The sequence below is a fragment of the Mobula birostris genome, chromosome 2 (assembly GCF_030028105.1).
Source record: "Mobula birostris isolate sMobBir1 chromosome 2, sMobBir1.hap1, whole genome shotgun sequence".
Lineage (NCBI taxonomy): Eukaryota > Metazoa > Chordata > Chondrichthyes > Myliobatiformes > Myliobatidae > Mobula > Mobula birostris.
In genome coordinates, this window is record NC_092371.1 from 56,075,104 (window position 1) to 56,147,192 (window position 72,089).

The 72,089-nt window shown below is 37.4% G+C and overlaps 1 protein-coding gene across 1 annotated transcript; it reads right to left on the reverse strand.

The window, feature by feature from the left end:
* Positions 1-4,435: 4,435 nt before the first annotated feature.
* Positions 4,436-52,741, reverse strand: myt1b (myelin transcription factor 1b). Its single transcript, XM_072279671.1, has 21 exons — positions 52,687-52,741; positions 52,315-52,345; positions 50,678-50,740; positions 48,729-48,991; positions 47,174-48,064; positions 44,618-44,752; positions 43,491-43,581; positions 42,354-42,461; positions 41,311-41,522; positions 40,666-40,868; positions 39,657-39,917; positions 37,682-37,836; positions 37,101-37,163; positions 36,899-36,967; positions 36,353-36,415; positions 34,754-34,837; positions 18,260-18,481; positions 16,272-16,363; positions 14,480-14,583; positions 13,172-13,315; positions 4,436-4,579 (listed from the first exon to the last, which is right to left on the reverse strand). Exons 1-21 carry the CDS (start codon positions 52,739-52,741, stop codon positions 4,436-4,438), a joined length of 3,453 nt encoding a protein of 1,150 aa, XP_072135772.1.
* Positions 52,742-72,089: the final 19,348 nt, after the last annotated feature.

Sequence of the window (72,089 nt, forward strand, 5' to 3'; positions counted from 1 at the left end):
ACTCAAAGCTTTCATTAACATTCAAAACTTCCCAATTTAAATAATTCTTGACAGAAGATATGTTGACCAGAGTTTGTAATTAAAGCTTCTCCTCCAGTTCTGCACAAAATGTGAATTAATATAAGCCACACTACAGTGAACACCAACCTGCTTAAAATAAATGGAAAGGATTATAATAGATACGTCTACCTCCTGACAGCTAAATAATTCTATATTTTGTATGTGTAACCAGTCAAGTTATTTTTCAGGCAGTGTATGTAACCTTCAGAGAGTTTGCTGATTCACTTCCAATGGATTAGTACCCAATGAGACCGAGAGTAAAAGGTCATGGAAGAAGTACAATACAGAGGACATTATTTATTTTTTTTAATTTGAAATACAGCGGGGAATAGGCCCTTTCAAGCTTTTGAGCTATACTGCCCCAGCAACCCCTGACAAACCTGATTAATCCTAACTCAATAATAGGACAATTACCAACAACCAATTAATCTACCCAGTACGTCTTCAGATTGTGGGAGGAAACCCACGCATTCCACAGTGAGGACGTACAAAGCCCTTACAGAGTGGCACCGGGATTGAACCCCAAAGTCCAGATCGCCCTTTTAGCTGTAATAGATTTGCGCTAACCACTATGCTACTGTGGCGCTGATGGTAGAACTGTACATCATTATTGTGAGAAGTAAAGAGACTGAGGATTGGCTTCTTTGAAGCTACAATATGAGGTCTTCCAATATGCTTGCATCACTATGCATTCTAGTGTGTGTTATTTCCTCTCATAACTTACTACGAGAGGATTCATTAGCCATAACTCTCATTTATTTGTGCAGACAAATGCTTCAGAAGAAAATTTAATACTTGGTGTCCATGGCTATTTGGTTACAGTTGTGCAATCAAACTGAAGAACCCCCAAGGTCACTTCCCATCACTTTTTGCAGAGGATGAAAAATCTTAAAAAGAAAAAAAATCTTAATAATGAGCAATTTTACATAAAGCCTGAAGCTTATAAACGTTTTCCACTGTTCACTGGCACAATGAATTGTTTGAAAATCAAAAACTGAAGATTTCCAAATCTAAAATAAAAATGGTTCCTTAAGGTTGTTATAGCCAGGGGTGGTAATGGGGATAAGCTCTCACTACCTATTAAATGCTCCCAATGGTGTGCATCTCAAATAGGCTCTGACAACCAAAAACAAGAGAAAATCTGCAGATACTGGAAATCCAAGCAATATTCACAAAATGCTGTAGTAATTCAACAGAAGCAGAGAGCTTTGAGGCTATGCTGGTGGGGGATGGAGGTCTATAGGGACTAGGTTGAGCTCCTGACATTCACGTTCGTCTTCGCTACTAAGCCCGGCATAGCCGTTCCTAGGGACAGGAGAAGGGACAAAGACAGGTTACTAGCACCTTGAACCCAGTCACTTCAGGCAGATGGGTCTCGTCAGTTGTGGTTGGCAGCTCACCTAGAAGGAAATCTCTGATCTCAAACCTCTGCTGCCTTGCAGCTGTACCCACTCATGGGGAAGGTTTCAGGACTACACCCTGAGGGAAAGTCCTACATTGAGTTCAATGCTGACCAGCAACTCCAGTGATGCTGCTGCTGTGAAAGTGTATCGGCCTCAACTGTTCCTTTGGGTTCATCAGGTGCATGGAGAGGGAGTGCTTGCTACATGGGTAACAGCTTGCTCTCCATATCATACTGCCCAGGCTTGCGTATTGAGACAGCTAGTGAGCAACATCCATGTTCAATCCTGACTGATGGAGGCCTCACTCACTTAGTCAAAATAAAAAAAACAGTAAGTTCTGGAAATATTCAGCAGGTCAGGACACATCTGTGGGAAGAGAAATGGAGTCAATGTTTCAGGCCAAAATTCTATTGTCAGAATGGGGGTAGGGTAAAGGAAAGAAGCTTGCTAAACCACAGGGAGAGTTGGTGGTGGGATGTTTCAGATTGGGTTAAATTGGGGTCACCATGGCTGTAAAAAAGGTTATCTGGTCAATGAGTGAATGGGAGAGTTAGCGAATGATAATAGACAAAAAAAAGAGAATAATAATCCGCAAAAAAAGACAAAAGAAGGTATAGCGTGTGTAGAATGGGCATGGCCTCCACTTCCAGAGGAAAACAAAGATAACATGGGCTGGGAGAAACAACAACTGCTCTTGCATTCAAATTTCCTTAAAATTCTTCTCCCATTCACTCTTCCCAGACCCTCATCAGTCTCCCCAGTCCCACGGGCTGCTGTGTTTTCATTCCATCCCTTTCTCTCTGATCTCTCAAGAGGCCTCAGCTTTGACACTCTGTGTCTTAATATCGATGAATTCTGAGCTCAACGTGATATGATACTCTTCTTTAGCTGCCTCTGCCTCCATACCTATTTCTTCAACCTGGATCCTTCACCACAAATCTTTTCACCCATCTTCAGTACTCACAATCACCTGGACCATTTCCTTTGCTGCTTATCCTCTCCAGATCCATTCATTGCCCACACAATGTTGTCCCTCTTGAATTTTCCATGCTCCTCTCCCTTTCTGATGATTCTGATCTTGAAGGAAGTCTCACAATTTGCAAGCATCTATGAGTAAACTTTCTCAAAGAAAATATTTCTAACTTGACCTGCGAGTTGCTCAAGAATAATTAGCCTTTAATTTATTGCAAATGTACTTAATTACAATAACTAGCGTTTGATGTTACAGACTATATACAAATGCAGGTTAACAAAAGAGTAATACCTTGTATAATATACTTGAGATTATAGGCAGAAAGTAATGCCAAAGAAGATACATAGATACCCATAGGATTTCTCAAAACTAAAGCATTATTTCATGCTGATTCTAACTGTTTTGTCAATCTTCAGGCATCTTTCAACAAACGCAGTTAAGCTCTAAATTATCCTAGACTTGCTGTTTTCAGCAATTACATAACATAGCCTACAAGGCAAGGCTAAAACACAGCTGCAATTAAGCAGTACCTTCTTGTTATAAAACAGGTGCCATGTCTTCAGTGAGAATTATTACTAAAATACACCAATAATGAAAGAAAACAAAAAGATAATTTAAACTGCACATGAAACATGATTCTTAAGTATTAGGCTCATCAAAATTTTTTATTAGTTTTGTTTTATTTCATTATGCAGATGGAACAACAAGATGTAAGTATTTATATGAGTAAACAGTAATTTTGTCTTTAAACATAGATACATACATTTTGATGCACAATCACAACAAAAATTGCACTAAAACAGTGTTTGAACAGTGCTTACTTCAGTAAATAATTACAATACTCAGCACTGCAAAAAAGTTCAGTTTTTTTCTGATTTACAAACATAACTTATAAATTACATAACTTTCAGTGAGGCAAGAATGCCACTAATGCCCTGATCCCAAGTGTTAATGACCTGAGACTTCAACAAAGTCAAACACAGTTCAACATCTGGAATGTGTTAAGACTACAGCAGGACTCCAGTACATTGTACAGAAGTCTGCAATTGCTCTTTCCTTTTGTAGTTACTGTCCAAGAAATGATGAGTGGTTTACTCCAATGACTTTCTTATCTATTTTATTTTGTCCAATGGAGAAATAATGAACCAGAACCACAATGTAATTCTGTAAACCTGCTCTTGCTGTAAAAAGGCTGTAAACGTCCCATATTAAAATTTCTTATCATTTCATTTTTGGAAACTGTTCAAATTATTCAGAGGAAGGTTTCTAACTGCATCATTCTACAATACATTTAAGTTCGCAGACTATGCTGACCTCAAATCCAATGTCACATAACAGACACGTAGACTTATAAAATAAATATACGGCAATCACAAAAAATGGCTCTTAAGTATTATAGTAAGGACTCTTTAAATTAATTTGCTTAAATATCAAATAAATAGTAGTTAATTCATTGTTTTGCTTCAGTGGTGGCAAATGTCTGAAAAATATTTTCATGAATAGGAAAAAATATTAATAAAATCAGAACATTTTCTGAAAAATTATCAAAACATGTCAGTTATAAAATATTCTCACTCCACATAAAAAGGGAATAAATCACATTAATAAAATAATAAATAATACAATACAAAAATAACTTGACTTGTGTTAACTTCATAAAACAGCTTAAACCGGAGCAACATAAATTATTATTGTTTTCATGCACTCCAGAAACATGTTTTTTTAAAAATTTAGCTTTATCTGGATTAAAAACAAAGTTAAATAAATAGACAAACATTAAATAAATAGGAAGAGTCAACATACAGAATAGTTTACATATTTGCTTTCCAGATTCAATTTAAACGTTATTTTAAAATTTACACAATAAGGTTACGGACTACTTGTTCTAAACAAGTGCAATTTCTATGTTTGTAATTGCTATAAATATTTCTAAACCAATATCAATCACAAATGTACTGTATTTACAGCATACTTGAACAGTTCATATACAGTGTTTTTTTCAGACCTGAATGCCCTTTACAGCTTGTTTAATGCTCTCCAGTAGTGCTTTATTTTCTGGGTTCTGGTAGCATTCCATATTAGTATACATATCTGTGAGGGTATTAACATAGGTGTCAAAATTCTGTTCGCTGATTGGTTCCTGCTGAACAATAACAGAAACAAAAAAGTGTTAAAATGAATAACTCACAAGGTCACTCTGAACAGAAACACAAGAGATTCTGCAGATGCTCGAAATGTTGTTATTTTTATTATCTATTTTATAATTTGGAGATCCAGCATGGAAAAGGCCCTACTGGCCCTTCAAGCCAAGTCACCCAGTAACCCACCAATATAACCCTAGACTAATCATGGGACAATGCACAATGACCATTTAACCTACTAATCTTTGGACTGTGGGAGAAAACCGGAGCACCTGGAGAAAACCCATGTATAAACGTGCTTACAGGGGATGACAGAATTGAACTCCAGTGCTCCGAGCTGTAACAGGGTCGCGCTAACCGTTATGCTCTCGTAGTGCCCTAAAATCCAATGCAACGCATACAAAATTCTGGAGGAACACAACAGGGCAGGCAGCATCTAATGAAATGATGTCCAACATTCTGCTGCACACATTGAAAGATCTCAGCTTCCTTAGAAAATAAAGTTATCTCATCCCCTTCTTGTAAACAGCCTAGGTGTTGGTTTAGTGAGCACCCAAGTATTTGTACTCCTCCCCGCCGTAACTTCTTCTCCCAGAATGTATACAGGACTCATCACAGTCCTTGTCCTCCTTAGATCAATCACTTTCTCCCTCGTTTTGGCCACATTCAGGAGCAGGTGATTCCTCCCGCATGACTCCACAAACTTGTCCACCAGGCCTCTGTACTCCGACTGCTGCCCATCTCTGATACACCCAACCATCGCAGAGTCATCAGACAACTTCCGCAAGTGACAAGACTCAGGTTTGTACTGAAAGTCTGAGGTGTACAGTGTGAGCAGAAATGGAAACAGGACAGTCCCTCGTGGTGCTCCAGTGCCACTCACCACCATCTCAGACAGAGGACTACCCAGGACTGGAAAGGAAGGGGGAAGATACCAGAATAAAAAGTTGGGGGAAGGGAAGGAGGACAAGCTAGAAGGTGATAGGTGAAGCCAGGTGGGGAGGGGGAATGAAGTAAGAAGCTGGGAGGTGATAGATGGAAAAGGCAAAGGGCTGGAGAAGAAAGGATCTGATAGAGGAGGAGAGTGTACCATGGAAGAAGGGAAGGAGGAGGAGCAACAGGGGGAGGTGACAGGCAGGTGAGGAGAAGAGGTAAGAGGCCAGAGAGGAGAATAGAGGAGGGAAGGGGGACAGGAAAGTTGATGTTTGTGCCTTCAGGTTGGAGGATACCTAGACGGAATATGTACCTAGCCTGATATGTCAGCACAGGAATGGGGACAGGAATGAAGATTGTTGGCCACTGGGAAATTCTATTTTGTGTGGATGGAGCAGAGGTGCTCGACAAAGTGGTCCCCCAATTAGTGTGCAATTTTGACTTTTGCATGACTGGAGGTTGTTGCTGTGATATTTATAATATGTGAGTAATTATTATGGCTCTATAAAGCAAAACTCTTGGCTGCACATCTATGGCTACTGCCTGATTAGACTATGTAGCAACTCCAATCTTTCATAAAAGTCAAAACTTTTAGCTGGGTTAGTAAACACTGCAAGGTGTCATTGGACAACCTCAGCAAACCATTTTAAGAGGCTTTCTTGCTTTCAATGCACTGTAAAGATGCGAGAATGTTATCATTCACTACCAGCCAATAAATTAGAGCCTGATTGGGTGTATGACTTACTGAAAATATTTTAAATTCTAGCATCAAGTAACTCAGAAAATATACTGATTAAACAACAGAAGAAACAGAAACTACTGCAACATATCCCAATGAAAGCAGGCTACTTCCTCTGAAAACTGTGCAGTGTGCAGATAACATTACATATACTGAGGATTCTGGTTAAACTGGGACACATCGAGACCAGTATACTTTGGCCCAGTTGAGTGGCTGCACCAATTAGCCGAAGTTTCATGGAAATAGTTGGAAGGGTATACAAAAGATAAACCACCATTTAATTGAGTAACAAATTACGTATTTAAATAAAATACAGAAAAATAGAACAATGGCAATACTACAACATGGCTATAAAACTATGCATTATTTCCTAAAATGTATTGATGGAGGAATCCATCCAGAGAACTGCCATGTTGTTTGATTGACTGTAAATGGATAAAATCAGGACAGACACCTAGTGTATGTAATTGATCCATTAAACGATCCATTGCTTTCTTTGAACTTGATAGTGTTACGTGCTTGTATCCAAGGGAACTGTTCGGCATGGCACAATAAAAAAGGCCTGTTTCATTGGCATTGTAGATATCATCTGAACAAAATTTTTGAAGCGTTGGTGTGTTTTGTAGATTTCCAAGTTTCTGCATTTACAGCGTCAGCACTACCTTTCTCGCTGTGAGCTTTCTTGAATTCAATGTGCTGCCAACATTTCAACTGAGATAAACCAACCATCTGTTGCATTTAGATCTTGTTGACCAGCTTCTTGCTTGTTTTCCACTGATTTACTTCTTTAGGATAATGTCAAATCTTATCATGGCATCTTGGCAAGGGTTTGATATTTTTTAAATCAAAATAAAAAACAAAATGATCAAAAATTGCTTATTTTTGAATTGGCATCTATCAGCCCAAATGGATAACAGAACACAAGCACACGCAATTAACTCTATTTAAAAACTATTCGGTCAAATTACGCCATAGTGTCGAAGGAACACACAAGTGCATGCGGCTGGTGCTAGTTAGAATCTGTTAGGCAACAGTCTCCTGTCCCAATTAAGTGGCACGGTGTCCCAAATAAATGAAGGGAATTCTGGCTATTTCCACAATTAGTTTTTTGTTCTTTAAAAGTTGTCCCAAAAAGGTGGCTGACCTGATTAACCGATGGCCCCACTTAACCGGAATCTATTATATTATGTGTAGCAATATGGTTACTAAGCTTGACCATACTGGAAGTCTGTATAACCTATCGTAAACTGGGTGATGTTAACAAAATCTACATTTTTGAAATCATAAACTATATGATCATTTTTCTTAAAAATATCAATGAATCAAGGTGCACTTATACTGTGATCAACATTGTGTGAAGCAGATCAATGCTGCGTGGAAGGAGATAGAACAAGTGCAGAGGAACTGAGAGTAGGGAATGCATAGCTGAGTTGGATTAAACACCATTTTTCACAGCTTTAATGGATTTGTAATTGATAAGTTGAACACCGGGTAAACAAGACCACTCTCCTCTCCTATCAGATTCCTTCCTTTCCAGCTCCTTTACCTTTCCTACCCACCTGGCTTCACCTATCACCTTCTAGCTATTCTCCTTCTTTTCCCCTCCTTTTAACTCTGGCATCTTCCCCCTTCCTTCTCAGTCCTGATGAAGGGGCTTGACCCAAAACGTTGACTATTTATTAATTTCCACAGATGCTGCCTGACCCACTGAGCTCCTCCAGCATTTTCTATGTATTTCTCATGTTACTGAAAATAAAACTTGTAGTTCAACAAAGTTAACATCAGTAATTATAAGCGATGCAGAAGGTTCTTGAGAAAAAGTGCCATGTTTACTTTAAGGTTGCACCATTGCAGTGCATAATTCTTTTTTCACAAATACTGTAGAGAAATGCAACTACGATGACTACCAAGCATTGATGATTAATCTATAGAAAAAATTAAAGAATTTTACAGTCTCAGTTTTCAAATAGATTTAACTGGTTAATTCCCTGAATAGAAGCCTTTGTAGATGACAACAATTTCGGAGGGATTCTGTAATGCCAGGTATGATCTTTGCTCATGATGCATGCTGTTAATGCACTTTCAACCACAATCGTTTTGCTAGTTTCATGCTCAAAAGTTAATATTTAAACTTTCACAAGAAAATAACTTCACTGCAAAGAAAGCCTCATTGAAAATTCAAAATTAATTACATTAATCAGTTAAATATCAATCTGCTATCTTTGCAAATTCATGCCTTTTTGTCTAATATTACACAGGCTAATTCATTTTCCAGCAACTGAAACAGATAATTATTCAATTCTAAGAGCAGATTGCTTCATTCCTTCAATAAAGGCTTACTTCACATCATATAATGATTACAGGGCAACTTCTGTGACTGAGAAAACCTAAACATAACAATCCTATCTCATCTGCCTCTTCAGGCATCACATTCTACTCATTTAACCAGTAACATAGGTGCAATTTCTTTATAGATGGGCTGAGAGAAGTAGGAATAGACCACTTGAGCTTTTCTGCTTGCTCTGCCATTCATTAAGATTACCCTGTGTTTTTTTTTACCTTAGTACTATACTGTACTAGCTTGAAATCCATTCATTCCCTTAACATCTGAAAATCTATTGACTTTTGGTATATTGAAGACTTGAACCTCCCTGGCAATCTTGGATATTCCAGAGAATCACTACTTGGCAAGGCTCTATATGGCCAGGAGGCATAAGGGCCGGTAACTCCCAGGCTGGAGAACCATGCAAGTCCGGAGGTCGAGGCATGGAGTTCAAAGTCCTGCAATTGGAGTCCTGGGGTCAATACCAAAGTTTGATGACAAGAGTCAGCTCAAAGGTCAAAGTCCCTGACATATCTGCAAGTTGGAGGCCCAATGTCTGGGAGTCTGTGAGTTCAGGCCAGGGAATGGAGATCAGGGGCTTAATACCCGTGAGTCTGAGAGTCCAGTGCTAAGAACTGGAGGTTGGAGGCCCAGAGGTGGCCTGTCCTGGGATTGGAGGTCTGTCTGTGTCTGTGACTAGCTGGGTAAGTGACAGGGCGGGAAAATAGCTCGTCTTGTTGTGTTGTTTTGTTTTGTTTATGTTGAACAATATTGGCATGCTAATGTTATGTTCACACTGGATGCGTGCCGACACTTGTAGGCTGCTCCCAGCACATCCTTCTGTTTTGCTGGTTGTTAATGCAAATGACATCATTCACTGTGTGTTTTGATGTACATGTGATAAATAAATGAAACTGAATCTGAATCTTTGTGTGAATATTTTCTTTTAGCTACTTCCTGGAAGGAAGATCCTTATTTTAAGATTGTTTCCCTTGGTTCCAGACACCCCACCCAGGGGAATCATCATTATGGCATTTATCTTGTCAACCTCCATAATAATGTTTTATGTTTCAATAAGTCTCCACTCATTCTTCTAAACCATACTGAGTATAGATTCAGGCTTCTTAATCTTTCTTCCTAGGACAGTATCTTAGGCCAAAAATCAATCTTGTGAACATCTACTATATTCCCTCTATTATAAATGTAACTTTCCTTAAATAGAGTCCAGAGCTGCACACAATGTTCCCAGTACACTCTCACCATGATTATATGTATAAATGAAGTTTTTGCACTCAAATTCTCTTGCATTAAGGTAAACATACCACATGTCTCCTTAAAAGCCTGTGGTTCCAGCATGCTAACCTCCATTGGTAGCAGGACCTGTGAATGCCAATATCTTTCAAACTCTCAAAAGGCCAGAATTCATGCTCCACTTGGTTCCAAACATCCTTATTGTGCCAGGAGCTTGAAACAACCAAGTGTCCTTTAACCTGTGTCATTGGGAGGTACTTTACCTGTTTTCACATGTAAATGAAGCACCTACCGTCTACTGTAATTTTATACATTAATCTAAAATACGGGCACGAATCAAATTACAAACACTCCCCCAAGGGGACCACAACCTTCTCGTAGGGTTTGGAGGCTTGCGTGCCTCAATGACCTGGAGAGCTATGTTGGTTAGAGCAGACATCACAACTCTCCCGTAAGTTCTGGGAGCCTCCCGCAGATGAATAGTGGCTCCCTGATGCCCGCAAATTATATACAATATCATGGAAATCAATTTTTTTGAGAGAGAGTGAGAGAGCGTGAGAACAAGCAAGCGAGGGGGTGAGACAGTGCGCGAGAGAGAGAAAGCAAGCGAGACCACGAGAGAGAGAGCACGAGTGAGAGAAAGAGCGAGAGCATGCGATGGCAGAGCGTTCCAAAAAAAATAAAAAGTACGTCACCCCAGACTACACTAAAGTGTACCCCTGCCTAATAGGGGTCAAAAATAATGACAGTGTTGCTCACTGTACTGTTTGCAACAGTGACTTTTCTATTGCCCATGGTGGGTTAAGACTGTAAAAGACATGTTGAGGTGAGTTTAACAGGTGTCATTCGTTCATTAGCATAGCTAACATTTAAACTAGCTGGCTGGCTGCTAAGGAGCTACTCTATTGCAGACATCCCACCTCTCCTGGAAGTCTCCCACAACTTGGTGGTGCTACCTCCCTGAAATCAGTTTTTGCAGGGTGGGATGTCTGCTAGTGTCAGGACCTTGTACTTTGGCTCTCGGTAAGGTCACACATGCCAATCAGGAAAAAAGGGTAGATGCCAAACTAAGAATGGTCCACTGGTTCTCCAGGTTTGGGGGTTCAGCTTAGGGTTAACAACCTTGAATGGTGAAAAAAAATTGTTACTGAAACAGTAATGAAGAATCTTTCTTTATCTGTGTGCGACAGTATGGACAGAGACAGACGACCTTCATTGTTGCCCTATACGCCAGCAACGTAACAGGTAATGGAAAGAAGAAAAGGAACAAATACTGCTCCAAAATTGATTCCTTTTGGCTGAACAAGTACTTATAGAAAAATTTCTAATCTATTTGTTCACATAAGTCCTTCTATCAGACAGGAATGAAAAAAAAATCTATCGATAGAGCTACTTTCTAGAAATTGAAGAAATCATTTTATTTGATCAATTTTTAAATGAGATTTAATAAGCACATGGTTTATTACCATATGACATCTACAGTCCTTCTGGCAGTTGAGACTTATATTTTTTTTAAACCTGTAGATCTAGACTATATGAAAGCTATGAGAACAGATTCCAAAAGAGCCCATAATATTGCAAACTAAATGACACACAATGTCAGGATGCAGGATTAATTGTGATGTCAATATCAAACGCAGGAGAATTTCAAATCTTTCACTTGCAAGGCTCATAACATGACCATTAGACATAGGAGCAGAATTAATTAGGCCATTCAGCCTATCAAGCCCATTCTGCCATTCCATCATGACTGATTTATTATTCCCCTCAAACCCAATCATCTGCCTTTTCATCATAATCTTTATAGTTCTTACTAATCAAGAAACTACTAACCCCTGCTTTAAATATATCCAATGATTTGGCCTCTACAGTTGTCTATGGCAATGAATTCCACAGATTCACTACCATCTAGTTGAACAAAATTCCTCCGCATCTCTGTCCAAAAGGGATGTCCTCCTATTCTGAGGCTGTGCCCTCTGGTCCTAGACTTCCCCACTATAGGAAACATCCTCTTCACATCCACTCTATCTACGCCTTTCAGTGAGATCCCCTTTCATTCTTCAAAACTGCAGCAACTGCAGGCCCAAAGCCACCAAGTGCACCTCATACATTAACCCTTCCATTCCCAGAATCATTCTCATGAACCTCCTCTGGACCTTCTCCAATGCCAGCACATTTTTTTCTTAGATAAGGGACCCAAAGCTGCTCACAATTCTCCAAGTGTGGTCTGACCAATGCCTTATAAAGCTTCAGTATTACTTCCTTGCTTTTATATTCTGGTCCCTTCAAAATGAAGCAGGTACTTAATATAAAAAAACATGGATAAAAGCACTGAAGACATGGTTGTTAACTTTGCTGATAACACAAAGATAGCCAGGAAAGTAAATAATGAAGAGTACAGAATGAAGCTGCACAGCGATACAGATATATAACAATTCAGTACAGAAAAAGGCCGCTGACTTACCAAGTTCTCACCCACTATCACACATCCCATGTTTTCATTCTCCTTACAATCTCTCTATTCATACCACATTCTCTCCATTGTCTTCCTGGACTGTAATACTCAACTACACATGAGGGGCAATATATGGTGACCAACCAGCACTGCTTTGGAATATGGGAAGAAAGCATTGCACTTTGAGGAAATTGAGAGTCACAGAGAGAATGTGCACACTCCACACAGATAGGCCCAAAAGTCAGTTTGATCCCACTTTGCCGCCGGTATTGTGGGGCAGTGATTCTACCAGCACAGTTAAGTGAGTGGAGAAAAAAATCAAAATGGAGAATTTAAAATTTTGCTTGATATCAGAACATTGTGCTTCCACCTTGCAAATGAATATTGGCCAAAAAAAAATTATATCTGCCCCAGAGTAGACTGCATACTTCACTCCATCGCACAGCTGATTTACTGAAATATTGGGCACATGTTAGATGTCATGATAAATGAAATAAATCCAAACAAGCACAGTATTGCAGAAATATGTGGCTAAAACAGTTGAGTCTTCAACGTAGCAGATAATTATTTTACCTTTTTTGCAATCCTGACTCTTGGCAAAACTCACAGGAGTGAAGGTTATACTGAACATTAAGTTACATTGTTAAAACATGAAGATAATAGATCAAAATCAAATACTAACTCTATGGTAGAAATTGGCCATACAATCAATACTGATTTTGACTTCGAATATAGACAAATATTCAAGACGGAAAATTCAGTTGGCCCTCAATTCTAGAATTCCCAGTATCTATCCATATTATCCTCAAAGTTAACAGATAATGTTATGCAGTTTATCACCTTAACCTATCAGGTATTTTAAAGAATATACAATTCTGTACAAGGTGGATTACCATTTGAGGCAGCTTGATGTCAGCCAGGCTACGAATTAGGGCTTGACTCAACCCTGCCAGCTCTTTAAATAAGGCTTCATTTTGTTCTTCAATTACTTTATTTTCATCCTCGATAGTTTTCAAATTTTTTTCCATGCTGGAAATCTGAACAAAAGCACTGAATGTTAGTCCATAAATTCAGTAAACACTAAAGCACTTGAGACACTTCTTTTAATCTGATTAATTAATGCATGTAATTAGACACCTACAGTTGTTTCTGTTTCTGCCATCATTATGTCAGACAAATTGAAATTAAACATTTGAAGAATACTTGAAAGTAACAAATACTATCAACTACTATGGCTCGTGAAGAGTATATCCTGAATAACATGCTTCACATAAAAAGGCATACCTCCATATATTTATACAGTAACAATGTGACATCATTGTATCAAGAAATCACAACATCACAAAATGTTATAACACACAATTAAGCCCAATAAGTTATTTACGGCTTCCTTTTCCACCTTTAGGAATAAGCAATAAAAAGTGTCTATGCCAAAGAATGCATGCGATTCATAGATAAATGTAAATAGCATATTTCTGCCGGAACGGTGAATTACAATGAGAGATTCATTTAGAAGATCAATGTTGGGACAAACGGTTTTCCACCCCTTGCACCTTGGTTCAAATCCAGCTATTAAGAAAAAGACCTTCTTTATTTGCTGCTTGCTTTGGTACTATGTGACATGAACCTGGGAGATTTGCAGTTTGGTTCCAAGCGTATGAATATATAACAAAAAATTAAACTAATAGTAAGTCTAACTCACTAAGTAATGAGCCTAAATCATCATATGTGTCACTGATAACAAAATAACACATAATAGTCTGATTTAAATTTAGTTATTTATGTCTCTATTGTGAAAACATTGATAAACATATTGTAAAATATAACTTCTTGTGAAAATGTTTATAGGTAGCAAAGAAGGATGCCATTTGGCCCATCAGGTCTATACTGGCTCCCAGGGGAACAATTACATCAGTGTCATTCCCCCGTCCTCATTTCCCTGTGCCTGTGAAACATTTTCTCCCACACAAGCCAATCAAATTCCCTCTGATCCATTTTACCTTTTCTATGGGGCAACAGTAGTAGCCAATGAACTCATGTTGGTGATGCTGGAAGAAACCAGAGCTGGAGAAGGAACTCATGAAGCCATGGAGAGATTGTGCATATCCACAAAGAATGCACCTGAGGTCAGGATCAAGCCCAGATCCCTGTACTGCAGGCAGCAACATTTTATCAGCATACCACCCATCTTTAACTTATACCTGTGATTGCAACTTCACCATATTGGATTCCATTTCTGTGTTGGATTCATTCAGTTCACTGATCTCTTTGTCGAGCTGTTTAATTTCTTCATCATTCTCTATTGCTATGAGGAAACAGAAGTGTACATGAGCCCATCTCAAAAATAAATGTCAATTTGATATTCCATCTTTGCTATTTTAGTCAAAGTATTTTTGTTATTCAAATGATTGCATTAAATTCTTACCAGATATTATTTGTAAAAAATAATTTTATATATTCAGTGTTGAGAAAGTGCTTACTTTTTAAAGCAATTCCCTCTCAAAATTCCACTTAATAGCTAGAAATCATTCACTTTAAATCATAAGTGGGATCTCATTGCCAGACATCCCACCCTGCGAAAACTCATTTCAGGGAGGCAGCACCATCAATTTGCGGGAGACTTCCGGGAGAGGTGGGATGTCTGTAACAGAGTAGCTCCCTAGCAGCCAGCCAGCTAGTTTAAATAACGTTAGCTATGCTAATGAACGAATGACACCTGTTAAACTCACCTCAACATGTCTTTTACAGTCTTAACCCACCATGGGCAACAGAAAAGTCATTGTTGCAAACAATGCAGCGAGCAACACTGTCATTATTTTGACCCCTATTAGGCAGGGGTACACTCTAGTGTAGTCTGGGGTGACGTACGTTTTATATACTTTTTTGGAACACTCTGCCATGGCGCGCTCTCGCTCGCTCTCTCTCTCTTTCTCGTGGTCGCTCGCGCACTCTCAAGCGCTCTCGCTTTCTCTCTCACTTGGTCTCTCTCCCTCTCTCGCTCGCGCGCTCTCGCTTGCTTTCTCGCTCGCTCACTCTCTCGCTTTCTCGTTTGCTTGCCTTAGCTCTCGCTCGCTCGCGCATTCTCTCTCGTGATTGCTCTCGTGCTCTCTCTTGCTTTTCTCTCGGTCGCTCTCAAAAAAATTGATTTCCATGATATTGTATATAATTTGCAGGCATCAGGGAGCCACGATTAATATGCGGGAGACTACCGGAAGTTCCGGGAGAGGTGGGATGTCTGCATTGCTCCAATTTCAAAGCTCCAGAGACGTAAATTTAAAAAGTAACTCCACCAGGTAAGTTTGGCAAGGGCTGCCTTGGAGGCAATTGACAGTAAAAAGTCATTCTAGATGGTTGTGGATAGTAATTTATTAGCCCCCAACAAAGGTTTACTTCTGGCTGGCCAGTTTTGGGACTTGCTCTCAAACCGATCAATACTTACAAATGAACCACTTGGAGATGATTCCTTGCACTAGCTGCCACCAACAAAGTTGAGTTCAACATGCAGTTTTCTACTTAAGTTGTTCTGAACTGACCACAGGATTGCCCACTTACAAGACACACATTGTAAATATAATGCTCTCACATAAACAGAGAATACTCCCCAGCACTTTCCTTTCCATTAAGATAATCAAAAGCATTACACTATTGCTTGTTTTGTCTCACCCTGAAGTTATTTTGTACATTAATGGTTTAGGATCAAAGTAACATAATATATTCTAATGCAATAGATACTTCATATTTATACATAAACATATATTTACATTGCAGAAAACAAACAAGTTCTATTATAATACAAATTTCTAATTTACTGTAATCCTGAAAATAAAACTGTTTGTAATTAGTTAATATCAACATTTAGTAAGGGATAGGTATCTGTATTCCAAGCATTTTCTATGAAATTGTAAAACAGTGGCCTTGTAAATAGCATTTACGTACATGGTTTCAAATTACAATGGAAGACTACATTAAATTTCATTTGCTATTGTATCTTACCATCACTAGCTCTAAATTTTGTTGTTAGTAGATCCTCCCCTGAGAATTTTGCTTTCTTCATGGCCAAAGTAGCCCTTGGACAGCCAGAAAGACTTTAAAAAAAGAGGCAAAATATAAGTTACGAGTGAACAAACTAATTGCGTAAACCTAAACCAACAAATTTGCCTACAGATTTATGGATACACTTTTATCAAAAACAGGAATTAAAGTAAAATAATGAAAACATAATAAGTTTCAGTAGCTCGTGATTAGTAGCGTCACACAAGAATTGGTGATAGGACACTGTTTGCTATATACTGTATATGAATGAACTAAATGTGAACGCGGGAGGCATGATTTTGTTTGCAGATGACACCAAAATCAGCAGAGTTGTTAACAATGTATGAGGCAGTCTCAGACTGCAGAGAGATAGATTGGTGAAATGGGCTTTATCCATACAAATTTGAAGAGGTACATTTAGGGAGTACTAATGAAACAAAGATGAACGGTTGGCCTCTGAGATTATTGAGGAACAGAGGAACCTTGGGGTACATGTCAATAAACCCTTGAAAGTGGCAGCACAGGTAGGTAATGTGGTTAGGAAGGCATATAAGATATTTGTTTTTATTAGTTGGAGCATCAAATACAGAAGTAGGGGGCTCTATTATTTTATAAAATCTTGGTTGGACATCAGCTGGAGTACTGTGTGCATTTCTGGTCACCTTAGAATAGGAAGGACGTGATAATGTTAGAGTGCGTGCAGAGGAGAATCACCAGAGTGGAGCAGTCAATTATGAGGAGATACTGGAGAAGCCAAGTATGTTCTCACTGGAGCTGGGAAGGTTAAGCAGAAGAGAATTGAGATATATAAAATTATGAAGGTGATAGATAGGGTAAACTAAAGCAAACTTTACCCCATATCAGAGGAAGATAAGACTAGAGGTCATAAACTTAGAGCAAGATGAAAGAGTAAGAGCGATATGAAGAGGACCTTCACCATCGAGTGAGTGGTGAGTATATGGAAAGCATTGCCTGAGACAGAGGTTGAAGGTGGCAACATTTAAGAAGTATCCAGATGAGTAATTGAATTGCCAAAGCATATAAGGCTATGGACCAAGTGCTGGGAGATGGCAATAATGTTAATGAGAGCCCACCAGTTGGTGGGGTTGGATGGGGCCAAATGGCTTCTTACTGTGCTGTATGACTCTATAACTCTAATTTAAAAGGTAAGGGCACAGAAATTACCACTAGTGTAACAGTGGTCAAATTTTCTTTGCCATCCCATCATAATTTTCTCTGTTCAATTTTACTGTCTTTACTAAAATAGCAGAACCAGGAATTGTTCTTGAAGTGCACTAAATTCTTACTAATATTATCAACTGAAAATCCCAGGCTTCTATTATTTCAAATAATGAAGAGTTGTCTTTTTAACAGATTAAGTTTAACATAATGCAAATAAAGTTGCTTTTTGTAATTTGCTCAGTGTAATATTATTTTCAAAACTGAACAAGCCAGGTGCACAGTTTCCTTCAGAAGTACTAACAATGCCAGCACTACAGATAAAACTATTTATAAAGGCAGCCAGCATTGTCTAAGTACTTCTTGGTTTTTGCATTCAAAACTTCAATGCTGTACCATATTCCCATTCCCTGCGCTCCTACATCACATGTTTGGTTTAACCCACCTAGGTATATTGATGCATTTCAACCATCAGAAATATTGTGGGCTGGAGATAGGGCAGCATTTCCAATTAAAAATGCATACCATGTTTAATATTGATTGAGAGACAAACATGAACTTAAACTTTGATACTCCAGTCTGCTTTTCAGTCGGGACATTAACCTATTTATTTTAAATGTCTAATGCCCCTACTTGATGAAGAAAAAAGGTTTACTTAAAATTTCAGATTTCAGGCCTATATTTTAATAATAACCCAAATAGAAAATTCACTGTGGCTGTTGCAGGTGTAAGTATTGTTTGCTGTACTAGTAAAGGATAATGTTATGTACCTTCTATGTGTAAGGAAACTCCCGTTAGCGTGCCCCGATCCATCACACCCTGGGGTTGGACAGGCTGGCCCATCTCCTTTCACAGGTTTCCAAGTAAATGGTGACCCATTGTGGAATCCTTCCTTCTGTCTGCGAGCAGCCAAAGGACAGCCAGATGCACTGCGATGTGATGCATACTTGCCGCTTACATGCCCGAGCCCATCACATCCAGGAACAGGACATCTAAAAGAAATAGAAAGTTGTTACTACTGGCTACTTGCTCTAATACACATTGAAAGGCAGAAATGTAAAAAAAAGTCAAGAAATAGAATTAAAACAATGAAATTGCTATATAAAATAGGTATGTTTACAGGATTATCTTTGGATTACAGTAAAGCCAGACTATGGCTTTGTTTAGTTGTTAAGCAAACACATTCTTTAGCCTGGTAGGACTATCCCCGCACCCCCCCCCCCGCAACCTCTCTGCTTTACACAGGGATCACTCCCTACGCGACTCCCTTGTCCATTCGTCCCCCCCATCCCTCTCTACTGATCTCCCTCCTGGCACTTATCCTTGTAAGCGGAACAAGTGCTACACATGCCCTTACACTTCCTCCCTTACCACCATTCAGGGCTCCAGCCTTCCAGGCTTCCAGGTGAGGCGACACTTTACCTGTGAGTCGGCTGGGGTGATATACTGCGTCTGGTGCTCCCGATGTGGCCTTCTATATATTGGCGAGACCTGACGCAGACTGGGAGACCGCTTTGCTGAACACCTACGCTCTGTCCGCCAGAGAAAGCAGATCTCCCAGTGGCCACACATTTTAATTCCACATCCCATTCCTATTCTGACATGTCTATCCATGGTCTCCTCTACTGTAAAGATGAAGCCACACTCAGGTTGGAGGAACAACACCTTATATTCCGTCTGGGTAGCCTCCAACCCGATGGCATGAACACTGGCTTCTCTAACTTCCGCTAATGCCCCACCTCCCCCTCGTACCCCATCTGTTATTTATTTTTATACACACATTCTTTCTCTCACTCTCCTTTTTCTCCCTCTGTCCCTCTGACTATACCCTTTGCCCATCCTCTGGTCCCCCCCCACCTTTTCTTTCTCCTTAGGCCTCCTGTCCCATGATTCTCTCATATCCCCTTTGCCAATCAGCTGTCCAGCTCTGGGCTCCATCTCTCCCCCTCCTGTCTTCTCCTATCATTTTGGATCTCCCCCTCCCCCTCCCACTTTCAAATCTCTTACGAACTCTTCCTTCAGTTAGTCCTGACGAAGGTTCTCGGCCTGAAACGTCGACTGTACCTCTTCCTAGAGATGTTGCCTGGCCTGCTGCGTTCACCAGCAACTTTGATGTGTGTTGCCGTACATTCTTTAGCCACTGCCCAACTACAACATGGGATTTACTGTAGTTTCTTGTAACTAATATTAAATAAAGGTTAAATTGCATACAAATTTCAATCTCCAGACAATGACTGGCTTTTTTCTTTTTATAACCATTTAAAAAATTTACAAATATTAACAGTTTGAATGGTATATGTGATATAAGATGAATGAGTACAAGACATACATTTTAAATAACTAGCAAATCAGACAATATTTTTTACTTAGTTACAAATTCTTTTGAGCTGTTTTTAAAAATATGTCTTATATTTAGCTCTGTTTTTAAATAAACCTGTTAGCGTCTCTATCAAATGTATTTTTTTAAACAAAAACAGGGATAGATCTCATCTTCACAGCTTGGATGATAATTTAACAGAGCAGATCATATACTTTTTATAAAACTCACAGGATTTCATTTTATTGCTCTAAAGGATAATAAACTCTCTTTATTTTAGTGTCTATTTTAAATTGGTGAATTTAGTGTGGTGGAAAACTAAAAGAAAATTGAGAAAGTCATGGGCCATCTCATTATATCATAATCTGAATAACATTTGGCCTCTAATGAAGCTCTCACAAATCTGACATGTACCATGATGACGGTCTTTCCAGCTTTCACTTACCTATAAGAATGTATATTACTTTATTCATTCATGGGATGTTGCACTACTAAGAGACCCTGCATCTACTGACTACCTGTAATTGTTCCTAAGGAATAGTGTGGTGCCTTGTTTAACACTATAGTTTGTCTACTGATGGTGCTCCCGTTGTATATTTAGGGTGAGGTTGCAAAATTTTCACCCAGCTCTTGAAGAGTGTCTTACCCAGCAGGAAAAATAAAGATGAGTGTTATTTGTCGCATGTATAATCAAAATATCCAGTGATGCGCGTCATTTTGTGTCAACGACTAACACAGTCTGGGGGTTGTGCTGGAGCAGGCCACAAGTATTACCGCTCTTCTGTGCCAACTTCGTCTGTCCACAATTCACTCACCCTAGCTGTGTGTCTTTGAAATGTGGGAGGAAACCCATGTGGTCATGGGGAAAATGTACAGACTGCGGTGGGAATCAAAACCTAATTCATGATCACAGGCACTTTGAATTGATTGCGTTAACCTCTACACTACCAGGCTGCCCGAGAGGAAGTACAGCCTCTGTCTTGTTATCACAGGCAGAGTACTTTTTGGCTCATTCACTTAACTTTCTGGTCAATGATGACCAACAAGGTGAAGGAGTTGTGTGTTTTAATGATGATATTGCTGTTGGGAAGGTCAACAGGAGTTCAGTGCTGAGATTCGTGTGGCATGAATGTACTTGCCACTTATCAATCAAGGCCGAAAGCTGTGCAGGCTTTGACTGCTTCATTCTCTTAGGGGTTGTGAATGGAAAAGACCACTGTGTAATCACCAGTGAACAATCAATACTGCAATCACCAGTGAACCTTCATCATGATGACTGCATGTTCATGGAAGGAAGGTCATTGGTAAAGCAAGCCAAGGCGTTTGAGCCCAGCTTACTGGGACTTTGGGCTGAAAAAGACTCCTATAGCATTGTCATGAGACTGAGATAAGTGGAAGTCAATATTTGTTACATCTATTGTACTACTTTAACTTGACAGTTACACTGGACAACAAATTTTTTCAAAAGTGTTGCTTCCTCAGAATTTTTTGTGTTTATGATAGACTGCTTGAAGATGAACACAAATATAATTCCAGACGACTCGTATCATGTAGGAATTTGGAGAAACAACAAATTAACTTTTATTGAATATAATGTGTTCAATTGCATAATGGTGCTGATGCTTTGCAATTGTTCAACTAAGGTAAAAATATTTTGTTAGTGATTTTCATTTGTACTCAGTGTCTGAGGCTTCTTGTTTAAATGTCCTACAATAATTCGCCAGCATTGATGGATTCCAGTTACCCTGGTAACTTTTCTCCATGACCGCAGAGTCCTGGTGAAACCTTTCACCATGCTCGTCACTAACGGCACCAAGATTTGCAGGGAAGAAGTCTAAATGGGAATGCAGAAAATGAATCTTTAGTGATGTGTTACATTTCATGGTTTTATATAATTGAAGCATGCTTTCAACCAGCTGCATGTAGTTTGGTGCTCTGTAGATGCCGAGAAAAATTTCAACAACTTCCTTGAATGCCTTCCATGTGATTTTCTCTGGTCCCACTAGAAATTCTTCAAATTGCCTGTCATTGATGACCTGTTTGATTTGTGGACCAACAGAAATGCTTTCCTTAATCTTGGCATCAGTTATTCTGGGAAGCATCTGTCTCAAATATCAAAACCCTTCATAGAAATTTTTGTGCCTGGTGATAGCAAATTCTATCCTTACAGTCCTGAACCCAATAATTATTACTAAAACCTGTCCTGCCATGCAGCAGCTGTGTTGCCTAAGCATGCCCCTGCCTGGACAAGATAGGAAACTTTCCAGCCTTTTAATTGGCTTGAATTATGAATTGAAATAATAAACATAAGTTTATTTAAAAAATGGTGCGTGATAGGGAAATTTCAATGGGATTTCCATGATCAGTAGCCCAAAATTCATAAGATACACCTAAAGGTGTTCAGGAAGCAAAATCTTTGTTGTCCAGTGTTATTGCATAATTATATTAGATTAATAACATGTCATGATGAGCTCAATTAAAGAGGTGCTGACTCTACAGTCAAATTCACAAATGTACTGCCCTGACATAAGAAATACTTATGATTTTGTTTTACTTAACTAACTTATTTTCCAAAATAGCAATGATATATTTTCATCTTTATGATGTTACTAATAATCGAGTGGTTAGTTGTACTGACAGGCCTTGAAGTGAAGTGTTTAATTTTACATGTCTCTGAAAGGCCATTATGTTCTTCACGAGAAATAGGCAGATTTACAAAATTAAGCTGCTTGTGAATTTAAAATTTCAAATTTCAAGAAGCCAATATGTAATGAATTTGGATTTTTGGGTATTACAAGTCGAGTATTCTTGCCACCTCCCAATTTTACCCAAGGTGATACATCGATTTTGAGGCTGCAGATCACCAGAGTATCAAATGTTGGACAGCCATCATGAGGTTAAATTATGAATCTGAGTGGCAATCATAGAGAGTGGGGTTCTTGGGTGACAGCAGCCAATTTGTGGGTCACTGCTCTTCTGAAGATTTCAAAAGTAAAGCATGATTTAAGTGTCTGGTTTCCACCAATTGGGGAAGTGATTAGATTCTGCAGGCAAACAACAGGAATTCTGCAGATGCTGGAAATTCAAGCAACACACATAAAAGTTGCTGGTGAACGCAGCAGGCCAGGCAGCATCTCTAGGAAGAGGTGCAGTTGACGTTTCAGGCCGAGACCCTTCGTCAGGACTAACTGAGGAAAGAGTGAGAGTGACTCACTCTTCCTTCAGTTAGTCCTGAAGAAGGGTCTCAGCCTGAAACGTCGACTGCACATCTTCCTAGAGATGCTGCCAGATTCTGCAGGCACATGTTTCATTCAGTTTCTACAGGAAATAGCAACTGGCATTTCATTTAGTTCTCATATGGTTAATTAAGACTCATGGTTTCATTGTAAAATGTGATTGACCATATCACAATTGTTTACACTGTTATTTCACCAGTGATTCTCATTCTGAAAATGCACTGATACAATAAGATTTATGCCAGGTCAGACCATTCAAAGATGACCTTTTGTTTTAAAGAAAGGTTATTGTAGGTAGCCCCCGTGCTACAGACATTCAGGTTAAAGAAATTCATCCTACCAAAATTTGCAAAACATTACTCAGAAAATTCAGATAGAGGATAAAATTTCTTGTGTATTTACTATTTCAGTAATATTGTAAATATATAGTTTCATTACCCATTCTTTGTTGTTTACATAATGGATTGTGGGTTATATGTAAAAGTACGTAAGTGGCATATGCCATCATGCCCTTGTGTGATATGTGCGCGCCTCAATTAAAATAAAAATTGTAGTTAGACTTGCATCCCTGGTCTGTGTCTTTCATTTAAATAAGTTTTATGTTTTGAAGTTACAAAACTAACAGTGGTGGTGAGAAAGTTTCAAATGAACCTGAGACGATTATCTGTTGAAGCGCAGTGAGATATTTGGGTTTAAAAAGCGCAGTGAGAAACAGTCGAGTAAACAAATAGAGCAGCATTTGCTTCTTCAGAAAAGGAGAGAGACACTATTGAGTTAAAAACAAGTAGAAAATGGTAGAATTCATAGGTTAATGTGAAAAAGACTAAGGAGCTGGTGGTAGACCTGAGGACAGCTAAGGTACCGCTGACTACTGCTTCCATCCAGGGGGTCAGTGTGGACATGGTGGAGGATTACAAATACCTGGGGATACGAATTGGGACTGGTCAAAGAACACTGAGGCTGTCTACAAGAAGGGTCAGAGCCGTCTCTATTTCTTGAGGAGACTGAGGTCCTTTAACATCTGCCGGACAATGCTGAGGATGTTCTACGAGTCTGTGGTGGCCAGTGCGATCATATTTGCTGTTGTGGGCTGGGGCAGCAGGCTGAGGGTAGCAGACACCAACAGAATCAAGAAACTCATTCATAAGGCCAGTGATGCTGTGGGGATGGAACTGGACTCTCTGATGGTGGTGTCTGAAAAGAGGATGCTGTCCAAGTTGCATGCCATCTTGGACAATGTCTCCCATCCACTACATAATGTACTGGTTGGGCACAGGAGTATATTCAGCCAGAGACTCATTCCACCGAGATGCAACACAGAGCGTCATAGGATGTCATTCCTGCCTGTGGCCATCAAACTTTACAACTCCTCCCTTGGAGGGTCAGACACCCTGAGCCAATAGGCTGGTCCTGGACATTTCTTGGCATAATTTACATATTACTATTTAATTATTTATGGTACAACTGTAACGAAAACCATTTCCCCCGGGATCAATAAAGTATGACAATGACTACTGAGTTCACACAGAGTGATAATCATAAAAAAGAGCAGAATTGGCTGGCTACATCAGAAAGATTGATGTGCTTGACTACAGTACAGGTAACTGGTATATATATACTGAGCTAATAGAGCAATATTTTAGAGCAAATAGAATAGCCAATGAGAAACAAGTAGCATTTTTATTGAGCGCATTGGGTAGAAAAGTAGACAGCTTGCTTAGGAGTATGACTGCTCCAACCAAGTCAGCTGAAATGAGCTTTGCTGATATTGTGAAAGTAATGCAGGGACATCTAGAACTAAAACCAAAGTAGGACAAATACAAAGGGCGTGTCAAGCAGACAAAAATAAATGTTCTGCACGAAGGAGAGATGAAAGTTAAAAGTCAAGCTGCATTTTCAAAAGAGCACTAATCTACTTGCTGTTGATGAAAAACTTGATAATGATGAGAGTGACGCAGGACTGAGTAGCTTTGACAGTTACATGGTGCAAACTAACAAGACACAAGCAATATGGCTTACACCAGAAGTGAACGGCAAATTAATTAAAATGGAATTGGACACTAGCTCAGCTGTTTCAGTCATTCCACAAAATGAGTTTGAACCGCATTTCAAAGATAATGAACTGAAGCCTGCAGGTATCAAACTAAGAACTTACACCGGACTAAAGGTAACTCCTGTGGGAATGACATTTGTGACAATGAATACAACAACCAGCAAGCCACATTGGCATGTATGTGGTTAAAACAGGAAGGCCAGCAAATTGATTGGAGATCCATCCACCATTTGCATGCCACATCCCCTGCAAAAGAGTCAACTGAAAGTGAATTAAGAAAGGTACTGGATGATGCCACAACTGTCTATATGCTGAACACAGTGAACTGTTGCCCGACAGAGGCTAAACAGGTGTTGGTGACAACCTCTATGCATCAAGCTGGAAAGCGTATTAGATCACGGAAGGACCACACTGCCCAGAGGGATTGTGGAAGTGACAAAAGCAGTGGTTCGACAACAACGGTTTTTGTAGGCAACATATCTGAGTAAACTTCTGATATATTAATCAGGCAGTTACTTGCTAAATGTGGCTTGGTTTTAAGCTGGTAGAGAGTTCAAGCTTCTTCAGGAAAGTTGCAAGTATTCGGATTTTGTGAGTATGAAGATAGAGAACCTGCTCTGCGCGTATTAAGGTTATTGCATGAACTTCAAGTGGTAAACAAAAAGATGCTTGTAAAAGTAGACGTAAAGACCAAAACCTAGCTGGATGAATGGAAGGCCAAAAAGAAATGAGTCAATGGAGAGACAAAAATAGACGAGTTGTTGGATGATGTTGTGGATGAGGAAATCAAGCGGAGAGTTCAGATTGCCTGCATGTTTGATTAAGCATTCTTTGTTGTTTACATAAATAATAATGCTTTGCGGGTTAAATGGAAAAGTACGTAAATGGCGTAAGTCATCATGCCACCACTTGACATGTATGCACCTCTTTAAGTAAAAGTTGAAATTAGACTTCCATCCCTAGTCCTGTGTCTTCCTTTTAAATTAGTTTTATGTTTTGGAGTTACAAGACATAACAGAACTCACTCATGCCTCTGTGAAAAAAGTAAAAAGTGAACACAACTTTACTTTTTCCAAACCACTTTGAAAGAATGAAAGTACTATGCAAGGTAAAAGTCACATCTATAATAGAGTTACTGCTTGGAAATAAATATTAGAGTGTGTGATTAATTATGTCATTTTTGTTTTATTTTGCTTCCCAGGTTTCTATTGAAACACAAAAGCCATAATATATAAGAGTAGAATTTGGCTTCTTAGCCCACCTATATGGGCATATCGCATGCTGCTGAACATGTCACATAGAAGCTGAATTTTAAAACATAGAATTAAAGAAACTTCAAAATATTCCTCGATATAATTAAGATTGGTAACAAGAATACTGGTGAAACTGATCTTGATCACAAAAAATCTATTTAAAATTGTTCATCTCCTTTGAATCACTCTCATTTTAAGGCCATGTGGCCCAAGGATGCTCTGCCATTTCATGATGGCTGATCCAATTTTCCTCTCAGCTCCATTCTCCTGCTTTCTCCCCGTATCCCTTCCTGTCCTAACCAATCAAGAATCAATCAACCTCTGCCTTAAATATATACAATGACTGGGCTTCCACAACTGCCTCTGGCAAAGAATTCCACAGATTCGCCACTCTCTGACTAAAGAAGTTCCTCCTTATCTCTGTTCTCCTTACCTCTGGCCTTAGATTCTCTCACCATAGGAAACATCCTCTCCACATCCACTCTAACAAGGCCTTTCACCATTAGATAGGTTTCAATGAAGTCACCCCTCATTCTTCTGAATTCCAGCGAGTACAGGCCCAGAGCCTGTACTCTTCATATGACAAGCTATTCAGTCCTGGAATCATTTTTGTAAACCTCCTTTGAACCCTCTCCAGTTTCAGCACATCCCTTCTAAGTTAAGGGGCCCAAAACTGCTCACAATACACCAAGTGAGGCCTCACCAGTGCATTAATAAATTTAAAAAAGACTTACAAAAGAGCATAGACTGCATAATTGAAGTATAAATTGTAAAATAAATCAATCCAGCCCTTTTCATAAACATACCTGCTGATTACTTTTGGTCATAAATTTCATTTTAACTTTAGGAATTTCTTGTAAATACAACGATTAGTGAACATTCCCAATTATAATGATTTCATAATTAATTATCAATTTCATTATTATTAAACGTTTTGTGGATAAGGTTTACTTATACATGATGTTTTTAAATTGAATGCAAAGATCACAAATAAATATAATTTAAACGGGACAAAATTCTGTGATCTGCCCATTGACCTGGGCTAAGTTTTAAGAGGAATTTTGCTGAAAAAATATAGTGAAAACTGCATTTATTTATGTTATCCTTGCTTGATGATGTTAGTTACATAAGGATTAGACTGACTCTCAGAATATTACATCTTGAAGTGTATTTTATGGCTTTTAATTAAAATAGTGATTTTATGCCATGTAAAAGACAATAAATCACTTTCATTTTGTTTGGGGAGAAAACCCTTAACTTTTCCCCATGAGCTCCGTTCTACGATTATATATGATGGAGAAGCAAAAGGTGGAGAAATTTCAGGAAAGATGGAATGTCAGGTTTGATATGATTTTTAATCAGGAAATTATGTGCAAATGAATCTTATATTAGTGATAAGACAATTACTGAAGGACATTCTTAAGGACAGGATGTAATCACATTTGGAAAACCATGAAGTTACTAGTGACAGTCAGCATGGCTTTATGCTGTGGAGATCCAATCACTCCTAATTTCTAACGAGGCTTTAACCAGAAGAGTACACTTAGCTACATATATACATAACCATATCAAAGAAATAATAAAAAGAACTTGGCAATGCCAATTAGAAAAACTAAACTTGTTATACTTAGCATCTGGTGCAAATTGTTCCTTTAGCATGCACAGCGATAATTGATAAATTAAACAGCAGTCCCTTGATATAAAATGCACTGAGAGTTACAACTGGGAAAGAGGCTGTTAAACATTGCTCTTCCATATGCTACCCTTCCTCTAAAGTATAAGGCAATAAATCTTAAGATAATTGTACTTCAGCATTACTGAGTTCATTATTTAAATGTATCATTTTTTAGCTCTCATTAACACAAAATTTCCACTTTGTGCTAATGTTTGCAAAAATTATATGAGTAAAAGCGGTTTGGAAGGTTAGTAAAACCACAGCAAAATATATTCAGCACAGTTTTCAAAATTCATATTCTTCTTGAAAGTTGTCTTGGGCAGAACTGTAAAACATGTAACTGTAAATTCATAGCTCAGCTTACATTCTGTGGGATAAGAAAATCAGACTGGAGGTCAACTGCTCATTTTATGCTTTCATCACAACTAATGTCAGAGCCTAGTGCCTGTGTTTCCTGTTAATCTTATAAATGTACTGTGTCAAACTGCATACTGTTTAACCCTACAGGAGAAAGATTTTAAAGGTGCCATTGCTGAAGTATAATAAATGCATAATAAATGTATATATAATCGGTCAGTGATGGTGCAATCAAAGGCCAAATCTTTGAGGTTTAGACACCAGAAATTGCTCCTAATTGCTAAAGTTGAGGCTCAATTGTAACATTTAACTGTAATAAAGTAGCTTGTTGATCTATTTTATGGAATATTAATCAAAAGATCATATTCGAGATCTAGAAACTGGGGGCAACCCAGTAGCATAGCGGTTAGCACAACACTTTACACTACAAGCGACTCGGGTTCAATTTCCGCCCATGCCTGTAAGGAGTTTGTATGTTCTCCCCATGATCGTGTGGGTTTCCTCCACGCGTTCCGGTTTCCTCCCACAGTCCAAAGATGTGCTGCTTGGTAGGTTAATTGGCTAGGACTAAATTAGGGGATTGCTGGGCAGTGCGGCTCAAAGGGCCAGAAGGACCTACTCCGCACTGAATCTCAAATAAACTAAAATAAAAATAATTATAAGAATTTGATCCCACAACTTAATAGACCTGCAAACTAAGAAAATAATATAAAAGTTATTTTAAATATAGACTGGAGTGCCTTTATAATTATACAGCTGCATAGTTGTCAATCATCATGGTCTATTTGGTTTCATGAATTTTTATGGCATGAGGCAAAAAAAAAATGAACTCTACTTTGAAAAACTACTTGATATAAATATTCTGGATAATGATACATCAACTGTAGTTTTATCCTGTACATTAGATAAACCTCCTCAAGAACATAATTTTCAGAGAAGTGTTTAGCAATGCAGTTTAGTAACGTTATTAGAATAATTCTAAATTAAGTTTTAATAATGACATTCATCCATCAGGAGTGTGAGTGTAAATTCAGGATTGAAACCTTGAATCAGTTATTAACCGCTTCCATTAATTTGGGAATATGCTGCTGTGAAGGTCACATTACTGGTACTCCTATTACATTATCATCAACTATACAGATGCAAACCACAGCAATCTAAAAAGGTGAACAGGCATAAATGGAAGCCTCTAGTGTATAACAAAACAAGCATATCTTGCAATGAATATGCTTATTACAGAGCTATTTCACCTCAACTATAAGAACAAGTCCTTCTGTGGGGATTATTTTAACAAGAATTTGTTGGTGGACAAATTGTAATTGCATTACATATATCTCGTGGGAAAAATGTGCCAAATTTTTGAGGTGATGTTTTCTGGCCTAAGAATGCCTTAAAGATGCTTGATCCAATAATCTGAAGCAGCATTGCACAAATCTGTATGGAAATGTAATGAATTACCGCGGGTAGAGCAGTGATCAGATTGAATATTTGACTGTTTAAACAGGCACGAAGCCTTTGGAAGAATCAACAGGCAGCTCATTGAAATGACGCAAATGAGGCCTGATGCCCAACTTGTGCTGGCTTTCAGACTTATACTTATTGTGCTCCTCTGGTTATTCCACCTGTAAAGAACAATTACTAGGCTGGTGGCTTTTGTCCAATTATGACTAAAGAGAGGGAATCTAACTACAATTTAACCTAGTATCATCTCCATTAAAAAAAGCTGAACAAAATCCAAATCCACATCCATTCTGTGCAGTTAATAGCTAAAGCTGCACAGTCAGGAAGAACAGTTTGAATGGAAGTGATGAATTGGTAATGGCCCAGTATATACTTCAATGAAAACACAGCATAAGAGTTTAAATGGAAGCAGACTGTGTCAAATGATAATACACAAGCATACATCTTATTCTTCATTTTACTAAAAACAAAAAAGAACTCAAGAGGTTCAGGAGGTCATTGAAAGGTCATCAAACTTAAGTTAACTCTATTCGTTTATCTCAGAGAATGTCTACTGACATCTCCCAAATTTGCTCCTTTTATTTCATATTTCCATCATTTGCATTATTTTGGTTTTGAACTTCATTAACAATGTTTTGTTCAATTGATTTTAGATCAAGACATCGAAATACTCAGCAGTCAGGCAATGTATGTGAAACAGAAATAGGTGCAGACAATGATCTTTTATCAGGTTTGTTAACACCTATTTATTCTGTGGATTTGAGAACATAAATTAATAAAGAAGTCTTTGATTGGAACCTGTTTCTCCAAAAATGCTGCCTGACATGCTGAACATTTCTGGAATTTTCTGGTTCTGTTTTGATTCCCAGCATCTGTGGTATTTTGCTTTTTTTATTCTGTACTACTATCATGATTCCATAAAGTAAAATGAAATACTACATAAATGCCCAGCTAGGTGAGATGTGGCTCCCGAGAGTCTGTGAACATACAAGGAAAAAAAATGTTTGAAAATGAAGATGAACAGCAAAGATTCCTATCCTCGACATACATCTCACACATGGACTAACTTTGGGAGGCACCTCAAGGCAGTGGTGAGTTGCCTACAAGAGATGGTTCTGCTAAAACCCCTAGGTCTACTAGCAGCATAAGCGAACCATATAATTTCCATGACTGACACCAAACTCCTGAAACAGACATTCTGATCTTCCCTATGGGCAAAAGATTCCAGGTGGAGAGAGGAGATGGCTCAAGGGAAATACACTCTTTCCGCTGTTTACACTTATGTTATTAACATCCCAAAAGCTTCCTCTCCATTTTGAAAGGTTGGAGGTCAAGGATTCTCATGAGTCATTGTGTTTGTTTTATTCTCACCACCTATAAAACTACTGAACTACCTACCCTGTTGAATACTTTACTGTAACGCCATTTGCCACCCCAAACCCACTAAGTTGGTGCTTCCTGAAGACATCGATTTCCTTAAATTTTACTTCACTTTTAAACACAAAAATCTACTACGTTCACAACTATGTTAACTAATGTTGGATCTTTTATAGAACCTATTCAAAGTCATCAGTTTTATGGATGTTAAGTTTACCATAAAGAGATTCCAATTTTTCACCTGTCTGAGAAAAGCATTCAATTTGTAAATTACAATAAACAATAATGAAAAAGACACATACATTATTTGAGAAGATATTACTAATAGTGATAGTAGATATGAACACTTACTAGATGAGATAATGTCTTTCAGGTGGCTATCTGAAAGTTACGTGGCCTGCCCATTGATTCTTGCCATCAAGAGACCTCAGCATCACTTCCAAATGCTTGTGGCCAGTTTATACTTAGCAGGTATCTTATTGCAGTATTCCACCACCATACTTCCCCTCTATGCTAAACACATTGTTGCCCTTTTCCCACCTTGTGGTGCATTGGGCGGCATTTTTGCTGTTTCCATAGCATTTGACTGTTTTTGTTTTACGAAGCTGAGTTGCTAACTTGACACTCAACCCAGCATGGATGGAAAGCATGCAAGGAGCCGGTCGGACCATTCACCCTCAAGTCTGGTGCTGATGCCACTACACCACTGACTGCCTCTGCTCCACACAAAGGGAGGTTAAAATGCTTTTTTTTTTAATATCAAAAGCAAATATTTCTAAATGAATGTACATAGTTAACCTTTACTATTGTTGCAAAATATTGTTTGATCACCTTTTAAAACTAAGTATGTGCAGTCCACACAATAAATACATTGCAAATGGTTCTTGAAGTTGTTAAGCATTGGAAGTGGAAATAACTGAAAATTGTTTTTTTTGGACACTGAATATGATACCCGTAGTTGGAACCAAAGTACTTATTTTTAGCAGGGATTAGTACACATCGGCAGTACAAGGCTCTTCTGCCCTGCCAACATTATAGCATTTGTCTCAGTAGATAATAATCACCAAGGAACATTTCAAACCACTGTGTGCTGTTTTTAGATCAACAATGACTATTATTTCTAAATTAATTTCTTTTTCACTTTATTATTTGAAGCCAATTACTTATTTATGACAAGACAGTTTGTTTTACAAAAAATGTAAACCATGCTGTCTATCCCACTATGAGCCTAATTCTATGCATAAATATTTTTAACTTTTCTCCTGAAATGTGGGAATTGTCCATCATGGATTGCTTAGAAGCTAGGACATTGTTTCATGGATGTGGGAAGAGTAAGAGGAGATCTTTTAGAGATGTATAAAATCATGAAGTTTGGGATATCAAGAACTAGAGGGCATAGGTTTATAGTGAGGGGGGAGGAATTTAATAGGAACTTGAGGGGCAACTATTTTCTACACAAAGGGTGCTATGTATATGGAATGAGCTGCCAGAGGAAATGGTTGATGCAGGTACTATAACAACTTCTGAAAGACAGTTGGATAGATACATAGATAGGAAAGGCTTGCAAGAATATGGGCCAAACACTGGCATATGGGACAAGCTTGGATAGCACAGATCAGATGGGCCAAACTGCCTTTTCCCCTGCTCTACAAAGCATTAATCACAGGACTCTGCAGAGAGTGGTGCAGACAGCTCCGTATATCTGTAGACATGAACTTCCCACTATTCAGGACATTTTCAAGGACAGGTGTGTAAAAACGGTCTGTAGCATCATTGGGGACCCAAGCCATCCCAACCACAATCTATTCTAGCTGCTACCATCCGAGAAATGGTACCACAGAGCATAAAAGCCAAGACCAACAGGCTCCAGGACAGCTTCTTCCACCAGGTCATCGGACTGTTTAATGCATGCTGACACAACTGTATTTCTATGTTATATTAACTATTCTGTTGTACATACTATTTATTATAAATTACTATAAATTGCACATTGCACATTTAGATGGAGTCATAACATAAAGATTTTTATTCCTCATGTATATGAAGGATGTAAGTAATAAAGTCAATTCAGTTCAATGCATGTCACCTGATGAGCTCTGGAGACACGGGTATGCACAGAGCTTTCCAACCATTAGTGGATACTCAAGTCACAGTTTTTAAACTGCGTATTAACATGTTCTGCTACTGACTAAAGATTTTAAGCAACTCAACTTTTACCTTCACTATTTTGCAATACTGTGACAAAATAAACAGCTTCTATACAGTTGTGTGAAAATAATCAGTTTTATGGACTTGATACCTTCTAAGAAGTTATCAGAAGTGTATCATTTATTATTACATACACCTCCTTGGTATATCATTGTGAGATTTAACAAACTGTACGGTTGTGTGAAAGCAATCAGCTTTATAGACTTGGTATCTTCTAAGAGGTTATCAGAATTATATCATTTATTTTTAAGTGCACCTCCTGGATGTGTATCAGTGAGTGATTTAACAAACTTGCCCATTCACCTTCACACTTCCCCACCCCTCAAACACTTAACTGATACACAGACCTCAAAGCATGCTTCTTTTAATTTCTTTCATGCTTGTGACCTCACTTACCTCAAATGTTTTATCCAGCAGTATCACTACTATTTCTCCAATTTGAGTTGCTCTCTAATAACTAGTGATGGCACTTTGAATCTTTGCAGCCTTCCAAACTGGGATTATCTTCCCACACACTCACATCCACCTTATTTCTCAACACCTACGAAAATATCTTCAAAATCTATCTCATCAAACAAACCTTTCGTCACCTCTGCCGTTTTTGGTAATTACTCTTTGTTTTACAAATTGATTTTCTAAAGTGCCTTTGGAGCTTGGCTAATGCTGATATAAGCCTTTCAATTGTTTCTGTTATTGCATGATCTGCAGCTAACATTGGCGTGCTTAGCAAAAAACACGCTGACCCGTGTACAGGATGTAAACACAAGAGATTCTGCAGATGCTGGAAACCTTGAGCAACACACACAAAATGCTGGAGGAACTCAGCTAGTCAGGCAGCATAATGAAGGGGAATGAACAGTCGATGTTTTGGGCTGAAATCCTTCATCGGTACTGGAAAGGAAGGGAGAAGAAGTCAGAATAAGAAGGTGAGACCAGGTGAGGAGGAAGGTGAGTGGGTGGGGGAGGGGGGGGATGAAGCAAGAAACAGGGAAGCAATAGGTAGAAGAGGTGAAGGGCTGAAGAAGAAGGAATCTGATAGTAGAGGACAATGGGCCATGGAAGAAAGGGAAGGAGAAGGAACACCAGAGGGAGGTGATAGGCAGGTGAGAAGAGAAGGGATGAGAGGGGAACCAGAATGTGGAATGGAAAAAGAGAGAAGGGGGTTGGGGGGAAAAATTACCAGAAGTTAGAAATATTTGATGCTCATGCCATCAAGTTGGAGGCTACCTTTTACATGATGTGTCAGTTGTTCAGATTTTCAGCAATTTTTCTCGTAGGGGATGATATGACACACAACAGAAATGGCTTCTGCCACAGGAAAACTTACTTCATGAGCTCAGGATCCTCCTTATCATCCTTGGTAGGAGTCAATTTCTGTCCACTTTTCTTAGCACGTGGACAACCTGACAAGCTGTAAATCAACCAGATTAAGATTGACTGATGATGATGGAGATGGCTACTGCTGTTCAATATCAACACATTTCATGCAGATGAATCATTTTGATTGCTGTGCATTAGTTGAGAAGACACTTAGGATGAAATTAACTTTTGTGATATAGATGATGTAGACTTAATAGATTAGATATTAACTTTTAGGTAGCTATCTAGGAGGTAGACTGTTTGCCCACTAATTCTTACCATCTAGAAACCCAAGCCTTTTGTAGATCTATGTACTATTTTCACATATTGGTGGATTGATCCTAAGGAATAGGTATCCTACTGTGGTTCTGGGATAGTACAAAATCAGGTGACCCTGAGGCTGTTCTAACCTTCAGCTGTAAGGGTCTGGGAGGTAAACTAGCCCAGGTTTCCTACTGATCAACAGCACATTTTGGAACAGAGAAAACATTCTTGAATTTACTAACATATAGGAGGTACAATCAGTGTTCATTTCAATATACTGAGTCTATTCTACCATATATTTTTGGCCACTAACTTGGTCAGAGGAGCTTGCAGTACTAGTGGGCATCTGGAGGAGCTTTGGAACTGCCAATCTGGGTAATGAATCAACAGGTCCTGTTTGGTGCCAAATCAGGGATTTTCTGCCGCACTTTTCTGTCAGTTTTATTTGTGGACATAATTGTGCATTTAAATTAAACTTTCAGCTCAATCGAAGTAGTGAGCATATAACATTAATAAGTCTTCATACATTATTATTGCCAACAGTAATTTTTATTCTTTAGTTGCAGCATAAAATCCTTTCAGGGTAGTCATTCATTCTGTTAAGTGTATAATTCTTAGATTGTTCAGAAGAGATATCTTGTAACAAACTATTTGACTTCTTTGTCATTAATTTAAAAATGAAGAATGAAGTTAGGACATTGATTAATAAAACAGATTAGGAGCCTAAAAGTTAATTAAACAGTACTCTAATTGAACAGTTTAAAAATGTTCAGAATTCAAATAAAAAATTACTGTTCATTGCACAGAAAGTAATTACCAGTAAACTGAGACCTTATTAACTCTGAGGTGATGTATAGGATATTTTATTTCTTACTTAATCCTTGTACTTTAAATTGTCCAGCACAGAAGAGTTTAGAGTAGTTCTATGTTATACACAGTAAGTTAAAACTGCTACAGAAATTTCCAGATATTGCTGTGTCAGGATCATTTCCAAATACTGACAACTTCATGGAGAATCTTCTCCCATTGTCTCCAGCTAAAGGAAACCAATAATGCATGGTGTATACACAAAGGTAAGCAATGAAGTGACACATAAAAACTGAACTCCAAACTTTTTCAACACACTGCTCCCAGAATAAGGTAGACACAGACTTGGACGGAAATGTGAGAGTCTCACTGAAGTTCTTTCAAGTTTTGCAGATTTTAGTTTTGGAAACAATGGACTAGATCAGCAAATCTCAACACGAAAAAACATATCTGATATTATTAAAGTGCTTTTACTCATTACTGTTGTGATGCTCACCTTCTGTGAGAAGTATAGTTCCCTGTCACATGACCTGATCCATCACAACCAGGAGTTGGGCACCTTAAGATGAAAGGAAAGTTAGTTGAGCATCTCCTGCAAATTCCTCTCACCTGCAATTCATTATGACTATCAAAATGGTAGCTTTCAAACTGAATCATGTAATGTAGCTTTAACAGCACTAAGATCCAATACACATAGATTTATTGACCTTGTAAAAGGCCATTTCCTGCAACTTTTCTCTAAAAATTATGGAAAAATAGCAGAAGCAAGCATTTATCTATTCAGCATACCTTTGCAGATAGAAGCCTGACTCAATGAAAATATAATCTATTCTGAAAATAATTTTTCAAAAAAGCAGAAGCCTTATTAATGGTTCAGCAAATTCTAAATAAAATTTGCTCCTTATAGACTGCCATTGTAGAGTCGATATATTTTTTTAATGATTGAACAAATAGCCATTGCTAATTGCAGCAATAAGATTTCCCTAGAGAAATTTTATTGGTAAATTACTAAAATAATTAAAATTTTTAAAAGCAGATGTACCTGAGTTCTGAAGAGTGAGCAGCCATTAAGTTTCTTAGACTTTTATCTGCCAAAGGACAACCAGAAAGACTGCAACAGAAAAAAGCAGAAGGATTGAATAAAGGGGAAGTTTTACAACACCAGACAAGCAAAACATTTACTGATTTTTTTTATTGCAAATAATTCAGTAGCAATTGCATAAAAGAATCCACACACAAAATACCTGCGGTGTGAGGCATAATTTCCAGTGATGTGACCACTGCCATCACATCCAGGAGTTGGACAGCTGAAAGATTGTTGAAGAAACACAGAAAACTTAGAATGGGGGATCATCCTTTTATACTGCAGAAAATGTCCAAAGGCAAAGTATCTGACTAGTCCTCTACTCTTGAACTAATTAATAATCTAACAACAAACTGGTTTCTCAAAATAATATAGCTACCAAATTTTTAATATTTAAAATTGTTCTTGCTCAGATTCTTTTGCACTATAAAATCTGTAATAACCAAGTTGAAAGGAGAAATAATCTTTATCACAAGTTTCTTATACTGCTGTCACTACTTAGTGATTCAACAAAAGGCAACCACTGAGCAACTGAATAATAGTTCATACACGTATCATTACAGAACTTATGGGAATTGAAAATTCAGCAAATAAGATAGTTCTGGACCTTAAATCTGTAACAATATGCTTTAGTAACAAACACTTAGTTACAAATCTCATTATATCATTCAGACGCACTCATACGTTCTGTACTTTACCTATATTCACGTTACAAAACATTCAAGCAATAAGCTTATTTACGTTATTAATTCTTTCTTGGCATCTTTGCATGAAAATTTCAGTTTCAGACTGGAACTTGTGACTTCCCCTGGGTATTTTTTATCTTCCATACTTTCATCCATTACTTCCAGATCTCCTGCTTCTGAGGAAGGGAATGAAGAGGTGGCAGGTTCCATCTAGAATCACAGAGGTTTTTGATTAGCGAAATATTCTCTCTGCTCTTCTTTACCTTACAAAGGTCTGTGATGACAATAGGTCAGTTCCCACTCTTCAGGAATCATAATTCATTAAACACTGAACATTTCAAAATGATGGTTGCACAACAGTCTGTTTGCTAGAGGAAATGGATTATGAACTTATTGTAAACCATTTTTAGAAGGCTTTGAACTTTCCAAAGAGCTGCTAGTCACTAGTCTGCTACCGGAACAGTCTGAACAACATGTAACCTAACTTGCACAACACTGGCAGTAGTAACAACTGACCGATAGCATATCCATGTTATATTAATGTAAATTTATTTTGAATTAAGTTAGCTGTTTATGGATCTTTGTTGATACTTCTGTTGCCTTGCCATCACCCCAACCATGATCTTCTGGTTTTTGACAGACTATTATCACACTTCTCACCCATCTACATCCCAAACACATAATAAGGTCTCTCTCCCTTCCCTTCCTACAATTTCTTAAACCTAATCTTAGTGCTGACAGCACATTTAAAATTAAATGCCTCACATGCTGTTGGATTTTTGTGAATGAAAAGACCATGCAACATTTAGATAGTGCTCCTATACTGCTGCATTGCAACTTGCTGAATTTTTTTAAAAATTCACATTCACTCTGTGTTAAGAAATTGATATTTAAATCAGATCAGCAGGTAATGGAAATGCTACCTTAGAACACCTTCAATCCAGCTGTTCCAGAGTCTCAGGGGTCTAATTTTACCCCAATGATCTGGGTCTAAATGCAAAATTAGATTTCACACTCGCCAGGTGTTTTCACCGAAGGATCGAGAAAGAATAAGTTAATTGAAAGCACCTGTTTGTAACCTGCACTTCATGTTCACAAAAATCCCCGATGCCTGCTTGTTCAGCACTGTCTAGTCTTTTATATACAATTGAAACTGTTTGTAAAAGGGAAAACCATGTACTGTAATTTCAACTTTTTGATTTGCTATTTCGCAATAAGGATTACAAAATGGGAGAATGTTCAAAGTAGAGCAATCACACAGCACAAATGGAATTTAAGATAAAAATTCACTGCCATTGCCCTGTATTCAAATACTTCCAAATATCCGGACCTGCCTCTCGTTTTTTTTGCACTACCTTACTTTCCATTTTTCTATTTTCTATTTATGACTTATAATTTAAATTTTTAATATTTACTATTTTTTAGCTGTTTTTAATATTTTTAATATTTAAAATTTGTAATCCAGGGAGTGGGAAGAGCAGAATCAAATATCGCTGTGATGATTGTACGTTCTAGTATCAATTGTTTGGCGACAATAAAGTATAAAGTATTCAACCTCACTATTTTTGCTCTCTTTTTATACTAATTATTTCATTTGAATTTATATATACATATATATCATTTCTTATTATAATTTATAGTATATATTAAGTATTGCTCTGTACTGCTGCTGCAGAATGACTAATTTTACGACCTATGTCAGTGATAATGAACTCAGATTCTGATTCTACAGATTTCCTGTAGGGACGGTTGCAGAATTTAGCTGTCTAACTGGGCAAGAAGAAGAAATTGAATGCTGAATTAATTCAGGTCACCCTTATGAGTCATTCACTATTTGTAGGTGACAAGGGGGAAAAGCGAAAGTACAAATGAAATACATTACTTGTTATGAACTGGTGCTTCAGTTGTGTGACAGCTAAGTTTGTTCTGAAACAAAATTCTTTGTTATGTGTTATGATGACAAGAGCACAGACAAAGAGAAGATTATTTTTTCTCACATCACAAATCAAACAACACTTCCAGGAGCTCACCTCCTCAGATTCTTCTTCCCTTTGTCTGCTAGGCTTTGTGTAGTCAATAGGGCCATCAAATTCATCTTGTTTAGATGTTTGACTTGACTGTGGAGAACCCATTACACTGCTACATGTGCTGCTGCTTCCATGAAGGTAGGAGGATGATAACTCAGCTGACCTCACACTGGAACTTAAAGCTGAAAACACATTCTCTCTTTTTCGTTTCTTATTCATACTGAGGTCCAGAGTTCCATTTTCATCTACCTCAATGTCCATGTTCTGCAAAATAATTATACAAGGATGTCACAACAAAGTAATTTTCATACTTGAAAAAAACTATTAATTATCTTATTAATTTGGTAAGCGTAGTTACTACCATTTGACATTATTGATTTTATACTTCGTTGTAAGAGGCTGGGCATACTGTTTTATGATTATAACTCTAGAGTATTATGGAATTATCTGCAAATTGCAAAAATGCATTGACACAAATAGGCATATTATGTGGTAAACTGTAAAGTATTGATGCTGTGCTCAAAGTTCACTGGACATTTGCCATGATGATTCATCTTGCTTTAAGGAGTGATGCAGAAATATGCATTGGTGACAACTTTATGAAGCATGTCTCAAAACACTTAATACACCACTATGGCCTGAACGTAATAATGAACTTTAACAAGCACATCTTCCTGTAAAAATGCAGTTGGCCTTTTGGAAAAAAAAAACACTTTATTAATCAAACCCCTGAATTATACTTTTCTTGCTTACTATTTTCTACACAACCCAATTAATAGAATGGAACTGAAAATCAAAGAAGTCCATTTGCTGGAAATCTGAAATAAAACCAGAGAATGTTGGGACACATTCCACGGGTCAAGTAGCATCTGTGGAAAGAAAAGTAGTTAATCTTTGAAGACCCTTTATCAAAACAGATGCAAAGGACCTGAAACGTTAATTCCGTTTTTCTCCATGGATGAGTGTTTCCAATATTTTGCTGTTTTTATTGTCGTTGAGTGGAATGATTTACCTTAGTGGGGTGGTCTTGATGCTTGGTACTTAGATTCTCTGGCATTTCCCAACAACGTGTTGATAGATTGAGGATAGCTGTAGCAGCCATATGTGCAGCTTCGGCTTCATGAGCATAGTCATAGTTACTGGATGAGGATGAGCTTTTAACATAGTTGGTAGACATACTGTGACTGGGTGAGGAGGCCTTTGAGAATGGTTTTGCTGTGTAAAAAAGCATTGAATTTCAAAAATGTCAAGAAAATTCTACTCCCAATAATTTGAATATTAATTCTATAGTTTACAAAATAGTATGGATCACATCAAGAGAGCTAGCTGTTGGAGATCTATATTATGAATCGTTCCAAGCTTTTCAAGCATAATATGATGTTTCTTATTAATCTGGCTGAGATGCTATTGGAAATAATCATGAAGCAGATATTTAAGTCAAATGTTTATATGCCTTTCAAAAATCAGTTTTGTCCTTTTGTTATACTGAATTTCCATGCTAAATTGCTAATAACACAATCAATTTAGTAGTACTTAATCTGAAGCATGAAATAAATTGGTTTTCTGTCACTCTTAATATCACTGACAGTGACTGCAATTTTTAGCTTTCATTCAATGTTAATATTCGATTGTTTTGGGTTTTAAAACACATGCTTACATTTATAGGTTTTCGGTGAGCTTTCAGACGTTTGAAGTTTTGGAGCAATCACACGTTTCCCAAAAACTTGTGCGTCAAAACTAGCATAATCAAATGTGACCTTGGAATACTTCTCCAACTCCTTCGCTAGGTTAGCACGAGGGGTAACTGGCAGCATATTAGGTCTATAGCTGTAGTGCGGAATCTCCAACTGTTTCACAAAGCACATCGGCCTGGAAATTACAAGGAGTTAAAAACTGAATGGCAAAGCTCTGTCCAAGCCTGTGTCACATTCCATTGATTTCGAAAAAACATTGATAATGCAAAAGACAGCCTGAATGTTTATCTATTTTTCACAAATCATGTTAATTTGTGCTAAAACATAATCCTATTGATATTTCCAAGAGTGGAAATGTGAGAACAACAACTCACAGCGAAGACTGCCACTGGATTAGAATTACTCTATTGTCAACAATAAGGGACACCATATGGCAATCTAACTCTATGTCAAACGTCAAAAATTTGCTGAGGTTGATAACTTGTTCCATATTTTATTACTCTGAGTTTCTTAATATCAGCAAATTCACTGAAAACATGGAATAAGCACAAAACTGATATTGTATGGTATATGATATGAATAAGAATAGTATTAATCCTTAATGACATACTATATGAATAGATACCACACTGATAGAATATGGAATTTTATATAAATTACCCTACAACAGATGAGAAGTCATGTATTACTGTATACAAAGACTACTGTATCTTAATTCCTAATGAGTAAACTTATCTAATAATCTTTAGGTGTGTTCCCATATATCTGAAAATTGTATTATCTACTTTGAAAAGATCAACTTCATTATAATATTATGTAGAACTTTCATCCGAAAACTGATGATATAATACAAAGAACAGTTTATACTATTCTTGAATCAGTGCCTATAATATGATGTCTGGTAATTATTTCCTGATAATCTAAATAGCAGTGCACAGAAGGTCTTTCTAATTTGCTTTAACTTTTGCAGCTCTCTTTGCATTAGCGCCTTTGGTGGTAAACATACCTTAACACTCGGTCAGAACTTTGGCTGCTTTTAGGAGATTCGTTGTTATGTTGCTTCTCATGAGATTTTGCTAGCTTCTCAGCAGCAGCAATAGGACATCCTGAAAGGCTGTGGCAAAAAGAATAGTAATTCAGATTACCTTCACTTTTCAGATTGGCCCCAAAAAAAAAGATAAAGAAAGTTTATAGAAACATGGGGCTATCTGTGTAATTGGGTCCTTATGAACCTTTAACAAATAACTTTTGATTTCAGGCATTCGTTTGTTTTAAAAGCCATGGTTATTGTGACGCTATTACAGTTTGGGGCACCAGAGTTCGGGGTTCAATTCTGATGTCATCTGTAAAGAAACTGTACATCCTACCCGTAGACTGCTTGGGTTTTCCCCGAGGTGCTTCGGCTTCCTCCCACAGTTTAAAGACGCACCGGTTAGAAGGTTAACTGGTCATTGTAAATTGTCCTGTGTTTAGGCTAGGTTTAAATCAGGGGTTGCTGGGTGGTGCAGCTCGAAGGGCTGGCATGGCCTATTCCCCACTGTATCTCAATAAGTAAACAAATAATTATGCATGGGGAAACAAAAACAGATACAAATACATTTATTTCTGGACTACAATAAATTAGAACAGTTGTAACATTGTGTCAAGTCATGCTAGTGGTGGCCATGGTTCCAAATATGTTAGCCTAATCAAATAAAGTAAGTCCTGGACTTAGACACATATGCTATGAAACTGGGACTATACATACTGAATAAGTCCTGGCACTAGGAGTCAGAGAATCAAAACTGTCATTAAACCCCACCAGCAGACTCTCCATGCAGTCCAGCAATGGGGTCCAGTATTGTTTACTTAAATTTCAAAATGAATTTCATTTTTAAAGAAAATACATATGTAAAACAGATCTTTCAAATTAACATTTTCTTAATGAGTTACATTATTCCCATTATTAACATTGGAACATCATTAATTATCTTTCTAATCCTGAGGCAAATACTTCATGGGTTTTAGCACATATTTCAACTAATTAGTGAAGAATGGCGAGAAGGCCCTCGCTTCTCTCCCCCTTCTCAGATCCCTTGCAGTGGGTGCAGCATATTAAACAATTACAGTCAATTGGGTGTATGAGTCAAAAAAAAATCCTTACCTCCTGTGTGTGTTTCGGTTGCTATTGACATGTCCCTGTCCTGTGCAGCCTGGTGTGGGACACTTGAGAACATTTTCATGCATGGCGAGGACTGAATAAGCAAAGAAAAAGCAAAATGTATCAAAGACTTACTGCCTTTTTGTAAACACTATCACAACTTCACATTGGTGTTCAGAAAAGCATTGTTACAGCAGATTTTTTAAGATAGCTTTGTCTAACCTGAATTTAAATGGCTATTCCTTACAAGTGAGCACTGACAGGGTACTTGACCTTGATGGGAGGCAATGGTTGAGAGGCTGGGCTAGGATTGTAGGGGGTGCTGGGAGGATAGAAGGCAGATAGGGTGAACAGGAAACATACTGAGGAATAGCACTGTCATATCTACCACCAATGCCCAATTATTTCCAGAAGGAATTATTGGATTGCTATAAGGGCAAAAATCTTAATGGTTTTCTTCTTCCTTGCTCACGGGCATTGAAAGTAACTTTATTATTTAAGGTGCAGCTAAGTTAGCGCAGAGCAGCAGTTGAACGCTGTGGTCTGTCTAACTCAGTATGTACTTAGTTTGCATAGAAGTCAACAACTGAAGGAGTTTTTATTTTCTTTTAACCATGTGCCTATGACACAATAAGGTGCAAAAGAATTGACTGTGTACAGTGCCATCAATGTGAATGGCTCCCAACAGCAAATCAATGGAGACAGGATGGTACTACTTGAGTGACTTTGGCCTGTGTTGACATTAAATACCAGGATTGTCAGATTTAATATGTGATGTATTATTGGCTCAGATCACCTCACCACCTCCTCTAGTCTCATTCTAAACTAAAACTGCTGGCATTTAGAAAGTTATTCTATTTAATCTAGGAAAATTATATCACCGATTATATAAATAAAAAATGCATATATTTCTATCACCAAAAAGATTTTATCCCTGTGTTAGTATTGATATAATAGTAATTTCATCTACAAGAAAAGCAGGACCTTTTATACATTGCTGTAGTAGTTCCACAACCAGAGTACTAGGTCCAAACACCTTCAGCTCTTTCTATCATGACTTTCCATCCATCCTGAGGTCGGCAGTCAGATATTTACTGATGACTGCGCATGTTCAGATCTGCTCTACTCACTTTCTGGAGGTATTTTATCCTTGTGCGGGCATCCTGAAAGACTACGATGGTGTGGATACAATCCTGTCACGTGACCGGTACCATCACAGCCGGGGGTAGGGCACTTGATTTCCCTTTTCTCTGGTCTTGAGGGATCTACACAACAGCAGATAAAAAAAAACAGCAGAACTGTGTGTTATATATTGCTAGCCAAAGTTGCAGGAAACATGTGATACATAATTTTATGTTGGCAGCAGAAAACCAGAGCAAAACCTGTGTTCTTGTTTCATTCACAATCTCTGCCTTAATGAGTGTACACCAATCAAACTATGTTTTATTGAGACACAAGAGATTTTGCAGATGCTGGAAATCTTTAGCAACACGTATAAAATGCTGGAAGAACTCTACAGGTCAAGCAGCATCTATGGAGGGAAATTTATCCTGATGAAGTTTCTCAGCTGGAAATGTTAATCCCTCCTGAGCTGTGGAGTTCCTCTGCCATTTTATGTGTGTTGCTTATCTCTTGCTGAACTGGGCCAGTGCATAGTAAGTCAAAGAAAAATCACAGAATAGATTTGCATGCTAGGAACTATTAGTTATCTCATGCATCCAAGAGTTTCCTACGAATGTGCAATTCTTTCTTAACGGATTTATGAGTTTTTGCCTGTAAGTTAATACTACACATTTGTTACTCTTTGTATGAAGAACTCCATGATGATAAGTTATAAATTTACTTTTGCTGGTTTGGATCAGTATTCCCATGTAAAATTAGCCAAGTTTAATTTGAAATAGTGTTCAGGACCTAATTTTTTTTTTAAATTATGGTGATACGGCACTGCCTTTCTGGCCTTTTGAGCCACGCCACCCAGCAAACCTCAACTTAACTCTAGCCTAATCACAGGATAATTGACAATGATCAATTAACCTGCCAACCGGTATGTTTTTGGACTGTGGGAGGAAATCGGAGCACCCAGAGGAAACCCTCGTGGTCATGGGGAGAGTGTACAAATTCCTTCCAGGACAGTGGTGGGGTGGTTGCTGGTACTGTAATGTGTTGTGCTAAACTCTATGCTACCGTGCCCCTCCCCCCCACCCTGGCATTTTGTATGCTGTTCCTTGTTTTGAACACAACTATGAAGTCTCTCTAGCCTTCTCATGTGATAGGCAAATCTTTTGCTGATGGATTTCTGAAGTTTCATTCAAGTGAAGTACAAAGACACTGAACTAACTGTATGTTAATGAACATTTGAGGATACATTTTAAATGATAATCGTTTCATACAATCTTCACTGAACAAAATGTAATTCAATTAAATATGGAAAATTACACGGGTTGCAGTTGATTATAGTTGATAATGAGTGTAAAAAGCCCATTATTCCAAGGCCGTGAATTATAATTCCTCTATTCAGCAATGCGAAATTAAAAAAAATATATAGTTCTTTCCTACAAATTATTACTTAATGGTCATTTCAGGATGGATTTATATCTCAAAAATGAATCACACATGGAATAAATAGACTACTGCATTATTCATTGGTGTGTTACTGATGCTCTTTCAATTGTATCAAAGTCCTCTGCAATAATTTATTGTTCTAACACATAGTCACAAATGGCTTATTCTTTATGCATTGAGTCTCTCATACTGAAATTACTACATGTGACATTAATGTATAAACACTTAATGCCTTTGTCTGAATTCCGCGCTTGCTATTTCAGCAGAAGCACTACCCATTTATTTTAAACAGGTAAATGACTCCATAAAATAGAAGAGTCAAGAATTTCAGAATAATGTGTTAAGTATTTGCACTGTATCACGGCACCACAATTTCATGGTTTCTAATTTTTTTTCTCTCTCTCTCTCCTTACTTGTCCTTGTTTGCTGAACATCGAGGCATATCCTGGTATACCGCAGCAACAACACTTTCTACATCCAAGAGAAAGGATTTTGCAGAGAGGCATCTCTGAATGCTGACAGGACGATTTAACCACTACTGTTATGCCCCCTTTTATAGGCAGACTTTTAATAGAGGTCACTTAACAGTGATTGGAATCAGGGACAAAGGCTACTTACTCTTTATCCTTCCAATATGCAGAGGACAGCTCCCAGAGCCAGCCTACCCGAGATCATTGCACAGCAGTGCTGGAAACTAGACCTTATCTACAAAGCACCATGCACTGTGTTAAGTCAGTAAGTCATCCTGTAACCCATCAACTGGATACATTATAGATAAATAAGAAACCACTTCATTTCAAGTTCTCTTCACTTTTTACAAATGTAAAATGCGAGAATGCCAAAATAATCAACTGCTGTTTTTTCAATGTTTTGTGTTATTGAACTATACTTGGTTGAATAATTCAGAGAAATGTTTCAATGTGTTTAATAGCTCTGGCTTCAAAGCTAGCACAGCTGCAGAGTCTGTGTAATTTTCTCAGTGTGTGATCAGCTATTTTATGCATACGGTACGGCACTTTTTATGCTCAATGTGGTGGAATAACAATGTACACTGCATTGAAAATTAAATTCATGTACATATAATAATCAAGTAATTGTCATCCATGCTACTGCCTGCCACTTACCTTTGCTATAAAGACTCTTCCTGATGGAATCCAAAGATTTGTTTGGCTTGTCCTCAATCTGGATATGCCTCATTTGTTCCACTGATATCCTGGACTCTCTGCTTAGATCTTCTCTTTTCATCTTCACCTGCTCAGCTTTCAAGGCAATGGCCTGCTCAAGGAGCCCAAGATTTCCTTTTGTCATCATGTCATACATTTCAGACTCTTCAGTTATTGCAGACTTTGGGTGTAAACTTTTGCTCTCATCAGTGCACTCCTCCACACTGTCCTCTGCATATGCTGAGCTTTCTGACTTTGGTTGTCCTTCACAATGAATTTCATGTTCTGTCTCTTGTGCTACCTGCATGACTACTTCAGCACTGTCCTTGCATTGCACATCTGTGGTCTTGTTCTCCTCCACATCCTGTTTATCAGCTTCATCAAACTGTTGATGGAAAGCAATTGTCTGCTCACTACAGTGAGTGGAATCAGTGGAGTCCTTTAGTTCTTTACTTTCTTCTTCATTTGCTTCATCAGCAGATGGAAGCATATCTTTGCCAGCGTGCTCTTCAGCTGAGTCATGATCCTGGTCAATTTCCTTTTCACATTCAGAATCTTCAGTTACAGGCTCACTTTCAATAATTTCCTTCCCAGAATCACTTTCTTCTTCGGTTGCTTCCTGATGCATGCTGTCTTTCATATAAATGCAAGTCTCATTAGGTTGCGGCTCGCTGTTACTTGACTTTTTGTCTGGGAGTGATGGAATGGCAGTATCGTCCACTATTTTGCCAAGATTTAGAAGTGATTTGGCAACTAATTCCTGATAGCTAATAAAATCGTCCTTTCGAGTGCTGACATTCTTGGCTCCATCCTCCCAGTAAGGTCTATCATCTAGCCCTTTATGCCTTACCTCTGCAATAAAACATTTGTAAGTTAAATATTCATTATAATTGTGCACATTCAGAAGATTTAAACTTCTATCAGTAAATGTATTATTATTCTGATGATTGTAAATGATATTGTTCAAGGGAAACCTTGTAAGTGCACTTTAATAATTAGATAAGTTCAAAACTTGTGAGCACATGATAGATCCTGAAGTGAAATGGACATAACTTGGTGACTTCGAGAGTTTTACTACACATTACAATTTCATCATCTTTTACAGATGCAATATGAACACAAAACAGTTACTATTCTAAAAGATCTCCTATTGCCTTGATCAGGAGTCGCCTAAGTCCAGGTGTATGGATATTCTAGACTTATTTTAAGGGAAGTTTGTTCAGTTTTGCTAGCTCCTTTAAGTTGTTGCTAAATTAATCCACAGGAGGAGAGGGCTAGCTAAACAATTTCACACAATTGTAGCTGGTTTGACTTTAGGGGGGAATCCAGTAAAGTCATTTTATTGCAGTAGCAAAATAGAACAATATCTGGGTTATGACAAGTGCCATCAAACGGATAAATGTATTGCCAGGTTTCATGGCATTTATCAATATGAACAGAGAGCTGTTTCTTTTGTTATACTGTCCATTCAAAATGAATTGCAGTATGGCTGTAAAATTGTTGATTTTTACTGCACCTGGTACTAATTCTGCTCTTTCAGTTTCTTCCATATTTCTTTCTTCTTCTTCATCTTCTATTTCTTCTTCAACTTCAAGTGCTTCTTCTGATTCATCCACAATTGATTCCTCTTTTATCTCTAAATCATCGACACCATCACTGTCTCCATTATAACCTTCATCCAAGGCAAGTTTCAAAGGATGGGATTTCCTTTTGGTCAGAGGTTGATCAGAATCAGTGTCCTGAATTTTCCTTTTCTTGGCTAAAGGGCAACCTTGTGAACTTTTAATAAAAGAACAATTCGAAGGTTAATTGAAAAGCATCTTCTGTTTTTACAGCATGAAATATTGGATCTATACACCGATTTACTTTAGGTTGCTTCACAAACTTCAATGTATTTATGAAAGTTATTGGTATATTCTGGCTTTAAAATTAGACTACCAGGTATTAAATACAAAATAAACTCCATTTCTATCTTAGTCAAGGTGTTAACGTATTTGGAACATACTTGCATCAAGTAAAGCAGTGATTTACGAGGGATAGTCCACATGGCTGGATGAGGAGGTGATGCTGATGATTGAAGAGGGCAGGGCAGTAGATGTAATATAGAAGGACAAGGTCCTCATAGTAGGTTGACCCAGAAGAGTGAGGGACATCTTGATTTGGTAGACTGGATTCAAGACTGGATTGGCCATGGAACACAGAGGGTAGTGGTGGAGGGGTGCTATTCTGATGGGGCTCTGTGACCAGTTGTGTTCTATAAGGAAAATTGCTGCTATTTGTGATAAATCAGTGATCTGGATGAAAATACATGTATAGGTGGGGTAATTCGTACATATGCAGACAACACACCCACCCTCTTACTCTGACTTCTCATCCTTTTTTTTCCAGGCCTGATAATGGGTCTCAACCCAAAACATCAGCTGTTCATACTTTTCCATAGATGCTATTTGACCAGCTAAGTTCCTCCAGCATTTTGCGTGTGTGCTTGGATTTTCAGCATCTGCAGATTTTCTGGTGTTTGTGACACCAACAGTCGGTGGAGTATCGGAGTAATGAGGAAGGTTGACAAAGGATATAGACTCATTGGAAATGCAGGCAGAGAAATGGCAGACAGACAGCTGTGAGGTGTTGTACTTTAGGAGGCAAAAATACAGGAAGTGTCAGAATCTTCAGGAAATCTGACGTACAGGTGGAGGTTGGGGTGCGTATCAATTGCTTCCTGAAAGTGGCATCACAAGGGATAGGGTGGTAAAGAAGGCAGATGTATGGCATACTTGACTTCTTTGGCTGGGGAGTCAAGTATAAAAGTTAGGAAGTCAAGTTGAGTTGAATAAATCTTTGATTAGGCCACAGTGTGGAGTACTGTGTGTAGTTCTGGTTGCCGTATTACAGGAAGGAGGCTGAGGATGTTGAGTGTGCAGGTTCACCAAGATATTGTCTTGATTAGAGAGTATTAGCCATAAGGAGAGACTGGACACACTTCAAGGAAGTGTATAAAAGAGAGGCACGGATAGGGTTGATACTCAATCCCAAAGTGGAAATGCCAAATACATGGTGACATAGGTTTCAGGTGAGAGCGGGAGAAGTTAGGAAATTTATGAGGCAACTTTTTTTATACAGAGTTGTTATAGGTACCTGAAATGTGTTGCCAGGGTAAGTGATGAAAGCCAATGCAATAGGCACATGAATAAGCAGGGATTGAAGGTATATGCAGGTACATGGGATTAGTTTGGATTGGCATCATGGGCTGAAGGCCCTGTTCCATACTATACTTGTTCTATGAACATGTTGGGGACATTTTGCTCCTGTAGCCTATTCACCTATTCATTGCTGAACTGTGAACTACTTCTGAAGACCTGCCTTTGTTCTGTATCCTTTAATAGCTTTGGTTATTAAAAATAATTAATTCTCAAGAAATGCTTTCAATGCTATTATTTTTAAGTTCATAAAATTGGGAAGGTTTACCTTCTGTGCCGTGCGTATTTTCCACTGGCGTGTCCTGAGCCATTGCATCCTGGAGTTGGGCAGCTGAATGATAAAGTTATTATAATGTTAAGAAAGCACAAAGCAACACACTGTCAATCTTTTCATTTTAATTTACTTAACAGGAGTAGTGATGTTTCAGCAAATAATTTTAAAGAACAAGATACAAAAGAATAAGATAGCACAGATAATTTTATAAGCTTTAAAATTCTGTTGTAGCACAATACTTAACAACTGTTCAGAATTCCAACACCACTTTAATAGAAGCATAAATTTATTTATTATAAAAAGTATTCACAGCTCATTATTACACTGTCTAGGCCAATGAATTTTTAAATAAATACTACGGACAGAGAAAATGTCATTCCTCAAAACTCAGAAATTAGATAAAAATGCAATAGATAAAACTGAATATTTATTAATATAAGAACAAATCTCAATTTTTAAGCTGTAATTTTTCCTTCTTCTTAGGATCCTGATGTAAAGCATAATTTTTGCCACCATGTACAGTGGTTCCAAGTAAATCTAAAGTTTTGAATTAGTGCTATATTGTACTTTCCAAAGCCAATTGTTCAAAGCCTACTAATTAATAACTAATTAATAATTTTTAACTGGAGTGATCCCTGCATTTTTTTCTAAAGAGGTCACACTAAACTTTACAAATTAAAGTGAACATTCCTTGGCTTTCTCCTTCGTGCCTAACTTTTTTAGATAAAGAATTATGCTAACGATCTGATTTAGTCTGATCTAAAATCACTAAATAAAAACTTATGAAAATATTATCAGAGAATTTGTGACTTTTATTGTTTCCAGGCTTCTCCTTCTAGTAATGATAGGGATAGGTTTTAAATTAACAGGCTGATCCTCCTTGGGACAGTGCTAGTAAATGAGCCAATCCATTTTGAGGGCTAAGCTTGATAACTACCCTACCTAATGCAGGCATTACAAATATGCACCCAATGTGATTCACAGGTTCTGGCTTATGCAGTACTGATGGCCCAAGTGCCAACTCAGCCAACTGCATATTGGACTCTGGAATGGGAGAAATGCAAGGAATGGAGTGCTGGTTAAGAATGATAGGAAATGGTGGGAAAGCAAGGGAAGGTGATGAAGCCCCTTGTAGTTGTAGTCTGCATTACCTGCATGGACCCATGAACAATGGGGAACAAGTCTATGAGATTATATGCATTATTATTAAAGTGTTTTGCTTGATAGGGTTAATCAGAGTCTACCTCACGTCATCAGAAGATAATGTTACTTACACAGAAATTCAACTGCATAATATTGAAAACTTACTGAAAACTTTTCAGTTTTTACAGTCCATTTCATGTCACATCAAAAGCTTTACTGACACTTCCTGTCACAAGTCATCTTTGTGATCTAGCCACAAAGTCAACCCCCATGCACAAGCTTTTGACATATCTATCATTAGACTTTCATGGAATGATGTAGTCAGAGTCTTGGTGAATAGGTAAACATTTACCTGTACTCTGGAGCGCCTCTTGTCTAAGTCCCCTTATCTCAACCCAAATCCAAATGGCTACATTGACATTTCTAGAGGTAACAGGTTTATAAGAAATTAAGCTGAAGCCAAACTGAATATTCAGAACACATCATACCTTATATCCTGTCCCACAGGCTCCACAGGAACTGGAACCAGAAAAGCAACTTAGTTTTAACATTTTTATGAGCTAATTAACCATTACTTGTTCAATGTCATATAATCAACATTTAAATCTAATCATGAAATAACATTTCAAACTGAAGAGTAACATTGAAATGGTTGGATATTTCATTAGAAGCGGGGTGAAAATTGCACTATCAGTACAGATACAAGAGTGGGCTTTATAAGTGTAGATGTACTAATTAAAAAATACCTACATTGTTTAATGAACTTGCAATAATAAAATTAGCATTAAAATTATTGTAAACCTCCGTCACTAGAATTGATTACAAAAACATGAAAGGAAATAAAAGATAGTTACACATACTTCTGATTCCCTTTGAGCGAGTACGCAGCCTCTTTTCATCAACATCTTGGTTCATCTATAACACCAAATTTTAGTTAATGGACTCAAGGTTTACTTTTCCCTCAAACATGTGCAAATTATGCTATAAAAAGTCATGTCGGTTTTTGAAGACATGCATGAGAAATTCCTGCGGTTTTATTATAAATTATTATGGTGTAAATCCTTACGATACTCAAACAAAATGTTTCCCTTCATTAATTTAATGGAAGTACTAACTTGTTTATCTTAACGTATTAGCTAAAATAGCAGAATAAGTAAATTGCTGCCAAAATTGGCAACAGCAATTTGCATTTCTACAGCACTCCTAATGTAAAAACAAAACTCAAGAAGATTCATTGTAGTGTGACAAAATAGATTTTAAATTAATATAAGAGATAGTAGAAGGATGTGGTCAAAGTGGATTTTAATGGGGGTTAGAAGGACAGGGAGATGAGAAAGTAGAGGAATTCAGAAAGGAAATTCCAGAACTGACACCCAAATGGCTATAATTAAGACTATCAAAATATCAAACATTTTAATGATAACATTGTTGATAATTATTGCTGGGCTATACTTTTCAAAGTAATTCAGATATAATTAAGATTAGTTAATATTTAATATTAAGGCCAGAAAAGTGCCATGCTGTGTTATTACATCAGCAATAAAAGAAATGCAATTAATTTCTATTTTTAGTGTAAATTCCCATTGGTAGAATGGTTTGCACTTACTGCAGTGGAGCAGGTGTGGGATAAACTGCAATTCTATTTATTAGGCTTTCAAAATACAGCACTTCAGCATTTTGATGATCTCAGAGGGTTTTTTCACAATAGACATATTATTTTTCATTACAGAGACATAAGATCAGCTAAATGACATTTTTACATTTTATTCGCATATATATGGAATCTGGCAGCAAGGCAAATTATATATGGTATGACTCCTCAATTGCTGTTTTCAGCAAATAAACTGTTAAATTGATGCCACGTAAAACTCTAATAAGTAATACACAGACCTACTAAGTTTAAGTATTTGTTGGTATGCCAAGAAGAAATAATACAGTATACATCTCCTGAATTTTAATGGGAAAAGGCTGAGAAGTTTTGAGAAGGATGGTTTACAATAAATGGTTTACATTAAAGCACTCCAAATCATGTATGTTTGTATACAATATGGATATAGCATTATGGACTTCATGAATGTAGATACTCAATGGCCTTATAAAGAATCTGATATATTGTTAGATGTAGTCTATTGTTTCAATGCTATGTCATTCCTTTTAAATTGTCTTACATATCAACTTTGTAAATTTGACAATGATCAATTAAGTTTCCTTCTGTGAGTGGCTGAAAAAGATAAAATGAGCAAATAATCGTGGAAATAACACCTTAAAGTAAGACAACAGGATCTTGAATGTCAAACTTCTATACTTTTCAGCTTGCAATACTTGCAATATTTTAAATGCAAATAAAAAAAATCTTCCAGATCCAACAGTGCTATACAATTAGGTTGTTGTTCTGAACACAACTCTATAATATATGTGTGAAGCAGATTGTCGAGTACATTATAAGCAATGTGTATGGCGCATTTATCACATTTATAGTGTTTACATGTCAATTTACATGAGCTGCAACCAGGAACATTGCAGGATTCCATCACTATTTTCAATATTACCTCAGCAAATATGAGAAAGAGTAAAGCCTTTTGTCACCTTGGTGTGTTTGCTGTGCAGGCTACTGGGTGTTTCACACGTGCTGAGTGTCTCAGTACTGCCGTTAGTCCAAGTCTGATTTAGCAGCTCACCTCTAAATTCATTTTCTGTGATTTAAGATAAAACAAGATTATTCTCTTTTTTATGGGAAAGAAGCACTCTGTGACTGCTCAAATGACAATTTATAGTCAACTTGAACACATTCTGAAAATTTGCCAAGCTTCGTGAGAGAAAAATGCCTCGTGTATGGTGAGTAACATGCAAACTAGCTATTTGGCCATCAGAGGCACAGCTGCTACCCTGCGAATCCTGCATAATATTAATGAGATCACTCATCTCTTTTTAATTATTCTTCCAGCTCATTGTACAAATGATTGAAATAGCATTTTAAATCTATATCTAGCAATAACATTTACTAGTAACTTATTCACATCATTTGACTGTTGCACAACTTAATTCAACACCCTACGTTTTCTAATTCCATCTTCCAACGAATAATGCAATTTACATGTCAAACCAAATGTTATTTAAAAAAAAGCACTGCATTTGAATGACTAGGACCGAGGAATTTCAAGATAACGTTTGCCCCACATAAAACAACATAAGAATTAAGAGCAAGAATAGATGACCCAGCTCTTTGAGCTTGCCCCGACATTTAGTAAGATTGGGACTTAGTCGAAAACTAAAAAAAATTGCAGGCAATCTGAAACAAAACCAAAGGATAGAAACACTCAACAGTTCAGGCAGCATCTGTGGGAAAAGTGTGATGAAACATACTCAACTTGAAACATTAACATTTTCCTTTCCACATATGCTATATGTCTTGTGGAGTGCATCCAGCATCTTTTTTTGTTTAATGACTGATCCTCAATCTCAGCTGTTTTCCTGCATTATCCCTTTATTCCTTGATTTCATTAAATCCAGAAGTTTACTGGCCTTTGTAAAGTGAACTCAGTGACTGAGTTTCAATGTCCACCAGGATATGGAATTCCAAAGCTTTACCACACTCAGACTGATGAAATGATCTGAATGACTTGCCCTCTAAGGATGTGCCCCTTGGCCCCAGATTCCTCAATCTCAGAAACATGCTCCATCCTCTGTCTAGTGCTTTCTAAGAGTAAATGAGATCACAGCTAATCCCTTTAAACCTAGGCCTATTCAACTAAATTCCCTTCATATGGCAAACCTGTCAACGCAAGAACTAGATAGGGATGCTTCAGTGTACTCATTCTCCCACATGTATACACCTTTTAGTTAAGCAGAGCAAAATCATGCACAGTATTCTAGTTGCAGTTTCACCAATGTATCTTACAATTGGGAGAAGGCCTCTTCTATTTAGATAAGGCCATCAGTTCAACTTCACTGCCAGAGGGGCAACCCATTTAGTCCAATTTCTTTCTTACTGTCTTTAATCCCTTCAATTTATTCTTTTTCACACATGTTCATTAACCATCCTTTGATGCTTTTTGCGAGTAACTTATTGTTAACATACCAGAACATCTTTAGCATGGGTATTAGAATCCTGAGGAAACTTGAGTGGTTACCATGAAAATAAGTAAGCTTCACAAAGGTAGCACCCTAAGTCAGGATTGAATCTTGGTTCCTGGTGCTGTGAAGCAGTACTCCTGTACTCATAAAAAACAGCTTCTTGGTTGCTTGTTGCTTCTGCATGTACACTAGGCCCCTTTTGAGTATCAATTTTGACCAAATATCACCAATTGAAGTACATTGTTTTGTGCACTGAGATGGAAGATCTCACATTTTATCACACTGTGCTCGCTCTGCCATGTTATCTCTTTAAAGCCTCTCTACATCCTTTTACCTATTGGCAATTCCACCCTGGTTTTGGACCATCAGTAAACCTGGACTCATCCCATTTGGATCCCTTCAATAAATGTTGACACAGATTCTGAAGAGCTAGGACCAGCCTCTAAAGTGAGAAAGAGCTGTTTATTCCCATGTTTTGCATTGTACCTTTTAACTAATTCTCAATCCATGCCAGTATATTATTGCTACTTCCATGTGCTCCAATGTTATTATCTATCTCACATGTAGATACTTTTCAAAAGGCTTCTGAAAATCTAAATTCAACAACACCAAATGGTGACACAAAATCTATTCTAACCATCACAACCTCAAAGCAAAGCTCCTGTCGTTTAGTCAAACATGACTTCTCTTGCATTAATCCTGTGTCTCTGCTCGGTCCTTTCATTCTATTCTAGGTAACTACATTCTTCGATGAGATCATAGGCATATAACTTTGTAAAAACTGGAGGTCTATTTGCAGTGATGGGTGTTTTAAAAACAGTAATTACACCTGACATTTCACTTTGGATGGTTTAACATTTCAGAAATACAGAAATCCACCGACAAGCCAGAAATGTATGCTGCAGAGAACTTTTTAGTTACATTTTTTGTTTGCTAACAATGAAGTAAACAGTCCCCATACAACCAAGCACACGTCCTAATCTGAATCAAGAATGCTTAGATGCATGAAATATTTAAGTCATTCAATTACGTGCATGGAATTTAACAGGCTAAAATCAAGCAATTTATCAGTATAGATTAACTAATATTAACCCTTCTGCTAGAGCAATTAAGGAATATATGGATAAAAATGGGAAGAATCTCAAACCTCATTGATCATCTCCACAAAATTCTTGTCACTATTTCCACCATCCCTATTGAACAAATATTTCTCAATCGTTACTTTTCCATAAGCTAATTGAATATATACAGGCAGAGCTTCCAAAAGCTGCCATCCCAGGTCCAAGAGATTTCACTATGTTTGCATGACAGTGAAAAAATCTGGGTGCCACATACTTCAATATCCTATATTTCCAAGTTCAAGGCTAAATGCCATATGATGAAACTTCAGAATGCACACTGTTTGTCATTCTTTGTCCATTTATGTAAACAGTAGTTTTTTTTGTAAATTCTATTGTATTTATTTTTTTCCTGCAAATGCCTGCAAAAAAAATCCTAAGGTAACATGTATGTACATATTTTGATAATAAATTTACTTCAAACTTTTAACACAAGCAAAAAGGCACTTGCAACTATGTGTACACATCCTCCCTAAGGCATTCAATGACAAGACCATCAACGTTGGATTCATCCTTGTTCTCAACTCCATGACTTCATTTCATTCTGGAATTTCCACGTGGTTAGGTATAAACTCAACAACAGCTCCATTTAGTAGCACCTTTAACTTCCAAGTGACTTCAGAAGAGTGTTAACAAAGAAAAAAAAGTGAAGCTGTGACACACAATGAGACATTAGGGCAGTTAAACAGAAGCTTGGTGAAGAGACTGGTCTTACAGACAATGTTTAGGGAGGGAAGTAGTTAGGAGAGAGATTTTAGAAGCTTTAATTTCACATTCAAGACTTCGAGTCAATGAAAAGAATTGCTTGGGCATGTTTTATATGCTACAAGCCTAACATGACTTGAAAATCAAAATGTTCCGCACCATTACCTACACCTAACAGGCTCCTTTTTCAGTGTTCTTAATGAGCCAACTCAATTAAGCAGACATGAACAGATTTTTTAGATGGAAGGAAGGAACCCTAAACTTTCTTGTCAACTTGTTATTTACACATACACAAGGGGAAAACAGTGGATTCCTGTTAATTGGGACAATTTGGCCCAATTAAGCAGCTGGTTAAAGTTTCATAAAAATGATCAAAATATATAAAAAAGACAAACTACTGTTGAACTGAATAACAAATTATCTACTTAAATGAAATACAGAACAAATTAAAACACTACCAATACTACTAGAGTATTATAAAACTGTTTAATTCCTAATAGTTATTGACAGAATTCATACAGTGTACCCTGCCATGTTCTTTTCATGGTCTGTAAATGAACAAAATCAGCACAGACACCTAGTGCAGCTAATGGACTGCCTTCATACAATGCTTTTGACAATTTCATCCTCTAACTCTTCATATTCATTGTAAAACTCAAAATGATTGCTGATGCCTTCAAATTCTGGAGGCAATTTTGGGCCCCTCATCTAAGAAGCAATGTGCTTACATTGGAGAGGGTTCAAAGGAGGTTCAGAAAGATGATTCTGGGATTGAAAGGCTTATGATATGAAGAGTGTTTGATGGCTTTGGGCCTCTACTCATTGGAAATCATAAGAATGAGGGGAATCTCAATGAAACCTATTGAATAACGAAAGACATCAATTGAGTAGATTTGGAGAGGACAGGCGAATCTAGGACCAGAGGACACAGACTCAGAATAGAGTGTCCAATTAGAACAGAGAGGAGGAGAAATTTCTTCAGCCAGAGAGTGGTGAATCTGTGAAATTCATTGCCACAGCCAGCTGTGGGGGCTGTCTTTGGGTATTTTTAAGGCAGAGGTTGATAGATTTTCGATTAGTCAGGGCAAGAAGGGACACTGGGGCTGAGTGGGAAAATGGATCAGCCATGATGAATTGGCAGAGCAGACTCGATGGGCCAAATGTCCTAATTCTGCTCCTTTATCTTCTTCATAGTTCCTAACTTGTTGAAGTAGTGAAATCGTTTCATTTTCATTTCAGGTTGTTTCTGGCATCTCCAGGCCTGAATACTTGAAATTGCAGAGGGTAAAACAGTTCACAATTGTCTTACTGCTTACTTCTTGTCAACTATTAATGACAAAAATCATTGCTTTGGAACATAACGACACTACTTAAAAACTCTTTAAGCATAGTGTAGTGTCTAATGGCCATGCAAGTGCCAGTGACTGCTGCTTGTTAGAAACTATTCAGCAACAGTCTCTTATCCCGAATAAGTGACATTGTGTCTCAAATAAGCAGCTGTCCTGAATAACCAATGACTCAATTAACTGGAATCCACTGTATTTTAACTCACTTCCTGTAGTAGACCAGAAGTTTAATTGCAATGTTTTTGGCTGCTCACACAAAAATAATAAACATATTGTTTATGCAGCTGTCTATGAAATAAATAATTATTTGATTTCAGCAATACACACAACATGCTGGAGAAACACAGCAGGTCAAGTAGCATCTATGGTGGGAAATCAACAGTCAATTCTAGAACTTTGCGTCTATTGCTCATGATTTCCAGCATCTGGAGAACCTCTATGTGGATCAGAATGATTTTTCCTTCCACATACAAAATATGATCCAATGTTGAAGAACAACAAAAGACAGTCCCACTATTGATATAATTTTGCATTATGTAGTTCAGATATCGGTAGTCAGGTTTTATTGATTTCACATCAAAAAGCTCTAATTAGTTTTTTTTGCAATTAGAAATAAGAGAGAAGGGATCATTGTTATTTGATGAATACATACTAGGAACACTGCAATGGAAAAGAACAAAAAAGATAAAATCTCCAGCTGACCAATGAATAATTATTTACTGTATAGCTTCTGACTGAGGCTCTTAAACTGAACAGTACCTGAAACAAAGCACTGTACTCCCATCTAGATGCTACCAGTTTAAGCCTTGGCCAAGATTGACATTCATGATAGCCTGAACTAAACAAAATTATTTCTTTATGGTGACACTTCAAAATAGTTACTCAGTAACTGTTTTAAAAAGTATTTCTCCTAGTGGAAAATGTGCAATTTGACAGGTTAACAGTAACTGAAGAACTAAATGAGGGGAAGTCTTCCTATGTAGAAAATTATTAATGTGTTTTGCACTTCTGCATGCTAGTTTGGTTTTTGTTCATTCTGTACTAAGAAACAAATGCCAATAAATTTCATTTTTATTTTGTGCAATTCTTTGTCATTTACCATATTTTACAAACATATCCCCCAAACTTATACATTCATAATTTAGCTCCAATAATTTATAGTGATTTAAAACTTTTCCAATTACAAGGGAATTACACAGGTTCCAGTGAATTTCCTTTTTCAATTTTTTAATGTATGCATGGTTCAATTCATTTTTGATAAAGTAAAACAGAATAATGCATACGTTTAAGCATACGTAATTTAAACTCTTTCCACTTTCTTAAGCCATTGCAATTTCCATGAAAATCTTTTTCCATTTGTTTGAAATAAATTATATATTTAGAATGATATTTGTCACAAACTATCAGTATGGATTTGTCAGTCTAAATGTATGACATCTCCCCAAAAGCAATCTAGTCTGTTGCAAATATGAGCGTGCATATGTTTAATGGACTGTGTTCTGTCTATAAATAGTCAGATATTCCCTTTTCCATCCTAAGTTTTCCATATGATATTGTCCTCAAACTTTACTCTCTTTCCTTTCCAGGGTAAAGCACTTATCCAGAAGTTACTACTTATGCACCACATATGGTTAATTTCCTAGGTGCAACAGCAGACTTAACTGCAACCCCATCTGTTCCTTTTCCCAGAAAACAAGAGGAAGGAATAGGATGCAGCTGACATCTTACCTCCTGCACAGATGTACATACCAACAAAAATTAAACAAACTTTGACTATTTTGTGTCTTCACGTTAAAAAACTACTCTATTTCATTTGATTATTATCTTTAGTAACATAATTTATTCCCTGGTTTGTAAATAGGATCAAAAAATTGTGGTAGGAGATAAACTAGTTTTTTTTTAACCAAGTCAAAAGCATATAAAAAGTGCTTCTTCTTTGCATCCATATAAGCTTCAAAGAGATGGCATGGTGCATTTCATTGTGTTATATTTTATGCATACAAATTTGAAAGCATTAAGCTGTTTTTTTTTCAGTATTATGCAATTGAAAATTGACTTTTCCCTAAGCCAAACACAATAACAACTACTTTCAGGTCATTTCATGCCATTCTGGAAATTCAACCAGACGCTTCCCTGCGTGTGAAGCCATTGTGTAGGAACCAGGACTAAGTTGTACCTGCAGCATTCATCTTTGATCAGTCACAGGACAATTGTTTCACTGTTGTTTCACTGAACTAGCATATGTGTAAAGTGGATCTCTGACTTGCCTTTGAACCCCCTGCTCCCCATCCATAGCACAGTTCTGAACGTCCCCTGAACTCTCTGCTGATGGAAGTACAGTGTATCCCTGCCCCTGACAACTCTCTCCAGTTCCCTGGCAGTCCTTACCTTCTGATCTCCTGATGGTCCTGATCCCCTTGGGCCCCACCCATCCATCTCATGAAATTTTAAATCTCCCATACTCCCCTCCACCAACCATTCTCTTCCTTCTCTCTAAGCCACCTTATCCCTCCTTTCACTTTGTTAAATCAATGCCAAGCACTGAATCTCGTGGGGATCACCATCTGACTTTGAACTCAAGACTCTAATCATTGGTCACTATTCCCCACTTCTTGCTTCCCAGCCCCTGGTTAACGGCTCACTGTTACACCTATTTAGTGCACAAATTTAGATACATTAGAATTTCTTGACTAACTATTATATAGGCTTAATAAAGGAATAATATACAGGGAACATGCATTTTGAAATAGAAATTAGTACAAAAATGGTTCTATCCATGAAAACTATCTTCCTGATGTGTAAATAGTTTTCAGATATAGTATACTTGTTTATATTTTAGGAACTTAAGGATTCAGCCAACTACACTGAACTGAAGCAGATTTTTTTTGAGTTTTCAGCTCCAAATAAAAAGAGACACTGTAAACTCAGTCTAAGTTTACATACTGTACAATGAAACACAAGGTGAAGTCTAAGTTTTTTTTGCCTAATGATATGGGTTGAAATACATGAAACAGTGTTTGTTTAAATTTCGTTTTCTTTAAAATTCTTATAGTAATGCTGACAGTCACCCTTTTACATTGCAAGCAGTCACCATCAGAAAGTCAGTGCTAACAATCTGGCGGATTTTAGATATCTGCGATAACCTACAAACAATTAGTTTCTGCTATCTAATTTTGGAAATAAGATTTTGAAAAGCCTCTGCTTGGCTATAAATTCTTGCCATAAATAGTGAATATTAAATTTCAATGCATTTCAGAAGCTGCAGCTCATACACAGTAGCAAAATAGAACAATCAACACTGTTGACAAAATTTAAGTCAGCTTAAGTTGGTTGTTGGTATTACTCAAACAGAACAAAAGTAGACAAACTGCTTTAATTTGCTTTCTTTGATTAGCTTTAATGTATAATCCTAAAACATGTACAAAATCGAAAAAAATAAACCTTTTTGAAATACACAATAGGAATAGTTCAGTAGGTTGTCACATTTATCCTTCGTGTAGGGCAACTGCGGTTACTTCTATATAAAAGTTATAACGTTCAGCTTATTGAAGTTATAGTATATATAAAGTTTTTTACTAGCTAACAAACATTCAAATCATTTGATCAAATTCAGAGTAAGCAATTGCATACACATTAAAAAATGAATCCTTCGTGACTCTTCTCATGTTATGCATATTTCAATTTCAAATGTGACAAGTGTAGTGAGGTTAAACAAAGGCTTCCTGCTGACTACACTTACAGAAACCATGTGATTCTTTTCTTGCAAATGTAAATGGCTCCTTTATAGTTTGCAGGAGATATACAGTACTACACATGTTTTATGTCTCATCCTGTACTTGAATTTTATTATACAGTTTGAGTTTAATTAATATTTCAGATCAGAACTGAAGGATCTCACCTTCAATATTATTCAAGCAGCTAAATAAAACTTGTATACACATTTATTTTCTCAAAACTGTATACAATGTGAAGCATTGGTAGGACTTAAACATTATTATAAGTGAATCAACCCTTTTGTTATAATTACTAATTTCTACTTATGTAAACTTAAAAATATCTAAAATTCCTCAAAGCAAATTCACAAATTAAGAGGATTTAGAGAACAATATCTTTGATTTCAGTATAACAAATGCCCAGGCAACTGTGAGTGAATAATGGGCTTCCTCTCTGCCGCAATGATAGGATTTGTTTCTCTAGGTTAAGTACTTTTTTTCACTGATTATTGACCATGCTCTTTGGAAAGCAAGAAGCTGTTTCAAACAGCTGTTCCTTTCTCACAGCTAATTGCTTTTTTTCCAGGTCTTTACTAGCAAGTCACCTGTTCCTGTCACTGTGTAATCAATGATAGAAATCAGCACTTTCCCACAAATCACGCAAACAAATCTGTGCAGCGCAAGTCCTAGAGTACGCCTCCATTAAATTACCTGACGGCACTGTAAACACTTTGCCAAGTGGCTTTGAACTAAAACACAAAACAGCTAATAGATGCCCGGTTTCCAATCATTTTACATTGAGCAATGGAGTATTCATGCATGCAAAATCTCCATTTTATTAACACCAGAATTTGGCCAGAAATGTGCAACTGTTAGAACAGCAAACTTCATGGAACTTACAATTAATATAATGATTGTTCTGCATATTTTATAATTTTGCATTATAAACTTCAGAGAATATGCGGCACAGCTTAGAAGAGTGAATGAAATATTATTTAAAATTCAGGTGAAAGAGTAACTTTAGACAGCCAAAGAAAGTAGATAAGTAGTAGATGATATTTTAAAAAGAAATATGATAATTTTATAATATTGTCAAGTAAAAAATGTTAAATCAGCTAAATTACACTTGGCATAATTACTTAAATACTTTTCTACATCCATGCAAGATTTCAAAGCTGTTTGTCTTTTTAAGTATTCCTGTAAAAGCTCAGGATGTTTTCATGTTGCATTATTTGTGCAGACCTTGCTTTCCTGCCTAAACTGTACGGAATGAGTTTTCTAAGAGCTGTGGGTCCACAGGGCAGAGAACACACGAGGGGCAAGAAGCAAAACCAATAATGAAGTGAAAATGTTATCTATGAGTACTCTCACCTTTATTTGAAAAGCTGCCTCATTGTGAAACCAGACATATCAATGTAAAAGTCTTCCACAGAAAGAACATGGAGAAGTCACTCCTGATTCTGTATCTACGTAACTTATCTCTATGCTACGCAGTTTTCTGTATCACGAAGAGTCTGACAGTTCAAACAAAACAAACAACTCAGATATCAAAGCAGCACCACAACCTTCTTTTTACTTGAGAGTGCGTAGAATCAACTTTGTTGAGAGGGTATTTATGAAATAAGTGTGGGTTAATCACTCCTCAAAATTATTTGCAGAAAACCACTGATAGCAGAACTAGACAAGGGAAAGGAGGTCTGAAAGATATTGCTAAAGTGATGTAAATTCAACCTGAAGTATCTTCTATTGACAAACAGATCAGCTGTGTCCGTACACAATCAGAGAATAGAAGAGATCCAACAATATACTGTTTGTAGCTGTAAATTAAGCTCTCACTAAGCTGTCCCAGTTAAACAATTTGTTTCTCCCAACAAGGCAGGGTAAGCAGTTTCAGTTATATTTATCAGACTTCAACAGAGGCCAGGAACACAAGCTTTGTCTTCCTTTGTCAGTAGAAGAACATTAATATTGACTTACCTTTTCCCCACAGCTATTGTCCACCTCGGTGAAATGACATCACGGAAAGCAATAATGAAATCTACAGCAGGGGTTGGGCCACGGCAGTCCACAACGGAGCATGAGACATGTGGTGGGTGAATTAAATATTTGATACTCCAGTGTGTTGCATAAGCCTGCTAAAGGCTGTGTGTCATTTACTTAATGACCAGTCTCATTAGTTAGATTGCAGAGAAGGCTTGATGCATTTTCTGTGTAAATACACTACCCATAAACCCTTGGGGTTGCAATATATCTGTTTACTCTATGAGGAGAAATGAATTTACTGTATACCACCTAATAGGTGGTCCTTGAAATTTAAACACCTCAGAACTATAGTTTCAAATATCCTGAAACCATTGAGTTTTAATAAAGGACATACCACTCCGCTGGTTAATACTTCCAATCTGATTAAAATTTAGACCATAAGGTTACTTATTTGGATTTATGATTTGAACTAAAAGATTGTTAATGTCACACTATCAACCTACCTCCTCTAACCATACTTGTGGTAGAGTCCTAGGATTCCTATTTGAAACACTGTAAGCGGCCCAGGATATGACAGATGCCCTAGGTTATCAAAGCTACTTCCTTTGTTGGCTTCAAACCTTATTAGAGGCAAAGGACAGCAGCCATTCATTAAGATCATTTGAGATTTGCATTCAAATGCCATTTTCTATCTCACTTTACAGGTTGTGCATATATTAAGCTTCAGCAAGCCAATCTCCTCTTGCCAAAATTCTATTAAATTTTTATCTCTAAGCACCAGGCAGTATTATACATTGCACTTCTTTTGTTATGCATTATGGCTGAAATCAATCAGCAATGTCTGGTGTGGATCAGCTGTATCATGCCATTTTTAAAAAGAATAACAAAGAAACAAACAACCTAGCAAAGACCACAGCACTATATGCACAGAAGCAAATCTCAACTAAAAGGACAAATCTAGAAGCATTAAAACTTTGCTTTCCTATAGCATACTTTTAACTTATATTAATAAAAAATGATCACACAATTGAACAACAATTGTTGGAATCAGAGCAGAGAAAGACAAGGTACAATTCTAGACTAAATCACATTCGGGAAAGAATTTGAAGTGAGTCATGAATTTAAATGAAAATAATTACAGCACAATCATTAAATTGTGTGAATGTCTCTACTCAAGCAGAAACTTAGCTCTGATTGTGTAAAATTTATTTGTAAAGTATCAGTAAAACTAAAAGAAAATTTCTTCACAACAAACACCTTGGACAGCTCCCCCGTCTGTGTACTATCAGCTGAGTACAGGACAAAGACATGGTTCAGCACTTCAGTCAGCTCAGGCATTTTCTACTGAAGTGCAGAGAGCTCAAATTACCACTGCAAACACAATTTCAATTTAAAGGATTTTGTTAATATTAGCTATTAGAAAGTGTAAATATTGCAAGTGATCGACTACTGAAGTTAGAGTGAAAATACTGGTTTACTGCAATTTGATTTTTAAAAATCCTAAACTTTTTAAAACTGGTATAATTTGTTTATTTAAGTATTTCATAAATATAAAAGTATTTTTAAGTAAACAAAACATATTTACGTTAATTGAATAATGCCTTGGTGAAATTACCAAAGTCAGTAAGTACAGCTTACATTTAATAACTCTCATTTAAGCATCATTTAATAATGTCATAGGCAACAATTTTATGTCCATAAATTCTAATAGCTCAGTGTTGTGTCATGTGTTGAAAAGTACAATTATTGGTGTTTTTGTCTAACTCTCACTAATTTGCTCACTTATGTTCAAAGTGCCCCCCTCCAGGTTTTAAATTTAAAACTTTCACAAAATGTTATTATTACTTAAAAATTGATGTCAGCAAAAGTTTTATCAATAATGTTAATGAAAATGGTGCTAAACTTAATCTATATACTGCTGTTAATTTCTTTTGGTTTTATAACTGCTAAATGAAACTTTTACTGAGACTAAGCTCTGAGTTAAAAACTTTTTTGCATAGTTAATTAAGGAAGCTCCTTCAATTACCAGCTGGAACTGAATTCATTTTTCTTGTTAGTCTTACAACAGATTTCAAACCTATGCAGATGGGTAACCCTAATTCACCAGACTACAATTAGTTCTGTTGTATGCTGGATGCAACTGGTCAGCATTAATATTGTATACGTAACAGCTGAGCATTTGGAATGAAACCTGCCCGTGGCAGACCCTGGCAGATGGAAGCAGCATACAGAAACTTTTAATAAGCCTTCAGGCTAACATTGTCTTAATGATCCCTGTCAGGCGCATATCACAAACACTGAGGAGACAAAACTTCTTTGTCTGAAGTCCACAAACAATATTATATTCCTTTGATTTTTTTTCCATGAGTGGTTTTAAGGAAACTAACATTCCAAATTATGTGTTGCATACAGGCTGTCCCTGGATAACAAATGCATTCCATTTCTACAGACACCCGTAAGTCAATTTTATCAGTAAGTCAGAAGTACACAAAAATCAATCGATACTGTATGGTAACCATACCTCAACAGTATTGCAATGAATGGCATCTATAGCACGTAAGACTAATAACACAGAAAAATTACTAAAGGAGAGAAAGAAAGAGAGAGAGAGAGAGAGAGAGAGAGAGGGAGGGGAGACTAGTTCTGCCATTTGTTGGAATGAATGCATCTACATATGCTGAACTTTTGAATTTAATAATATTATGGGAGGTCATTCCTACGTTAGGGGATGTTCATAAATTGGGCATCGGTAACCTGAGGACTGCCGCTAGACCAACTGCACGAATCTACAAATCTACACACCTTGCTGTATAAATTAACATTATTCAAATGACACAAATATTATCTAAAAGTAGTTTCACAAAGACATCAGTCAGAGCCTATAAGATAATGGAATGATTAGATCAAAAATACATAACTTATACTGTCCATAACAGCACAAAGTTGGTTGGTATTATTCCATTTAACAAGTGCATAAAAAAAAATCTCAATTCTGTTCAATACCACCTGCTTATTTTTAAATCCCTTTACCTGTGTAAAGCCCAGAACTGACACTATAAGAGGAAATATTATAAGTAAATGATATATATTTTCTACCAACCAAGAAATGTTCCACACAGCTTCATTCTTGCTAGTCTCTGTATATCTGGAAGAACAGTACAGAAGTGAGTTTCATTCCTGGAAAGTTTCTGCCAAGTGCATACAACTTATCAGTTGAAGGGGCAGCGTGGCCTGACAGCTGCACCAATCACAGCCAATTTTGTACATAATTAAAATTCAATGCAACAGACTGAGAGCCAATCCTGTTACAGCAATGCTGTGTACACAACACAATTGTCATTCAAGATGAAGACAATACGAAAACCTACAGCCTCACCATAGACGTTAAAACTTCTACTTTGCTGTTTGTTGATTTTAGGTTTACAAAGGGCTCACATGGCAGCTCCCCCGGATATGGCACACACAACAATTTAATGCAAAGTCACCACATTCTCACTTTGAATCCTACTTTACGTCAGCATTGGAACACCTTACCAAGACAGAATTAATCCTGAGTTTCTTCTTTGTCCATCACATAAAACACAATTGCACACAAACATCTTGAGAGAAAAGACAAATCAGATTCAAGCAGCCATATTTCTCGTTGTATGTTTTCTGTGACATATGTCCTGCTAAATAGATGCTAGCTTCACTTCATTTAAATAAGATGGAATTGTACTCCTCTACAACAGATGGCTCAGGAGATAATGATGGCTGAGCACAGGAGATTGAATAGCCCTGACTCTGTTGCTATGGCAGAAGCTAAATGTGTAATGGATGCAGTGCTTATTAAATTTGCTTGCTCTGTGCTTTCTGCTTCCTGAATGAATGAGCTCTGTGAAAGAGGCATGGCCAGATAATGTCTGTGGTTAGATTTTTTTTATCAAAATCTCATAACACCAGATAGCTTTAATTTTATTGCCAAAGTGCGAGGGTCATCAACCCATAGACTTCCCCAGCCCCTCAAGGCCTCTTACCCCGGCTGCACCCTTTAACTGAGTAACTTAGAAGACTAAAAAGAAATTATAAGTGCCAAAAGGCATTGTAGCAGTATTTGATGCATTTGAGGCATGGCAGGGAGACATCAAGCCCCCTAACAGGCTGTGTAAATATGAGCTCTGGCAAAGAGTAAATACAGACAACACTCTACAAACAGAGCCCAATTACAATGACAAAAGCCTGCCACACTTATGGGAGGAGCTCTCTATCCTGGACCACAGGCCATTGAGTGCGCAGCATACTTAATAGGCTTTCTACAGAAACCTGGGCTTCCATTACCAGCTGTCACTATAGAATATCAAAATGATCCAGACTGTGGATTTACAGACAGCCAGTCAAAGGGAGCAATTAATACAAAAACAAATGAAATAAGCACAATTTAGTGATTGTGTCCAATGATAAATCAAAAGTGACTGGGAAAATTTAGTTGCTCAAAGTTCAGTACACAATTGAGCACTCTACAACATGCAAAATAAAGTATTGCATGAGTTTATCATGATCCTTTGTGAAAATGTCACTTGCAGTGCAGCCAGGACACAGATACTTGGTGCAGATGTAAAGCTAGCTTAAGACTTTCAATTTTTCATATGAGATACATAAATCTTGATCCTCACTAAATATTTTTAAGTTAATGTACTAAAAATAATTCTTCAAATAGATTGCTTACCATCTTAATGAGTATTTGATTTCCTAAAAGAAACAAAGGCTGCTCCTTAATGGAGTGAATGCACTGTGTTTTCAGAAAATTACCACAGCTTTTAGAAAGAGCCAAACTTTACTGCCAGCTTCATTTAAAAGAATGAAATTGCTGCTGTATTAGTTGTAGTGACACATAATCTGTTTGATAGTCTTGCTGTTAAGCCCTATAAATCAGCTTAGCAGATGTCCTAAAGTAATGTGGCACACTTCAGAGAAAAAATTGGGTTCTTTTAAATTTCAGTCATGGAAGAAAGTGAATTAAGACTGTCACCCTATGAGCCAATGGCAATTATTCCAACAACGCCTCCTTCCTACTACCACAGCCTTCTATTCTATCCCCTCCTCCCGATAAAATTCAGAGCAATCAACACAGACCAAAACATAATGCCTCACCATGTGTTCATCTTGAGTTTTAGGATTACCATCTACAAGCAAGGGGAAACCCCAGGGAAAATAATGCCTCCAAATAAATGGTCATTGTCCAGCCACCTGGACACCCTGAGTCAGCATACTCATGTACTACAGGGGATTTAGGTGACCACACATGCAAGTCTTAACTTCAACCGAGCCAAGCAATTTTGACATCTGTATGCAAATCACATTTTGTGATGGAGTTTGGTGTCAGAATACTTTATACAGAGGTGTAATACTGAGCCAGTATTTTAACAGTTTTCATTATGTTTTTGCTGTGGCTTTTTATTCTTTATATTATGTTTTACATATAATGTTATTACTCTACTTCAACTGAAAGAGTTGTGTTCCCTCTAACAGCATTTTTATACCTTACCTTTCTTAGATCTTTAATTTATTCAAATTCTTAAAATGCAGCTACCAGACTTTTATCCATTTTAGCAGAAGGCACTCAAAATACAACATGAATTATTCATCACAACTGTACCAAAGCCAGCTTCTTCTCTAAAGTGCTGTGTTCTAATGCACTTTTGGGGCAGAGCTATTTTTCTTCCTTTAATGGTGGTTTACAACCAAAAAACCATACGTAACAATTACTGTAATCACAGAGATAAATTTTAAAAACTTGACAATTAATCTCTAAACAAGTAAGCCGTTTTAACCACAATCTGATTAGATAGCATATTAATGATTGTTTTAACTTAAACCACGACCTTTCGAAGTTTTGTTTTGGGGGGTTTGTAAGTGTTGGAACTTAGAACAGTCGTCGAGGAACAGGGCCTTTGGCCCTCCATGTCATGCCAAACTAATAAAATGTCTAATGATGCCTTCTGCCTGCACAATGCCCATATTCCTCCAGTCTCTGAACATTTATGTGCCTATCGAAGAACCTCGTAAATGCCTCTATTATATTTGACTCCAATAGAAACCCTGGCAATGCATTCCAGGCTCTCACCAGTCTCTTTGTAAACAACTTCCCGGCATATCTCCTTTGAACTTAACCCCTCTCAACTTATATGCATACCCTCTAGTATTAGACATTTTGATGCTGGGATAAAATATTGGCTATCTATGCATCTCATAATTTTATAAACCTTGATCAGGTCTCCCCTCAGTATCTGCTGCTCCAGAGAAAACAACCCAAGTTTGTCCAAACTGTCCTTATAGCACATGCCCTCTAATCCAGGCAGCATCCTGATAAATTTCTTCTGTACTCTCTGCAGTGCCCCCCACCCCCATATGATACAACAGGTTGGCATTGCTAATTCTCCCGCTAACCTTGTCCCTTTGCCCGGTTAGTCACTCCTCCTCGTTCTGGCCCTGGTCTAGTTTCCCCAATAGTTCTCACACTTTGCCCTCCCATTCTGCACTTCTTGGGAGTTCACCATTTACACACCCCAACAGTAAAATAATCACTAGCTTGACTAATCAAAGCATCCCCTTTAGTTAACATGCTCTACTGGTCTATCACTGTTAAAATAAGGACTCTAGACACAGGCATTCCACTTTCATTTATTTTCACTCACACCATTACATCGATTTATAGACAGCAGGGCCTCCTCAAATGACCCGAGGCTCAGTTTGGGGCGCCTAAATAATGCCTGGGTTAGTGGGAGTGGGTGCACTACACCCTACACAGGCAACACCACTGGTGGGGAGGATTATTCTTTTATATTCATCTGAGCATGTGGATGCTGATCTATGGGTTTAACTAAGGCATTTGTTGTGGAATAAAACTAGAGGATGTTAGAATCCTTGTCTAAGATATTCCAGTTCTGCATCTGAAATAATTATTATGGTCTGACCACGTGACTACTTTTCCTCCTCCTCCCTCCCCATCCCCCCAGACCAACAGTAGAATTTCCTGGCCCTCCTAGGCCAGATGGAGGCAGATTTAAACCCTCAGTCTGCCTTTTCTAGAGAGGTGTGGAGGTTGGATTTGACGGTTGGTGAATAGTTAAAGACAAACTATGTCATGGAGAAAACGTCTGTATATTTGTAATTTTTTGTACATACATGTTTGTTTTCATTTGTCTATTTGTAAATACATTTTTTTCTTCACAACTTTTGGGCATCTTTTGCACTTTTCTCACCTGGCACTTACATGCTGTTGCGGCTTACCTTCTGTGTTTTTTTCAACTGGTGACCCTTGTCAGGCCTGCTTATCCACACCTGA

What these genes read in the sequence shown, in the direction of transcription:
- myt1b (XM_072279671.1), bottom strand. Translation starts at nt 52,741, where the DNA reads ATGAACCAAGATGTTGATGAAAAGAGGCTGCGTACTCGCTCAAAGGGA. An exon ending in AAGAGCAGAATTAGTACCAG is followed by an intron (nt 48,065 to 48,728) that starts GTGCAGTAAAAA and finishes GTTTTATTGCAG; the next exon opens with AGGTAAGGCATAAAGGGCTA. An exon ending in AACTATACTTCTCACAGAAG is followed by an intron (nt 34,838 to 36,352) that starts GTGAGCATCACA and finishes GTTGATTTACAG; the next exon opens with CTTGTCAGGTTGTCCACGTG.